This window comes from Euleptes europaea, chromosome 1 (genome assembly GCF_029931775.1).
Source record: "Euleptes europaea isolate rEulEur1 chromosome 1, rEulEur1.hap1, whole genome shotgun sequence".
NCBI lineage: Eukaryota > Metazoa > Chordata > Lepidosauria > Squamata > Sphaerodactylidae > Euleptes > Euleptes europaea.
In genome coordinates this window covers 169651549-169723637 of record NC_079312.1, presented here as the reverse complement: position 1 = coordinate 169723637, position 72089 = coordinate 169651549, and the positions used below count along the sequence as shown (strand labels likewise).

The 72089-nt window shown below is 46.4% G+C and overlaps 1 protein-coding gene across 1 annotated transcript; it reads right to left on the bottom strand.

The window, feature by feature from the left end:
• Nucleotides 1-17027: 17027 nt before the first annotated feature.
• Nucleotides 17028-56332, bottom strand: STAT6 (signal transducer and activator of transcription 6). The gene is made up of 15 exons (XM_056849453.1): nt 56202-56332; nt 50870-51008; nt 48820-48903; nt 44075-44204; nt 42101-42162; nt 40423-40580; nt 39218-39349; nt 36496-36684; nt 32796-32883; nt 30954-31076; nt 26724-26816; nt 25292-25498; nt 25103-25197; nt 19595-19731; nt 17028-17284 (listed from the first exon to the last, which is right to left on the bottom strand). The coding sequence occupies exons 1-15, from the start codon at nt 56330-56332 to the stop codon at nt 17028-17030; spliced, it is 2025 nt and encodes a 674-aa protein (XP_056705431.1).
• Between the last annotated feature and the right edge of the window lie 15757 nt (nt 56333-72089).

Genomic DNA, 72089 nt, shown 5'->3' with positions numbered 1-72089 from the left:
GCATTCTCTTTTCAGCCATTCTCTTTCTCACGCAAACACACCCACACCTGCTTATAAACAAATCCCTCCTCCGCCCAACGTTGGACGTTCTTAAAACTCTTTGCACACGGCGGTTCTCTCGCTCTCCGTCGTAGGTTTCATCCAAGGCTGAAAACGGCTTCCTCTTGGGCTGAGACCCCTCGGGGAACACGCCAACATCACTTATTGCTCTTTGGTGTCGATCTCACGTCGCTGTTTGCCGCCAGCGGTTCTCTAGAAATTGAGTAGATGCAGGGATTAGCATAGGGGATTTTTTTTTTTTTGGCGTGAGATTTCCTCTGCCTCCCCTGTGTGTGATTTCAAGGTATCCCAAGAAGAAAGAGGAAAGGAAGAAGAAGAGTTGGGTTTTTTTATATGCCGACTTTCTCTACCACTTATGGAAGACTCAAACCAGCTTACAATCACCTTCCCTTCTCCTCCCCACAATGGACACCCTGTGAGGTAGGTGGGGCTGAGAGAGCTGTGACTAGCCCAAGGTCGCCCAGCTGGCTTCGTGTGGAGGAGTGGGGAAACAAATCTGGTTCACCAGATTAGCCTCTGCCGCTCCTGTGGAGGAGTGGGGAATCAAACCCGGAGCCCTGGAGAGAGAGACAGGTCTGAACTAGATGTGATGGTTGACACGCGACCACCACAGGGAGGGACTAACTGTCAGACACTAGCCGCGAGTTCCCCATGCGTACTCATTGTCCTCTGCACACGCAGCCTCCCAACATCACAAATAGTGTTCCCGAGCCATTTGGGGTCAGAAAAAGAGAGTGTGTGTGTGTCAGGGAAGGAGGCTGAAATTCCTTCTTTACCCATGCCATGGTCCTAATCCGAATCAGGCTCTGGCGGCATTTGGCAGGCGAGTTCCCCACGGGTAATTTGCGGCTGCTATCTGACAGTAAGTCGCCACAGTAGTCCTAAGTTAAACATCATGCCCGCTCGACCCGCAGCCTCAGTGCGTAAGCTCAGGCCGTTCTGAGGTGACAGGATGCATTTATACTAGTGGTTTTACCATTACAGTGTCCCTTCTGAGCGAGGTTTGGACTTGTGCAGCGGCAGCTTGGTATTAAACTACAGCCAGAAAGTCCAGCAGTGTCCCTTTGCCTTTGTGTCCCCAAGATCTTTGAATGAGAGCTGTGGCTACCCTAAGTAAAAATAAAATTTAACATTGCTGCTTCTCCCACATCTTATTTTTCTCGAGGGCTATATCTCCTGCTCCATGAGTGGCTGGAGGGAAAGGGGATCAGTTAGGGGCTCTGCTATCATGAGGTTCTGGGGTGGTGGGGAAAGAGGGTCCTGCGTCGAGAGTTTCCCAGAGCGGCCTGCCATCTCTTGAATTTTGATGCGCCAAATGTCTGCGCTGCCTGTTGGGTCAGCCCTGAGAAAGGCAGCTCTTTCCCTTCTATTTTATTCATGCAAGGGACCATGCAATAGCCCCTGCTCAGAATGAAATAGTTGCAAACTAGTCCCGATCACTAGGGTTGCCAACCTCCAGGGGGTGGCTGGAGATCTCCTGCTATTGCAACCTATCTCCAGGCGACAGAGATCAGTTCCCCTGGAGAAAATGGCCACTTTGGCAATTGGACTCTCTGGCATTGAAGCCCCTTCCCTCTCCAAACTCCGCCCTCCTAAGGCTCCACCCCTAAAATCTGGCAACCCTACTGTTGACATGGCCCATGGGAGCAGCACAGAAGTGAACATTAATGGAGCACAAACACAGATTGTCCTGGCAAGCCTTGAAATCCGGACGGCGCAACATGAAATCTCCACTTGCCATAACATTTAGTCGTCCCCACCCTCTCCCGTAGGGCCCTGGTGTCTTTATAGAGAAAATTAGCACCCTTTCCTTTGTATCGTGTACAGTAGATTATTTATTTTGTTATTTTGAAATAAAGTCTTATTTTATGGCTTATCTATCTTTTTTTTACATCTGCTTGTACCCACTGTGCAGGCTCTGAGATAGGAGCAATTGGGTATCCCCTCATGGGGATTGGAGTCTGGATAACACAAAGGGAAACATGGGGTTTGGGTCAGACAATCACCTGGAGTAGCATTAAATTAAATTCTCCAGGATCAGAGGAGCATGCCTATTATCTTAGGTGCTGTGGAACACAGGCAGGACAATGCTGCTGCAGTCGTCTTGTTTGGGGGCTTCCTAGAGGCACCTGGTTGGCCACTGTCTGAACAGACTGCTGGACTTGATGGGCCTGGGTCTGATCCAGCAGGGCTTTTCTTGTTTTCTTAAAGTCTTCAATTTCCCAAGGAGAAGGAGGACAGGGTTAAAGGAGTCTTGTAAGGGTTTTCTCCCCAGTATCTAGTGGCATTCTACCACTGACATGAAGCCCGGCTGGAGGCTGGAGCAGAAAAATCACCTTTTTTTAAACTCCGCAATTCCCCCGTTAGGCAGGATTTGGGATTCTCTTTCGGTAGCTGCCCCTAGAAGCTAAAATGACTAAACTGAGGCTGTCGTACTTTGGTCACATTATGAGAAGGCGAGTCATTGGAAAAGACAATCATGCTAGGAAAAGTTGAGGGCATAAGGGAAAGAGGAAGACCCACCGAGATGGATTGACTCTATAAAGGAAGCCACGGCCCTCAATTTGCAAGATCTGAGCAAGGCTGTTAAAGATGGGATGTTTTGGAGGACACTGATTCATAGGGTCGCCATGAGTCTGAAAGGACTTGACGGCACTTAACACACACACAGCTGCCCCCACCTCGGGTTTACGTTGCCTCCCCCTGCTCCCAGTGGATGCCCATACAGCCCCCCCCCAGTGGTGTATAGTATGTGATCTGGAGATGGGGTTAGGAATCAAGGCAATGCGTCTTAATCGACTTTATTACTACAATGTACAACTCGAGAGTAAACACAGGGCCGTTCTGGCCCGCAGACGAAGACAGTAAAAGAACATGGACAAGGTTACTCATATGCACATTTCTCGGACAAATACATCGTACGTTTGTGCTTTCGCTCTGAGGGCTGCATACTTTTTACGACAGTGGCATCTTAAGTGTAGTGACACCATGCTAATCTGCTGAAGTCCGTGGGCTTAGAAGGTTGTTAACTCTGCTTAGGACAGCCCCTCATGTCACCGATTAAAGAACATGGACAAGGTTACTAAGCCAGGTGAGGCTTACAATTCATGAGCATCTGCCCCCCCCTCCCGTTCCCCTTTACTGGAGGCTGGCTGATAGGTGTATGCATAGCACGCCTGCTGGTCCTTCTGCTACTCATGCACTTTCTCTGCAGAACCATGGCCCAGTGGTAGAGCATCTGCTTGGCATGCGGAAGGTCCCAGGTTCAATCCCCAGCATTTCCAGTTAAAGGGACCAGGCGAGTAGGTGATGTGAAAGACCTCTGCCTGAGACCCTGGAGAGCCTTGGAGAGGGGCCGTGGCTCAGTGGCAGAGCATCTGCTTGGCATGCAGAAGGTCCCAGGTTCAATCCCCGGCATCTCCAGTTAAAGGGACTAGGTGAGTAGGTGATGTGAAAGACCTCTGCCTGAGACCCTGGAGAGCCTTGGAGAGGGGCCGTGGCTCAGTGGCAGAGCATCTGCTTGGCATGCAGAAGGTCCCAGGTTCAATCCCCGGCATCTCCAGTTAAAGGGACTAGGTGAGTAGGTGATGTGAAAGACCTCTGCCTGAGACCCTGGAGAGCCGCTGCCGGTCTGAGTAGACAATACTGACTTTGATGGACCAAGGGTCTGATTCAGTATGAGGCAGCTTCATGTGTTCACACGCACAAAGGGACAACTCCTTTTCAGGTCTCTCCCCCCACCCATGTGTCCAATGAGGTATCAGCCAATCCGAACTTGGGGTTCTGTACCCCAAAACATCTCTAAACATCAAGGAGATGGCACGTTTTCTCTCCTGGTTGTCAAATCCACTCATCCAGCTGGGTGAGGTCTTTCCCAGCCTGAGTTATTTCTTATTTTCTGCATTGTGCAGGGGGTTGGACTAGATGACCCTGGCGGTCCCTTCCAATTCTATGATTCTCTGAGTGACTCCTTGTGGGTTGGTGAATCTCCGTATCTGTCAAACATTTGCCCCTCTGCCTCTCATCCATCACACACACACACCACAAAAATTGCCACGTGGGAAAGAGAGGCTCTGTGCCTACGTGACCCTGTAAGAACATAAGAACATAAGAAAGGCCCTGCCGGATCAGACCAAGGCCCATCAAGGCCAGCAGTCTGTTCACACAGAGGCCAACCAGGTGCCTCTAGGAAGCCACTAACAAGACGACTGCAGCAGCACCATCCTGCCTGTGTTCCACCGCACCCAAAATAATAGGCATGCTCCTCTGATACTAGAGAGAATAGGTATGCAGCATGACTGATATCCATTCTAACTAACAGCCATGAATAACCCTCTCCTCCATGAATATGTCCACTCCCTCCAAGCTGGCAGCCATCACCACATCCTGGGGCAGGGAGTTCCACAATTTAACTATGCGTTGTGTGAAAAAATACTTCCTTTTATCTGTTTTGAATCTCTCACCTTCCAGCTTTAGCAGATGACCCCGTGTTCTAGTATTATGGGAGAGGGAGAAAAACTTCTCCCTGTCCACTCTCTCCAAACCATGCATAATTTTATAGACCTCTATCATGTCTCCTCTCAGCCACCTTCTTTCCAAGCTAAACAGCCCTAAGAGTCTTAACCGCTCCCCATAGGACAGTTGCTGTAGTCCCCTAATCATTTTGGTTGCTCTTTTCTGCACCTTCTCAAGCTCTGTAATATCCTTTTTTAGGTGTGGTGACCAGAACTGTACACAGTATTCCAAGTGTGGTCTCACCATAGATTTGTACAAGGGCAGTATGATATCAGCAGTTTTATTCTCTATTCCTCGTCTAATTATAGCCAGCATGGAATTTGCCTTTTTTACAGCAGCCGCACACTGGGTTGACATCTCACTGTGTTTGACATCTCATTCCACACTTACAATGAAAAGCAAACAATTCAGGTAAATACTCCATAATGATTCAGTTGTGCACAGTGTTACTAATCACAGCGACCCATAGTACTGGGCATAAACAGAGTGGGCATTCACCTTATCGTAAAGCAAATTGCAAAGTACAGACAAACAAGTAATTACAAGATGAATCCTCACTCCGGATGCCAGCCTCCACGTGGGACCTGTGGATCCCCCAGAATTACAGCCCATCTCCAGCCTACAGAGATCAGTTCCCCTGGAGAAAATGGATGCTTTGGAGGGTGGACTCTATGGCGCTGCACCCAGCTGAGGTCCCTGTCCTCTGCAGGCTCCATCCCCCAAACCTCCAGGAGTTTCCCAACCTGGATCTGGCAACCTTACCCCCCCATCCACCCCCGGTGGCCAGGGGAACCTGGCAACCCCACTCCCCACTCCACCTTCACTTTCTGGTTTGAGCATTGTCAAGTCTCTTCTTCCACCGAGTCTGTCAAATCCTCACCCCCTCCGCCACTCTTCTTCCTCTCGCCAATCGCAAGGTCTGCGTCACCCCATCGTGGAGCCATAACCAAACATTCGCCAAAGTATCGCCCGAGAAGCAGCTCATTCCAGAATATGATTTGATGGAGGCTCTGAGTCCAGCAGACAAGGAAGGGGTGCAAGGAGAAGGCGTGTGGGTCTCGCAGAATCTTAATTCTGGGCAGGAGAACAGCGCCTCTTCTTCTGCTTGCAAGGACTGAGATGCAACACCAGTCGGCTTGGGTATGTCCGTGTGCCCAGCTGCCCAAGTGGATATGAAAAAGCACCAGTATCTGTTTTAGTTTATAAAATGTACCGTATATCCCGTTTTCTGCCCTCACGAGGGTAAGTAGCCCGTCCAAGCAGTCCCTAGGGGTGGGGTGAAAAGTCCAAGTCTGCAGATCCTGAGAAAAATCTAGGCTGCCGGCGAGGGATAAAAAATCCCCTCCAACAGCACACAGCGCCCCTTCCCAACAGTCCGCTTCTCAAGGGGAGCACAGGCAAAGCGCGAAGCACCCGAGGCCACGATCCGCCCCCCCTCAAAGGATAGTGCCAAGCAGCAAAAGGAGAGGCCGAGCAAGCACAAGCCTGTGTTCTCTACGACAGCGAGGCTGACGCTCTTGCTACAAAGTGCGCTCTGCTCCCCCTGGCTTGATGAAAATCGCCGAAAGCACCTGTTGGCCGCACCGTCCACAAGGTGCATAGAAGTCCTTTCAAAATGTTTGATATGAGGATTATGAACAGAGGTTGGTCAGGGAAGGTCCAGTACTATGAGAATAGTGAAGCAGGTGTTGCTCGTGGTGTAGCAGTTGCTCCAGCTCATAGTTGGAAGGTGGAGGCAAGTTCTCAGGTGCACTAGGGAGAAGAAGAAGAAGAGTTGGGTTTTTATACCTCGTTTTTCTCTACCGTAAGGAGTCTCAAAGTGGCTTACAATGCCTCCCCCCCACACGCACCACAGGAACCTTAGAATCATAGAGTTGGAAGGGACCACCAGAGTCATCTAGTCCAACCCCCTGCACAATGCAGGAAATTCACAAGTACCTCCCCCCACCATGCCCAGAAGATGGCCACGATGATCAGATTCTGGCTAAAATAGCATCTGGAAAATGCGGGCAAAATGCGTGGGGAGAGCGAGGTGATCTCTGACGGTTGGGAAAGGCCTGCATACCGTATTTTTCGCTCCATAAGACGCACCTGACCATAAGACGCCCCCCCTCCAGCTGGCCGTCGGGTCGGGGAACACCGGCTTGTGCCATCCTGACGCGCCCAGCGGGCTCTGCAGGCCCGCCCACCTTCCAGCTGGCCGTTGGGGCGGGGAACGCCGGCTCGCGCCCTTTCGACGCGCCCAGCTCTGTGCGCCCCGCCAGCCTCCCAGCTGGCCGTCGGGGCGGGGAACGCCGGCTCGCATCATTCCAACGCGCCCAGCCGGCTGGCGGGAAGGGCAGGGGTCCCTCCGCCAGGCTCTGGGAGTCCTGGATGGGCAGGGCTAGGGTCCATAAGACGCACATTCACTCCATAAGACGCACAGACATTTCCCCTCACTTTTGAGGAGGAAAAAAGTGTGTCTTATGGAGCGAAAAATACGGTAATCAAAGGGAAGCCCCAAAGCAGGTAGCGGGGGTGACTGCGAGGAAACATCCCTGCATAAAAGGCCCCCTTCTCAAAACTCCAGTTCTCTGGTTATGGAGATAAGAGGAGGCAAGCCATGGATATTTAAACCTCCTAAAATTGTGTAGAGTCGATGAACGCTCAAGCCGAAGCGCAGCAGCAAAACTCCATCTACTACCAGCAGTTGAGGGAAGGAATCTGCCCTTTCCTACCAGCTAGTCCCATTTCAAAAACTCTTGCCACACTCACATTAGCTCCAGCGGCATGGGATAATCCATGTCTCCATGGTAGGGTAAGTCAGGAATACCGATATCCATTGCTGACTCCTGAGGAAAGAGGTGTGAATCCACTGGGCCAAGGGGGGAAGCATTGCCATGAGAAACCCATCCGGAATTGGGAGCAAGAGGCGGACTGGATGGGCCAAAAAGAAAAACCGAGTCAGAAGAGGCATCAAGAATAGGAAATTCTAGCTTAACATCAACATCTGGTTGGCTAAGGAGATGAAAGCAGTGTATGATTCCTTCATCTCTTTCACTTTTGTATTTATTTATTTATTTATTACTAGACCCCAGCAGCAGACTTCTCCTCCCAGTGTAATAATGCAAGATGAATTTTAGGTAGTTATGCACTTTGTATTAATGTAGTAGAAATCTCTGGAACCTGTTTTTATACTTTTTTTATATTGTTCATACACTTGTAATCCAAACTTTTTTAAAAGCTAGGATAATGAACAAAAAATTAAACTTGTAAAAAATAAAAAAGAATAGGAAATTCTAGCTTAAGAGCAACATCTGGCTGGCTGAGGAGATGAAAGCAACATCCAGATCCTTTCTCCTCTTCTGTAGCATCAGATCTGATCCGCTTGCATGCTGGAAGCACCAGTTCAAATTACAAGGAAGCATTAGGATAAGTACAGCAGAAATATACTGATTCATAATATACTATGTGCCAGATATACAAGTGGCACGTTTCCACATAGGGAGGGGCTTGTGTGGTTTCACCATTGCTGGGGCAGCTGCTGATAAACAACAGGGTTTCCCCATGGCAGGTTTCTCTGCCGTTTTCCTGCCCCAATCCCCCAGCATCAACCACCCCATTCCTCCCCAAGCCACCAAAGCTTTTGCATTAAAAAAAATCATTACTAGAATATTATTATCGTTATATTATTGTAACAACAGATGTGCTGGGTTCTCCAAATTCCCAGCTTTCATTTAAGAAGTATGTCTGTAGCCCCCTCCATTGTGGAGATGTGCTTTCCCCTTATATCTCCGCAAGGAAAAGTGCTAGAGAGTTAATTTTTTCAAAAAAAATGCGGGAGGGGAGCTCAAGAAGAGTTGGTTTTTATATGCCGACTTTCTCTACCACTTAAGGGAGACTCAAACCGGCTTACAATCACCTTCCCTCCCCCTCCCCATAACAGATACCCTGTGAGGTAGGTAGGGCTGAGAGAGCTCTAACAGAGCTGTAACTTGCCCAAGGTCACCCAGCTGGCTTCGTGTGTAGGAGTGGGGAAACCAACCCAGTTCACCAGATTAGCCTCTGCCACTCATGTGGAGGAGCGGGGGAATCAAACCCGGTTCTCCAGATCAGAGTCCACCGCTCCAAACCACTGCTCTTAACCACTACACCATGCTGGCAGGATAAAAATGTATAGGTAGGAAAAAAGACAAGAATAGGTGCAACTGCTGTTCAGAAATCACTGGAAAGACCCGGTCACAGATCTTCCTGCATCTCATCTGTCTTGCTTCTGTCTTAAACACAACCACAAAGGCAGGGGATTCTTACGATTGCATGATTGGGCTTCCATATCTTGTGTTCACAGGGGACATACTCAGGTGGTTCACCACTTGCGAAGGCATCATGGATGAGGGGCTGCAAGAAGGACAAAGCAAAGTGACAGTCAAACATTTGAGAAAGGGACGGGAACCAGAGACTGAACCAGAAACGAACTGGGGGCAAATGTACTGAACGAGGGCTTGTTGCGGGAAAAAGGGCCACACAAACGAACTAAGGACAAAATGTGGGTCACCTCTAGATCAGTGAGAAATGGCAGAAACCCAAATTCCACTCCTTTCCAAAGAAATGCTCTTGGATTGAGTGGCAGATCACCTATTTTGGCTCTGAGGCTTTTGGCATTTAGCAAAGACTCCCTCTTTATGTTCCTTTATGGTGTCTACCTCCTCTCTCTCTTCAAAAAAATTTTTGGGGGGTGGCGGTCAGTTATCTTACATGCTCATTGTCAATTCCCATCATCTCAGTTTTGGGATGGAGGGTAATTTAGAAAAACATCCCCAAAATATGAGGGTCCAAACCAAAATAGCCTTTTGAGCTAATCTGATCTGCTGATTTCTAGAGGCATTCAGCAAGGACTTTTGTTCTCAGTCACGCAGGCCAATCTGATGGCATTCTTCACATCTACGTCCTACCAAAACACATGCTTGATTTGTGAAGCAAATGAAATATGCAAATTTCTTGGACAAATACAAAAGGGCATGAGCTAATGAATCAACAGAGCCAGAAGAGCAAGGACAGGTCCTGTCTGGGTATGGTATACCTTTGTGCTTTCGCTCTGAGGGCTGCACACTTTTAACAACGCTGCCATCTTAAGCATAGCAACACCCTTCTAATCCACTGAAGTCAATGGACTTAGAAGGTTGTTAACTCTGCTTAGGACGGCCCCTCACATCACTGACTAAAGTCATAAGACTTCATGACTTCTGCATTCTAAGAACACATGGTAGTAGTAGAAGAAGAAGAGTTGGTTTTTATATGCCTACTTTTTCTACCACTTAAGGGAGACTCAAACCAGCTTACAATCACCTTCCCTTCCCCTCCCCACAACAGACACCCTGTGAGGTGGGTGGGGCTGAGAGACTGTGACTTGCCCAAGGTCACCCAGTTGACTTCCTGTGTAGGAGCGGGGAAACAAATCCAGTTCACCAGATTAGCCTCCGTTGCTCATGTGGAGGAGTGGGGAATCAAACCCAGTTCTCCAGATCACAGTCCACAGCTCCAAACCACCGCTCTTAACCACTACACCACGCTGGCTCTCAGAGTCTCCACCTCAGATTTGAAGCTGTTCATGTCCTTTGAACCTGAGATCCCTTACCTCGTGAATTGTGCTAGAAATAATGGGGTAACGTGTTTTTCCTCTAATATATTTTTTCCTCCTTCCTCTAGAAGAACCACTAAGAAATTTCATTGGCAGCTTTTTTGGTACTATTTCATACAGAGCAAACCACAACATAGACACAAACATCTGGACGATCAGCGCCAGAGATATGCCACTTACTCAGAGTAAAGAGGAGCAGTAGGGATTCCAGGACTCCCGTTAAGATTGGGCATAGAACCATACATGTTCTGTTGCAATGGAGCTGGGTCTGAAGGTCTGGAAACGAACAAAGATGTTAGCTTTAACTCCCAAAAGCTTAGATCCTGGAACATTTTGTTGGTCTCTAAGATGCTACTGGACTCGAAATTTGTTCTGCTACTGCAGACCACCACGGCTACCCACCTGAAGCAGCTTAAGGTACACACAAACACCCTGAAGCTGCCTTCTACTGAATCAGACCCTTGACCCATCGAAGTCAGTATTGCCTACTCAGACTGGCAGCGGCTGCCCAGGGTCTCAGGAAGAGGTCTTTCACATCACCTCCTTGACTAGTCCCTTTCACTGGAGATGCCAGGGATTGAACCTGGGACCTTCTGCAAGCCAAGCAGATGCTCTACCACTGAGCCACAGCCCCTTCCTAGGATATTGCCCGTATGCTTTACTAGGCAGCTGATTATTGCTCTATAATGAATTGCGAGAGCCAGGTCTCAAAGCATACCCAAGTCTACACCCACTAGCTGAGAGTTCATCTCAGTTTTTCGGAATACCACCACCACATGGTTTGCACACTTATTATCTGACAACTCCTCGTCTTTCTAGAGCCTTCTGTTTAGCTAGACTGAATGCTAACCCCTCTATGGTTATGCAGGGCAGAATTCTGAATATACCATACCCAGACAGGTCCTGTCCTTGCTCTTCTGGCTCTGCTGATTCATTAGCTCATGCCCTTTTGCAATGCCGCTTTTATGAGGAACTTCGATCACATTATATATCTCCCCTTTTAACATACAAATCTAATGCCTCTGTGTCTGACATAATGCCTTTTGTTATTAAATAGCAAACAGCAAGAAACAGCACAAAATTTCAATGCAAAAGATATATATTATAAGTGCACAAGGTGTGAAGTGAGTACATTAAAGACACACAATAGACAATTACAATTAACAAACTGACAAGAAGCATTTAACATCAGGAACGTATCTGGGGGTTGATGTCTGAGAAAAGGAGACATCTATTGAACCCAGCGATGTTCTGACCATTGGGAACAAACTGACCAACTAGGAAGCATCTGGAAACAGTTAGGGTCCCCTCCCTTCACATCATTTTAACAACTTCCAATAATTCCTAGTGGCAGAGAAGAAGAGGTGCTGCAGTTTTTATTACTGAGGGGGAGGCCAGAACTGCGCTATCTAGTATGGAAGCCCTTTCCCCTATATCTCTCCAACTTGGACTGGGAAACTGGCAAGCACTATGCTGGCCACAGAGGGCAGTTGACCGATTCATGGGTGTGACACCCAGGGGGTTACCGCACTTGTATTCCCAGCGATGTATTAAGAGTTTGAAAATGTTATAAAAAATATTGTTCGCACTTCCTATGTATTCCTAGCGATGTATTAAGAGTTTGAAAACATAAAAAATACTGTTCACACTTTGTTTGGCCCCTTTAGCTGTGAAGACGTCTTCCAACCATTTATAAGCCGTGGTATCCAAAAACCCCTTTAAAGGGATGATTTTTATAACATTTTCAAACTCTTAATACGTCGCTGGGAATATAAAATGTGGTAACCCCCTCTGTTACCGAGAAAAGACATCTTTTCTGTTGTAAACAACAAATTGACCTGGGGACAGGACAGTTGCTGAAATCCAAATAAATTTGGGGAGATGTAATTAAGAACAACGAGCTATTAAAAGTATGTGGAAACCAATGAGCTTAACCCTGTCCAAGACTAACTGAGCAATCCTAAAGGGGGGGGGGAGTTAAGAAGCGCCCAGGGACGGCGCAGCTGTGCCACCTCCTGAGCGGCTTGTGGCTGAGCGCAACAAGCCGAAAATGCCTTTTTTGAGAAGACCTCATGAAACTCTCCATTGAGTTCCAGAGGGCTACCGCCTGCCTTTTTGCAGGCGTAACTTGGCACCTGCAAAAAAGGGGTGTTCCCAGGATGGAAGGGCTTGGGGAGCTGACAGAAGAAGAAGAGTTGGTTTCTATATGCTGACTTTCTCTACCACTTAAGAGAGAATCAAACCGGATTACAATCGCTTTCCCTTTCCCTCCCGGCAACAGACACCCTCTGTGAGGCTGAGAGAGCTGTGACTAACCCAAGGTCACCCAGCTGGCTTCACATGTAAGAGTGAGGAAACCAACCCGGTTCACCAGATTATAGTCCACTGCACCAAACCACCGCTCTTAACCACAACACCACACCGGCTCCAACCCCAGGAATGCCCCCTTTGACGTCAGGATGGTGTAGTGGTTAATAGCGGTGGTTTGGAGCAGTGGACTTTAATCTGGAGAACCGGGTTGGCTTCTCCACTCCTCCACATGAAGCCAGCCGGGTGACCTTGGCCTAGTCACAGCTCTTAGAGCTCTCTCAGCCCCACCTACCTCACAGGGTGTCTGTTGTGGGGAGGGGAAGGGAAGGGGATTGTAATCCGGTTTGATTCTCCCTGAAGTGGTAGAGAAAGTCGGCATAAAAAAACAACTCTTCTTCTTCATTCAGAGAAAGTCACAATGTAGACACAAACATCTGGCAGATCAGCGCCAGAGACAATCCACTTACTCAGAGTAAAGAGGAGCAGTAGGGATTCCGGGACTCCCATTATGATTGGGCATGGAGCCAAATACACTGTGTTGTGGAGGAGCCGGGTCTGAAGGTCTGGAAATGAGCAAAAAATGTGTTAGCACCCATCTTTAATTTTTTTTCCTATTTTTATATTTAAGGATACAGAAAAAAGAAAACAAGGGAAAGAAGAATGGGGAAAAATCAGAAAAAGAAATATGTCTGTGCCCAAGCTTCAGTGTGATAATACATGCATGCACCCTTCATCTACTTTATACTTAAATTGGTGGTTTCTAATCCTAATTATTAGCTTATCATTCTTCTAAATTACACAATATAAAGCAAAAAAAAAAGATTGGAAGCACTTATTTGTTAATTAATAATAAAATAATAGCTATTACGATAAAATACATACATCGACATTTCTGTCTCAACTGAACGAAAACCGCAAACTTCAAATGCTAAATACTGGTTCAACGTACTGCCTCTCTGCATACTAAAAAACAAATGAGCTTAACGCACATGAATATTTGTCGTATAATGGCTGCCCTTACAACTTAAACTCATCTACTCAATTCATTTTCATCAAGTGTTTTAATTTTGACATCGGTGGAAAATCAAATAGTTTGCTGATCCATTCGGCCATCTCTGGGATCTTTTAAAACGCACAATCTACCAATGAGGGGGTCTGCACCTACCAGCTCATCACCTGGAGACAAGCAACACCTCGCCCAGGTGAAGGAAGTACCGTAAGGTGGGAACAGAGCTGTCATGCCTCCACAACTCACACAATACTTTTCAACCGAGGTAGTTCACGTAGCGGGCTCTTTTACACAGTGCGCAGCTTATGTGTGGAATCCACCGCTATAAGTTATAGATGGCCACTTGTGGGACAAATTAATGGGGGATATCGATGGGGCATACACAGTCACAGTTCTGTGTGACTTCAGACACAGCCCGCTCGAATCTGACCAATGTTCCATAAAAGCCAGCACCTGGTACCCAAATGCCTAAATGAAATGAAAAAGCCAGATGCCAAGAAGAAGAAGAGGAGGAGGAGTTGGGTTTTTTATATGCCGACTTTCTCTACCACTTAAGGGAGACTCAAACCAGCTTGCAATCACCTTTCCTTCCCCTCCCCACAACAGACACCCTGGGAGGTAGGTGCGGCTGAGAGAACTCTAAGAGAGCTGTGACTAGCCCAAGGTCACTCAGCTGGCTTTCATGTGTAGGAGTGGGGAAACAAATCTAGTTCACCAGATTAGCCTCCGCTGCTCATGTGGAGGAGTGGGGGAATCAAACCCAGTTCTTCAGACTCTACCGCTCCAAGCCACCACTCTTAACCACTACACCACGCTGGCTAACAGTGGAAAGATCTCCCCCTACCCCCAGCTGTTTCCTTATGATAGCATTTCGACAGCAAGGTCCTTGGGGTAGAGAAGTATTTTTCTGGAATGTGCTGCCATATGCTGTGATGTACATTTCCAAAAACTTTATTTCCAGACAATCACTATCATAGTAATTATATGTCGAACAGAGTTTTCCAACTTTTTTGAGTCATGGAGCACTTTTCAGGAGGGAAAAGTATATAGCACCTATATACCAAACCGAATGACAATAGTATTTTTCTTTCCAATCTCTTCATGGAACACTAGGAGATGTTTCGCGGACACCAAGTGATCCACAGAGCACAGTTTGGAAACCTCTGGTCTAAGGCATTGCTTGCTAAAGTGGTTTGCTAAAGTGGGAAGCCAGTGGGAAGCCAGGAGTGGCCATCGGAGCTCACCACGCCCCAAAGAAGGTTCAGAAAAGCAGAGAAAATTTTCATTCATCTGAGCCTTGCAGAGGGACAATTCAAGCACTCACGTGCCCACGGTTATCCTCATCTGGGTCGGGACGTACTCTTTATTGTTCTTCCTCGGTAACTCTTCTGTGGGAAGAAATAACACCCAATGCTGAAGTGCTCAATGCACAAACCAAATTTCCTCACAACGAAGGTACCTCAAACAACACCATTATTTCCCTGTGTGTGTGTGTGTGTGTGTGTGTTAAGTAGCGTCAAGTTGCTTCCGACTCATGGTGACCCTATGAATCAAAGTCCTCCAAAATGTCCTATCTTTGACAGCCTTGCTCAGGTCTTGCAAATTGAGGGCCATGGCTTCCTTTATTGAGTCCATCCATCTCTTGTTGGGTCTTCCTCTTTTCCTGCTGCCCTCAACTTTCCCTAGCATGATTGTTTTCTCCAGTGACTCTAGTCTTCTCATAATGTGACCAAAGTACGATAGCCTCAGTTTAGTCATTTTAGCTTCTAGGGTCAGTTCAGGCTTGATTTGATCTAGAACCCACTGATTTGTCCCCTACAGCATCAAAATTAGATCCTAAGATTTCTTCCTTGAACTACCAGACTGCTTGAACTACCTGACTGCCCAATGATCGAGGGAGCTTCCAGCAGGGATATAACTCGTGAACCATCAATTATTAGCCAAAGTGGCATGTTAGGGAATTAAGCTTTGTGTACGTTATCAGCCTAAGTGGCAAGAGAGAAATAAGCCTTTGTGGCCAGGTCTCTCTAAGGAACTTAAAAGAAAGAAGAACTGTACCTCTATGAAACCATTAACGCTTGTTTTATGTACTTATCTGAAACCACTAAGCTTACGAACTCTACAGAAACCGTTATGTTGTTATACTTCTAAATAAACTCTGGTTAAGAGAAAACAACCGTTTTATTTAAAGATCCCCCATTCCCTCAGAGTAGGGTTGCCAACTGCCAGGTAGTAGCAGGAGATCTCCTGCTAATTCAACTGATCTCCAGCCGATAGAGATCAGATCACCTGGAGGAAAATGGCCGCTTTGGCAATTGGACTCTATGGCATTGAAGTCCCTCCCCTTCCCAAACCCTGCCCTCTTCAGGCTCCGCCCCAAAAATCTCCCGCCGGTGGCAAAGAGGGACCTGGCAACCCTACCTCAGAGCCACCTCCACACACTGACGGTTCTGTCATTTGACCAAATATAATCAAGTCATCCTGTTCTTTGGGACCAACTAAGCAATTAATTCCTGAAAGGAATGCCTGCGCCGGGCTTAGGAGGCTTCGGCACCACCAAACCTCCGCCCGGAGCCAAAAAACCGTACAACCCTCATAGGTTGCATCTTTGCAAAACAAGGGGAGGCGTTCCTGAGCCCAAATGGCTCAGGAGGCTGACTAACATCGGCCCCGCCCCCTGCCTGGCACCAGAACGCCCTGGAAACGCCTCCCGGGGTGCTGTTACGCCCCAGGAACGCCTCCCGTGACACTGGAATGCCGCCCGGGTACTGCCATGGCCTGTGCCGGCGGCCGGATGCTGGTGGGAAGCTGCGGCGGCAGCCAGGCCCAGGGCTGCGGCGGCGGTGGCCAGGGACCGGCATCCGGGCCTGCACGCCTGCACTGGGGCCGCTAACGCCAGCGTGTGCCTTCCGGGCGCCGGCGGTGTGGGCCCTTGTGCTGGCGGAGGCCTGCGGCGGCCTCCTAAGGCCTTTGGGTCAGGCTGCCCGCGCATTTGAGGAATGGGCCGAAAGGCAAGCGACTTTGGTGGCAGTGAAAATAAGTAGGAAACACCAAGGGGGCAGCTTAACCCACATCACCTCAGAACCTTTACCTGAGAACACCTCAGGACAGGGGCCTTTACAGGTGTTACATATAATGCGTCTCAGAAAAGAGCAAAATGTTACAGGGGCTTTTGTTGTTTGTTTGTTAATTGACAATTGAATATTATTATGTCGTTATAATATTATAACAATATGAGTAACAGATTCTCTACAGCCCCAGCTTTTTTTTTTAAAGTAAGTTTTTAGCCGCTTCCATTGCAGAGAGATAAGGGGAGACATGTCATTCATTGGCCCTTCAGTGTTGGTCACTGCGTCAAACAGGATTCTGGACTAGATGGCTACCGGTCTGGTCCAGAGGGCTCTTCTTATGCTCCTATATGGCACCCTTCACCTCCCTTCTCCAACCCACAACCCCTCACTCTTTCTCCTTTCCTTTCTTGGGATGTCAAAGGGCATCAAAGTCTGTTCCTGCCCGTCAAAGACCAGCGAATGAATTCTGCATTCCTGGGGACAGGCAGCCATAGCAGATATAGGGGGAATAAAGCTCTGTCTTCTCCTTCAGCTCACCGTTAAAGTACTTCCGGAATGCATCTACTTTAGGTATGTTAGGTATGTTAGGTATGTTAGGATGCAGAATCTGAAGCTCCTGCAGATCCCGAACGCAGTCAGCAAGGGAACGGACGGACAGGTTCGTTGCTGTGAATGGCTGGATGTTCTCTACTTGAGAGGAACCTGAAATGAGCAAAAGAAGGAAGCAACATGTGATGTTACATTGGAAAGTACAGGCCCTCTATCCTGAGCATTGCCCTGTTATAGGAAAGACCAACTTTAAAAGCAAGCAACAACCCTTAAACGGTGGTGGCTGTTTCAAGCAGCAGGAAAAAAATGCCTCTGTTAGATGTTGTGGAGACAGATCGCTGGCTGAATAGCAGCTGGCTAAGAGTGGCTCACATGGACAGACACCTTCCATGTTCATAGATCATGATGGGTAGCCATGTCAGTCTGTCACTAGTAGTAGAAAAGAGCAAGAGTCCAGTAGCACCTTAAAGACTAACAAAAATTCTGGCAGGGTATGAGCTTTTGTGAGTTGTGGCTCACTTCCTCATCTGAAGAAGTGAGTTGTGGCTCACGAAAGCTCATACCCTGCCACAAACTTTGCTAGTCTTTAAGGTGCTACTGGACTCCTGCGCCTCCTGTGTTTGTTTATGTGGCTTCATTTTGCAGACTCAGTAACTCACGAGAGGATCCACTGGCTAGGAAGAGGGCTCCAGCCTCCCGCTGGAAAACAAAGCCATTCCCAGACAGCCAGTTCTGCTCCGGGCCTTCACTGGGAGCAGATCCCACATTCCCTCGGGACATTTGCTCAGTCACCGACCACAACCCTGCTGGGTAGTGAGTACCACCTTAATGAGGGGCCTGCTTTTCCGCCACAATACCCGGACGTGACTAATCGGTGACTATCCCCAGGATGTGGAACAATTTCACCACCTGTTCTGCATCTTAGCCTAGGAAGGAAGATGACGCTAAGAGCCCTGCTACAGGGGAGGGGCTGTGGCTCAGTGGTAGAGCATCTGCTTGGCATGCAGAAGGTCCCAGGTTCAATCCCCAGCATCTCCAGGGACTAGGCAAGTAGGTGATGTGAAAGACCTCAGCCTGAGACCCTGGAGAGCCACTGCCAGTCTGAGTAGAAAATATTGATGGATCAAGAGTCTGATTCAGTATAAGGCAGCTTCATCTCCCTTCCCTGTGCAACCATATTCAGCTGGAGGTTGCTGGCCCTGCAGAAAGATGGATTTGAGACGCCATTCCTCTGCATTAGCAATCTGGTAGGGGGATGACATACACTTTGAGAAAAAACAAAAGAGGGAGGGAAAGACCCAACCTAAAACCAAAGCTGGGTACCTAAAGGTTGGGTGGAAAAAGACTCAATAAATATATTTCTGTACATAATTGAGTCTTTTCCCACCCAACGTTTAGGTACCCAACATACACTTTGAGAAACCATAAACAGTAGCCCACCATAGGTTAATTAAGTACCCAAAAGGTTAAAAAAAAATTCCAAGGCCAAAGGTTATACAATCTAAAAATTATGTAAGTACAAAATATGTATATATTTATTTCAGGATAAAATCTAATATCACGTATAACACATATAGGGCTCTGCAGAAGGACTTTTGCTGGGCCCTATATGTGTTAAATGTGGTATTAGATTTTATCCTGAAATAAATATATACATATTTTGCATATAGGGCCCTGTTTCCACATCAATATTCTGTGTCCCCATAGGGGACCTACTTTCTCTTTTTAAAGTTATTTTCCCCTGGGTGGTTGTATTTATACCAGCGTGGTATAGTCGTTAAGAGGAGTGGTTTGGAGCGGTGGACACTGATCTGGAGAACCGGGTTCGATTCCCCACTCCTCCACACAAAGCCAGCTGAGTGACCTTCGGCTAGTCACAGTTCTCTCCGAACTCTCTCAGCCCCACCTACCTCACAAAGTGTCTGTTGTGGGGAGGGGAAGGGGAGGTGATTGCAAGCTGGTTTGGTTCTTCCTTAAGTGGTAGAGAAAGTCGGCATATAAAAACCAACTCTTCTTCTATTCCGTTGTTTTTAGATTCTTGTATTGATTTTTTTGCCGCTACCTTCCTTGGATCCCACTAATCAGGGAGAAAGGCAGGCTGCGTGGTGTAGTAGTTAAGAGTGGTGGACTCCAATCTGGTGAACCCGGTTCGATTCCCTGCTCCACCACATGAAACCAGCTGGGTGACCTTGGGCTAGTCACAGCTCTCTTAGAGCTCTCTCAGCCCCACCTCACAGGGTGTCTGTCTTGGAGCGCAGAGGAAGGGAAGGAGATTGTAAACCGGTTTGATTCTCCTTGAAAGGTAGAGAAAAGCGGCATATAAAAAAAACCAACTCTTCTTCTTATAAAAGGTTTTCAATAAACATATTAAATCGTTTAAAAACAGATTCAGCAGCACTGCCCTATGTGGACTATGCCTCCATTGGCCAACCTTTGACAGAGCCCCCCTAAACAAAAACCTACCGTTGGGCAAGCGGATGACGTAAGCAATGCTGATGCCACCGATCAAGGAGTCACTGAAACGGAGCAGGAAAGTCCCCGTTGGAGCACTGCTCAGGCAACTGGAAACATATTGCTTGCTGATAAAGCCCACGATGAGCCTGTGTGGAACAGAGAGAAGCAAAAGGAGAGAGAGTTAACAGGTGAAGGGTACAAAAATTAATAGGATAAGGGGAAAAGAAAAGAGGAGAAGGGAGAAGCTGCATCGCCAAGGTTATGCTGTTTATGGAAGAAGTTGAACTTTCCGACCCTTTGGCATCAGTGAGTGTCAAGCGAGAAGGAATTTCCCAGCTTAGTTCACTGTTCCCTGAATCTCTGCATGTGTTAGCCACCCCCACACTGGCGGCTACCTGTCAAGGACCTCTTCTCAGGAAGTTGGGGGCCCAGCTGTGAATCTGGTATGTATCTCTGCATGGGTTAGCCACCCCCACACTGGTGGCTACCGGTCAAGGACCTCTTCTCAGGAAGTTGGGGGCCCAGCTGTGAATCTGGTATGGGAAGGGGAACTCACCCTCAACCTGGGAAGTTCCATGGATACTGCCCAATGTTTGGTTGAGGAGGTCAGGTAGTCAAGGTCAGCAATTACAAAAAGTTCAAGCATCCAGCTCAGCGTCTGTCAGAAGATTAGCTGGAAGTGACTGACATCGATTGGCTCATTTTGTCACGACGACATCGGTGGGTCGACAAGAACTGCGCCAGTCACCATAAATCATAAGGTGACTCTTATGGGCATGAAAGATTCCAGCGTGGACCTTAGTTCCGTTAAAAGAGACACGTTGGAAGGTCTGGAACGGCATGCAGAAGGCTTGCCACAAATAGAGCCTTACGAGAGTGAAAGTAAACAAGTTCCTTTTACTAAAGTACCATGTGAAGTTTAGAGAGAGGCAAGGGGAAGTCATGGTGTTAGAGCACAAGGGGAGGGGCCATGGTTCAGTGGTAGAGCATCTACTTGGCATGCAGAAGGTCCCAGGTTCAATCCCCGGCATCTCCAGTTAAAGGGACTAGGCCAAGGAGGTGATGTGAAAGACCTCAGCCTGAGACCCTGGAGAGCCATGGAAGAGGAGCCGTGGCTCAGTGGTAGAGCATCTGCTTGGCACGCAGTGGCTCAGCGGTAGAGCATCTGCTTGGCCCACAGAAGGTCCCAGGTTCAATCCCCGGCATCTCCAGTTAAAGGGACTAGGCCAAGGAGGTGATGTGAAAGACCTCTGCCTGAGACCCTGGAGAGCCATGGAAGAGGGGCCGTGGCTCAGTGGTAGAGCATCTGCTTGGCACGCAGTGGCTCAGCGGTAGAGCATATGCTTGGCCCACAGAAGGTCCCAGGTTCAATCCCCGGCATCTCCAGTTAAAGGGACTAGGCAAGTAGGTGATGTGAAAGACCTCAGCCTGAGACCCTGGAGAGCCGCTGCTGGTCTGAGTAGACAATACTGACTTTGATGGACCAAGGGTCTGACTCAGTATAAGGCAGCTTCATATGTTCATGTGTTATGTGTTCAAGAAGCGTGGCTATGATTTTGCAATTGGGGCAGACCTGCTTTACAAAACAGCCCAGGTCGATGATAGGGTCTCAAAAAGTTAAAGCCCAGCAAGGAACTCAAAGGAGCTGCCGGCCACAGAACCAAGATTTACAGCTTGCGAGGAGCTCTGACAGTTGCAACCAGACTGAGGGGGGAGAGCCAGCGCTCGGCTCCCAAGAGCTCAAAGATAGCCAGAAAAGCTGAGAGATGCTAGAAGAATGCAGAAACAAAGAACTCCCCCATGAACAGCTCACACCCAACAATCCCATCAGATTTTTTTATGGGGAAATGGCTTCCTATACCGTGAGCATATTAAAAAAGGGATATTCTTGTGACTGGCAACCACAGAACGGGCGTGACAAGCGAGAAGCCGTCTTAAAAGGAATTTCCCAGCTTAGTTCACTGTTTCCTGACTCTCTGCAGATGTTAGCCATCCCCACATTGGCAGCTACTGGTCAACGACATCTTCTCAGGCCTGCTAATTAGCTCACATGGATTCAGCTGTGAATCTAGTATGGGAAGGGGAATTCACCCTCACCCCGGAAAGTTCCATGCATACTGCCTAATGATTGGATGAGGTCAGGTGGTTATGGTCAGCAATTTTCTATAAGTGTAGCTAGAGAAAAGGCTATTTCCCCCCTTTACTCTTTCCTTCCTCCCCCTCCTTGCTGCCAAGAAGATATTTGTATTATGCTCCAGAAACTTTTTGCCTTAAGAACCAACTGCTCTGTGTTAGGATTCAAGCAGGTAGGATAACTAGTAAGCTTCGTTATTTTTATGCATTTTTACTGCCACTGAACTCTATGCCTTGATTTAATATCCTTTCTTACATTTCTTCAATAAAGCCTTCTTTTCTTTATGGTGTGTGTTACTCAGGGGCCATTTATGCTCGGTAATTAGCAGCACATTCTAGGCTGAAGTACCCCGCATATTTTTTTGAGTTTTTCACACTGAATCGTCATTTAGGAAGTGACTACTAAGCCGGCGCATACCTGCTTCGCATTTCTTAAGAGCCCCTTTAACGAGTCCTTTTGTGTTTGCTCTGCCCCCACCTCGAAGAATCCCCCCAAGGAAGCATGCAAAATCACAGCCGTGTGTTAGCTATGCAAACGGCGGTTGCTAATGGAAGGAACGAAGGAGCAGGCGATTGGGGGGTGGGTGGAATTTCTCCTTTTGCGTCGGGACCATGAATAGGCATTTCAAAGGTCGTATTTTTAAAAAAAGCTTTGAGCAAGCATCAAAATTGACCATGCATAAATGGCCAGGGAGTTACTAGAACCAAACCCAGGTAAACTTGGTTACGTTACTGCACCAAGGCAGGCTCAGCCGTGACAGTGAGTCTCAGAGTGAAACCAGATGTATACATCTCCACAGCTCCCAGCCTTTTTTTCAAGCTCTTTTATCAGTTGTTCAGAGGCCTAATTCAGACTGGAACCATGATCTCCTGATCAGAAATGGCCCCTGGAAGCCACTATTTGGGATAACTTAAGCATACAAATAGAGCTATGCATAAGTTTCCGCAGCGGGGGCCAATAATAACTCCCCAGGGCCATTTCAGAACAGGAAAATGGTGTGGCAGAAAAAGCTTAAACCTCCCTCCCCTTGTGGTCCAACTCCAAATTGGACCCCTCCAACCTGATAATTAAGTCTAAAAAAGCCTGACAGCTGAATGCCTCTCCATGTTCTGTTAAGTTCTTTTCTCTACTTCCTCCACAGTCGGGGCTGCAATTCTCAGCAGAGGAACGGCACAAAAGATGAGATTGCTCAGCTCCGCTCTGGTTCCTTTTCCGCTCAAAATTGTCCTCCCGAGTTGTTATTTTTTCACGTGCAGAGGAAAAAATATGAGGGTTCCTACCCCTCTTTCTCTGCAAGAGAACAAGGAAGTTGTTATTTTCAGCTATTTTGAGCTGAAAAATAGGGCAGGAAATAAGCAGCCTCTTCCCCTCCTATCAGTGGAAATTTACTGAAGGATCCAAGCCACTTACTACCATACACAGTCTAAGAATATCGGAAGTACTCTTTGGGCACTTTCACACATTCCGAATAATGCACTCTCAATCCACTTTCAATGCACTTTAGTGATTGTTCGCAAGTGGATTTTGCCATTTCACACAGTAAAATTCAGCTGCAAAGTGCATTGAGAGGATGGAAAGTGCAATATTCGGCATGCGTTACAGTGCCTTTCAGTTCCAGTATTTAGCATTTGTTTATTTTAAAACCTAGTTTTTGTGTACTCAGAATCCTCTCTTGTTAAAAGGTCTGTCTGTCTGTCCATCTGTCTGTCTGTCCGTCCGTCCGTCCATCCATCTATCCACACCACCAGCGTGGTGTACTGGTTAAGAGCTGTGGTTTGATGGACTCTGATCTGGAGAACCGGGTTTGATTCCCCCACTCCGCCGCATGAGCGGCGGAGGCTAATCTGGTGAACTGGATTTGTTTCCCCACTCCTCCACATGAAACCAGCTGGGTAGCCTTGGGCTAGTCACTCTCTCCCAGCCCCACCTACCTCACAGGGTGTCTGTTGTGGGGAGGGGAAGGAAAGGTGATTGTAAGCTGGTTTGAGTCTCCCTTAAGTGGTAGAAAAAGTAGGCATATAAAAACCAACTCTTCTGCAAGCATATGATTCTGTTTATAGCTGCTGAATTAATCATTAATCCCTAACTAACCAAACAGCAGATAAGGTTATGTACCAAGAAAATGAAATAATGCATTCTTCAGAGGAGGATGTCAGCTATATAGAAGTGCTTAGCCTGTACACAAGAGGTCCAAATGGCGGACAACCCAAAATTTATATATGTTTGCATTTTCCTGTAAGCAGGAGAAAGGATTTGGACCATGCGATAAATAGACAAGAAATAAGGAGGTAGAGCATGTGCTTTGTATGCCCAAGGTTCAGTCCCTGGTATCACCATTTGAAAGGTGATATGAAAGACCTCTGCCTGAGACCCTGGAGAGCCACTGCCACTCAGAGGAGACAACAGTGACATTGGCAGACCAAGGGTCTGACTTCGCATAAAAGAGAGTCATGCGTTTCCTCTGCAGTTATACTTGCAACTTTCTCTTTGGTTCACTGCCTTTTATAGGATGGATAACTTTTCGCAGGACTTTTTTTGGCTTTGAATTATTGGATTGTTGTAAAATCCAATGTTAGAAGCGCTGGAGGCTTATATAAGCCAAAAACGCAGGAGACAAATATTTTAAATTAACGCCAAAACATAATCACAAAAGTTTCTCTGTGTTCCTTGCTGCACACCCACTTCCCCTAATCATAGATCCTTATGTTGCCAACCCAAATGAAAATAACTTAATAAACCTTGGCGATGAGGTGCTGAAATAAATTGAAGAAGAAGAGTTGGTTTTCATATGCCGACTTTCTCTACCACTTAAGGAACACATGAACACATGAAGCTGTCTTATACTGAATCAGACCCTCGGTCCATCAAAGTCAGTATTGTCTAGTCAGACCGGCAGCCCCTCCCCAAAGCACTCAGGTGGAGGTCTTTCACATCACCTACTTGCCTAGTCCCTTCAACTGGAGATGCTGGGGATTGAACCTGAGACCGTCTGCATACCAAGCAGATGCTCTACTACCAATGAGCATCACACCAGCTTACAATCGCCTTCCTTTCCCCACAACAGACACCTTGTGAGGTAGGTGAGGCTGAGAGAGCTCTAAGAGAACTGCGACTAGCCCAAGGTCACCCAGCAGGCTTCGTGTGTAGGAGTGGGGAAACAAACCCAGTTCACCAGATTAGCCTCTGCTGTTCAAGTGGAGGAGTGGGGAATCAAACACTGATCTGGAGATCAGAGTCCACCACACCAAACCACCGCTGTTAACCACTACACCACAATGGCTCTGAGGAGGCGGCATGGCTGCACTACTCCGGGCTGCCATGAATCTACCACCCCTTCAGGAATGGGCTGTCAGTCTATGAGCTTGAGAAAATGTCTCCCTTACCCATCAGACCAGTAGTCCTTCAGATACTTCTTGGTGAGGTCAAGGACGCCTTCAAACCACTGCCAGAAGGTAAATCCCCTGCTAGGGAGGATTTCCTGCAAATGCCAAGGAAAGAGTGTGAGGATAAAAGAACAATATACTCTGAGCTCACGGGCATCCCACCCCCCCACTAAAACCCACTGCAATCACCTTGTTGAACTGAGACCAAGAAACACAGCGGTTCTGGAAGTCCTCATAGCTGGCGTTGTTGTCATTGAAGATCTTCTGGGCCAAGAAGAAGTAGTGCTGCTTGAGGAGGCCTTTCGTGGTCTGCACTTCAGCCATGAACTTCTGGTTGAGGGTCTCACACATGTCCCCCCAGGGGACGCGCTCCCTGACCACAAAGGGGATCCGATCCTGTAACGGGCCAGAGGGACCAAACCTTGCATCACACACACGGTAAACAGCAGATGGTAAGAGGGCGTACCCACAGCCTCCCCCAGTCTCTGCTCCTTTTCCCTCCCCCCTTTCCACAATGGACACCTAATACAATGGCAGCGAAGAAGAAGAAGGGTTTGATTCCCCACTACTCCACATGAGTAGCGGACTCCAATCTGGTGAATCGGGTTGGTTTCCCCACTCCTACACATGAAGCCAGCTGGATGACCTTGGGCTGGTCACAGTTCTCTCTGAACCCTCTCAACCCCATCTACCTCACAAGGTGCCTGTTGTGGGGAGAGGAAGGGAAGGAGATTGTAAGCCACTTTGAGACTCTTTAAAAGGTAGAGAAAGTCAGCATATAAAAAACAACTCCTCCAAAGATTTATTTAAATATGCCACAACCACAGCTAGGGTGGTTTTAGCAAGGAAATGGAAGCAACCGCTTCTCCCAGATATAGAAGAATGAAAGGACAAATTAATGGAATCCGCCATCATGGCAAAACTGACAAATATGATAAACACAAGTTATGATACCACTTTTGAGCAGCATTATGAGAAATGGAAATTATTTTATAATTATGTGGAGGCTTATGGATAACAGTATGTTGATATTTTAACTAGACATAAATGGTGATCATTATTTGCATAACCTGCCCAAATATTGAAACGCAAAGTAATGTTGTGTGCTTGATCTGCATTAGAATTATTGCTTTTTTAATGGTATGTTAGATATTTTCAATTTCCCCCTTTTCCTTCTGTATTCCCTCATTATATAATAATAAAAATAAAAATAAAAATAATTCCTCCTCCTCCTCCTCCTCTTCTTCTTCCTCCCAAACCGGGCTGGCTCTCCAGAAATGGGTGTGGTGAAGAGCATTCTGATGGCTCCTCCTAGGTGAACCAGGGCTTCTCATCTAACCCTGACACTGTGAAAAACAGCAGCGCTTCAGCAGTCCCAGCACCATTGGCATAACAAGAGAAGGATATCTGAGGAATTTTTTAAATTAAAAAAAATCCCATCCCACCACACACAACGTGCACGGTGGCCTAGAAGGTTCCTGCGTTTAGCAATGATCATTTGATGGGGAACGCTCTTTTACAGGGTCTGACTGGACACTTTAACCCTGCACCCCCCAACAAGTGGCACCCCATATCTTTCATCCCCTTAGAGGCAGAATTTCAGCCACAGTCATTCACTTACTTTCGCAGCAAAGGCATTGTCCCACAAGATGGTGGCCTTGGCATTATTGTCTTGGTTGCCATGAACAATCACCACAATGGGCAGAGAGAGAGCCTGGAGTGGAAGTGGAGAAAAGGGGAAGAACACATAAATAGCTTGTTGCTTTCTCTTTTTCAACAGGAGTCCTTCCCCTCCCCGCAACACACACACACACACAACACATCTCACATTTCTGCCCACAGTGTTGAGTTGGCAACGGCGGTCAGAGATGTACAATTTCTGGGGGGGGGGAATCCCAGTCTTTTTGGGGGAGAGGGGAATTAAAATACACGCAATACTTATTTTCCTATCAAACCTAAACTTATTTTTCTCCTTTAACAACATAAAATGCATCATTTATAACTTGGCACATAAAATTGAACTAACTGGTGTAGCAGTACAATCCTAAGTGCCCTGAGCTCCTTGAAAGAAGGGGAGAATTTAAAAAGTTACAAAAATAAATAGTCCATCTCACACTATGGGATTCCTTTGTTTCTCCATGGCGGAGGATGATGGAGGAAAAACTGAGATATTATGGTCTATCACAACAATGTCTCCTGACTAGGGACTACGCTGAGGCAAAGTCTATGGTTAAACAGAGGATTATAGATATTGAAAGGCAGCATGATTTGAATAGAGTTAAGACCTTTCTTTACGATCCAGGCATGTTAAATAAGGTAGCTTTGATGCCTTATGTTAAGCATTTAGAGAACCCTGATCATAGAAGGATTTTCACCTTATTAAGGTATGATATGCTGCCCTCAGCGATTCTTGAGGGTAGATATAGAGGTTTACCATCTAAAGAATGTGTATGCTTATGTGGAGATGGGAATATCGAGACCCTAGAGCATATCTTTTTTTTATTGTAATATCTATAGTCATATTAGGGAAACTCTGATTACCCCTACAATTTCCTGCCACCCCAGTAAAAATAGAAGGACTCCTCTCAGTTATGCTACCAGATAAGAATCAAGAGATCACTTTAAAAGTTGCCAAATTTGGATGGATAGCCTGTAAGACTATGAAAACTTAGGTAAGACATATATAGGCTTTTTAGCTATAATTTTAAAAATGTTCTTAAATTTAACCTGAGTTATTTGATATACTGGAGGTTATTCGTCTGAATTATTATATTGATTCTATTTTTATTGGTCTTGGACTGTATTAGATAAATTTACAAATTAAATAAGAAGAGGGAGAGAGTGAAGACACCCTCAGACAACTGGTCCTTCTTGGTCAGCTGGACTAACCCCTCTCCCAAAATAGCAGCCATGTAAGACCAACTCTCCTATGAGAGAGAGAAAACGGAAGAGGGAGACCGGCAGGTGATGACTCCATCACGCATCTGTTCAATTGGCCCGCGCCTGCCTCAAAACTGAAATGAGCTTTTATTTTTAAAGCAGGATCAGTGGCAAATGTTGTAAAAAAAAGAAAAGAAACCCCCAAACAAATAACTGCTTCCACAGAAACGTTGCTGCTCCAGCCTCCCCTCCCCTCATCTCCCCAGGTGTTTTCCTTAGCCAAATGAGAAGATGGCCTGGATCGCTCTCAGCCAATAAGCCAGGTGCGTCTTTTCCCCTCGGAGTTTCTCCTCCCTTGACAGTATCCGATGCCCACTGACTCTTCATCAGAACTAGAGCACTGAGGCTTCCTGGAACTAGTTCCTGAAGTCCCGCCACATTACGAGCCCCCAAAGAGTCAGAATTACAGGAGAATTACATGCCTGATGCTTCTCTATAATTTGTACAGATTCTCTTAATGTGACGGGCTGAGCCTCATACACATAGACATTTCTTGAAAACTACCAGTATAGTTAAGAGCCCCGTGGCGCAGAGTGGTAAGCTGCCATACTGCAGTCCAAGCTCTGCTCACGACCGGAGTTCAATCCCGACGGAAGTCGGTTTCAGGTAGCCGTCTCAAGGTTGACTCAGCCTTCCATCCTTCCAAGGTCGGTAAAATGAGTACCCAGCTTGCTGGGAGTAAAGGAAAGACGACTGGGGAAAGCACTGGCAAACCACCCCGTAAAAAACAAAGTCTGCCTAGTAAACGTCGGGATGTGATGTCACCCCATGGGTCAGGAATGACCCGGTGCTTGCACAGGGGACCTTTACCTTTTTACCTACCAGTATAGTTAAGGCATCTGACCTGGATGGCCCAGGCTAGCCTGATCTCGTCAGATCTCAGAAGCTAAGCAGGGTTGGCCCTGGTTAGTATTTGGATGGGAGACCACCAAGGAATACCAGGGTTGCTGTGCAGAGGAAGGCACTGGCAAACCACCTCTGCTAGTCTCTTGCCATGAAAACCCCAAAAAGGGGTCACCATAAGTCGGCTGCGACTTGAAGGCACTTTACACACACACACATAGTTAAGGCATATAGGAAGGGTGTGTGGGACCAGGTATGGCAACAGCTATTAGCGTCAGATTATTTCTATGGACAAACCACGCTCCCCCACAACAGCACTGTATGCCTAACCATATTCACTGTGGTGTTAGGCCATCTTTCTGGTACTAACTCCGGTAACTACCAGAATCAGCGCCTCTAGTTATAACTGCTGGAGTAGTAGCGTTGCCAGCTCCGGGTTGAGAAATACCTGGAGATTTTGAGGGTGGAGCCTGAGGAGGGCGAGGTTTGGAGAGGGGAGGGACTTCAATGCCATAGAGTCCAATCGCTGCTTCTGCTCAGATGGCCAGCAGAGGGTGAACGGTGGGAAATGGGAGGAACGTTGGCAGCCACCGTGACACACTGACGCCACTCCCTGTATACCCGGTAGTGATGTCAATGCATCGCCAGGGGACACAAGGGATATTCCGGCACTTGGGCAAAACTCTCTGGTTAAACCACAGAGTTTCTGTCCAAATGCCGCAGCGACCCCAGCATCCCTCGGCGACATGCTGACGCCACTTCTGCGCGCACAGGGAGTGACACCAGAGCATCGGCAGCAACTTCATTATATCGCCGGCAAGGGGACATCTGCGTGTCAGTTGCCCTGCCTGGCGACCCTAGTCCACTCTGTCTGGGTTCTTCACACCCCAAATTCAGCCATACCTCAGGGCATGCCCTGACTAAAGAGGGGATTACCTGGGGGCAGGGAGGGCTCTAAACCTTAGAACCAGAGTGGTAGCAGTTGGCAAAGCCCTTCCCTTCTCTAGGTCTGAAGGGTTTTTGGAGATTGTTGGATTATTATACTTATTTGACCTTCTTGGCATTCTGTCCCAAAGAAGGAAGAAAATTGCATGGTTATTGAAGGATACGGACTCATTGGCCATTTATTCATGGTAATTAGCAGCACGTTCCAGGCTGAATTGCCCACATATTTTTTTAAATTTTACCATGCTAAACCGTCATTCAGGGGCGCAGACCTGCGTCGCATTACTAAAGAGCTCACTTAACGCGATCTTTGGCATTTGCCTCGAAGAATCCTCCTCAAAGAACCATGCAAAACAACAGCAGCGCATTAGCTATACGCATGCTAATGACTCTGCAATCAGGAACAAAGGAGCAGGCGAGTGGTGGGGGTGGAATTTCTCCTTTTGCGTCGGGTCCGTGAATAGGCATTTTTAAAGTCACATTTTAAAAAAGAGTGAGTGAGCATCAAAATTGCCCATGAATGAATGGCCATTGACTTACCTGTTGAACTCTCGGGTTTGCTGTTACCTCCGCTGGGGGGGTTGGGTTTTGTGCAATTGTGTATGTTGTCGGTTGGTTCTGTGCAATTGTGTATGTTGTCGGTTATGTATACTTTATATTCTATGCTTTATAGTCATGCTTGATAGAAATTGTTGTGAATATAGCATATAACGTAATACTATAATAGCCTAGTGTTGTTATTTTTTGAGTATATGTATAGTCTGAGCAACACTGATTTTGCTTGTTTTGGTCTTGGCCTGAAGGGGGCAGGAGGAAAGGAGCGGTGTGTGGGGAGGGAGAGAGCCCTGGAAGGGATATCCCAGTTGTGGCAAACCTGTATGGTTCCAACCCTATTTCATGACAAGTCCCCATTGAGGAGAAAAGTAGGGCAGAAATAATTTTAAATGAATTATTCTTCTTCACATTTACACTCATTTATGTAAACAACCAATGAAAGGAGGGACAATAGCATTTGATCATGTATGAGGAACTCATGGGTCCCCCTCCAAACGAGTCATACGACAACAACAGTATACTAGCACTGCCACCTGCAGTCTGAAGAATGAGATCATCCCAATATTACCTGCAGCACGAAGGTGGTATTGTTGGAGCCAAGGTTGATTTTGGCAATGAAGAGGACGGCACACTTCTCTTCGGTCACGGACTCCGTGCTCTTGCGGTCGCTGCGCTTGATCTTCTTGAGAAGCTGAAGGACGAGAACGACAAACCGCGCAGCGTTGTCAGGGTCAACGTCTCAACAGGTGTGTGTGGGGGTTTGCCCAAGGCTGCAGCTTTCACCACCATTTGGGAAAGTTCTCTTCCAAACCTCCTCTCCCAGCTATCTGTTTCTGCCCCTGCAGTCCTCTTGACACTCTAGGCCAGTGGTTCCCAAACTTTTTAGGCCACCGCCCCCTTGGTTCCACAAACTCAACCCCAGTGCCCCCTACCCTATCCAACGACACAGTTGAAAGGGCCCACTTCTACCTGCCCCCGCTGCCCTCTTGCCTCTTTGTGCTCCCCTAGGTAATCCCACCGCCCCCCAGGGGGTGGTACTGCCCTCTTTGGGAACCGCTGCTCTAGGCCTTCAACTCATGGGCTGGGACAGTTGGGTTGGTTGTACAACCCCCGCCTGTTGAGTCGTGAGTCACTACAAAGACACTTCTCTTTTTTTGCGGCTTTTTGCATAAAAAGCAAGGACACCGTGCTTCCAGCAAGCACGGCAATAGGAACCACAGGTCAGGGGGGTGAAATTTCTCAGCTATGGACCTTTGGGCAGGTGGGGAAACATTCTAATCTGCAGCAACTACTCAGTGTCCTTGAAGCTCAGCTGAGACTGAGAAAGGGGCAACCGTTCTCTCTCTTTCTCTCCTGGCTGTTCTAGGAATCCCACTGCTCCTCATCTTGTTGGTTTCTGTGTAACTTCCTGCCAAGGAGCGTAAGAGGAGCCAAGGGATTCCTACAGTCTCCACCCAGCCTAGAAATGAAATGCCAGATGGGCTGGGATGAGGGGAAGGCAACAGTGCTGATTGGCGGGGGCATGGGAAATTTTGAGTGCCCCTGTATGCCCCACCATAGCTACAGGTCTTGTCCGTGGCTCTATCCCTTGGCTCCTCCCTTACCACAGTATACCTCCTGGTACTTGACCCCTTTGAGGAAGAAGAGGATAACAGTACTAGATGTGTATGTGTGTGTGTTAAGTGCCGTCAAGTTGCTTCTGACTCATGGCAACCCTATGAATGAAAGTCCTCCAAAATGTCCCATCTTTGACAGCCTTGCTCAGATCTTGCAAATTGAAGGCTGTGGCTTCCTTTATTGAGTCAATCCATCTCTTGTTGGGTCTTCCTCTTTTCCTGCTGCCCTTAACTTTTCCTAGCATGACTGTCTTTTCCAGTGTCTCTTGTCATCTCATGACGTGACCAAAATACGATAGCCTCAGTTTAGTCGTTTTAGCTTCTAGGGTCAGTTCAGGCTTGATTTGATCTAGAGCCCACTGATTTGTTTTTTTGGCAGTCCGTGGAATCCGTAACACTCTCCTCCAACACCACATTTCAAAGGATTCTATTTTCTTCCTATCAGCTTTCTTCACCGTCCAGCTTTCACACCCATACATAGTAATAGGGAATACGATGGCATGAATTAATCTAGTCTTGGTGGCCAGTGACACATCCTTATACTTCAAAATCTTTTTTGAAATCAGAAGGAGATTGAGACTGGGAAGGGCAGCCATGAAGGAGCTAGAAAAGTGTACTAGATACTAACAAGCAAACCCAGTGGGGCCAGGAACGTACCCCAGTTCTACCCACGCATCTTTATCCCAACCTATAACCCATGCTACATTAGTGGATTTCCTTTCCTCCCACCCATGCATCTGCATCTCCCCCCACCACCACTGCCTGGGGCAGAAGGGCTGTCTTAGTTCACCTACCATATTCTTGAAGACAGCACAGCAGGCATTGTTCGTGGTGGTGGTCTCCAGAGGGGCTACGTTGTTCACAATTTCTCCTGTGCTTTCACTGAAAAACGGAAAGAGAGATCAGCTGACAGGAAGAGAGTATGTATGCATGTATGCGCAAGTAGAGTATCCCTTATCCGGACATCCCATATCCGGACTGATCTGAAAATCGAACCTTTCGAGCCGGCATGCATGGCTGTTTCCCTTCGACACGTTCGGGTCTTTGTTTTGATTATGCATGCCGTTTCTGACCGTCAGAGGTTGCTTCATTCTCCCCCTGCCTTTCCCCGCATTTTCAGGGACCTGTTTTACCTCGAATTTGAAAACGTGGGCAAAACGCGGGGGGGAAACAGGGGAAGAGAGAGGCGACCTCTGACGGTTGGAAATGGCATGCATAATCCAAACGAAGACCCGAAGCTGTCAGAGGGGTGACTGCAAGGGAAATAGCCATGCATAAAAGACCAAAATGGCCCCGTGGAGTCTCTGTTTGCCCATTAGTAGTCAAGTCAAGTCAAGTTTATTAGTACGGTCTATTTGACCAGCCAGAAGTTAATATATCATATTGTCCAACTTGATAAAACTGTAAAAAGTATTACAAATTACAAAAATTGATAAAAATCCAGTATTGATAAGATATACAAAATTAGTGCATGACACAAAAGTGGATTGCCAATTTAAGATTACTAAAAATATAGAAGTATAAAAGAATTTAACAGTTTTTTTCCACCTATTTTTGAGTATTTTAATTGCAATGGGGCAGAATTTAGCAGTGGGAAGCGTTGCCCATTGGTGTGTATGGAGCTGCTTTCAGTGGTTACTATTTTCTGAAAATCTTTTAAATAATTAAAGTTTTTTTGTAAAGCGTATGTAGAATAGGGAAGCCAGGCTGCCAGCTTTGGCCAGCAACCTCCCACTCTCAGCCTTGGTCCCCAGCCATCCACTTTACAAGCTAGCAAGGGGGGGGATGGGGAGGCTGAAATTATAACCCACAACACTGAAACATCACCCCCACCTGCATAACCCGAAATGACATCAACAAGCTGCAGGTCACTCTAGGAGGGCAACAAAGATGGTGAGGGGTCTGGAGACCAAGTCCTATGAGGAAAGGTTGAAGGAGCTGGGTATGTTTAGCCTGAAGAGGAGAAGACTGAGAGGGGATCTGATAACCATCTTCAAGGACTTGAAGGGCTGTCATAGAGAGGAGGGTGCCAAGTTGTTTTCTGTTGCCCAAAAAGGCTGGACCTGAACCAACGGGTTAAAATTAAATCAAAAGAGTTTCCGTCTAGACATTAGGAAGAATCTTCTAAGAGTTAGAGTGGTTCCTCAGTGGAACAGGCTTCCTCGGGAGGTGGTAAGCTCTCCTTCCTGAGAGGTTTTTAAGAAGAGGTTAGATGGCCATCTGTCAGCAATGCTGATTCTGTGACCGTAGACAGATGATGAGAAGGAGGGAATCTTGGCCATCTTCTGGTCACTAGGGGTGTGTGGGGGGGAGGAAGTAATGAATTTCCTGCATTGTGCAGGGGGGTTGGACTTGATGACCCTGGTGGTCCCTTCCATGATTCTATGATTCCCCCAAAACCACTATGTGATGAAGTAACTTCTGGTTATGGAACTGAAGGTGATATATCGCAACATCATGGGATACCATTTGTGTATGGGCTAGCAACACTATTGGAGAAGGAAAATGAACCCCTTCCCTTCTCCCCAAACTTTCCATAAAGACCTGTAGCAGTTGCCTCATATCTCCGGGACTTTCCCAACAGAATTTCCCAACAGGCAGGCTGGGTCAGCTACGGTAAGCCAAGGAGACTGCAGACGAACCACGTGCTTCCTTGCATTAATTGGGGCAGGTTATCAGCAGCACTAAATCAACTGCCTCACCTTTTCCTGCTGCTTATGCAAGCCCTTCCCTGTAACTCATGCAAGCCCTTCCCTGCCCCAGCGTGGCAGAGAGCCAGCGTGGTGTAGTGGTTAAGAGCGGTGGTTTGGAGTGGTGGAGTCTGATCTGGAGAACCGGGTTTGATTCCCCACTCCTCCACATGAGCGGCTTAGGCTAATCTGGTGAACAGGGCTGGTTTCCTCACTCCGACACATGAAGCCAGCTGGGTGACCTTGGGCTAGTCACACTCTCTCAGCCCCACCTACTTCACAAGGTGTCTTCATGGCTATTAGTTAGGATGGATACTAGTCATGCTGCATACCTATTCTCTCTAGTATCAGAGGAGCATGCCTATTATATTGGGTGCAGTGGAACACAGGCAGGATGGTGCTGGCTATTCATCTACCATTTCACACTTTAAAAAAAAAGTTGGGGGAATGAAAATTAATTTTTCTTGACACTATAAAGAGAAAAGCTATCAAACTCTTATAAATAGTTTTTTTAATTAACATGTTACAACTGCTTCTACTGACGGTTACACAATGGCTCATTAACATTCCCCCCTTCGCTACAATCGTAGATCAAAACAGAAAAAACGCACTCCCCTTGCCTTTTAAGATGGAGCTCAGTTTTGGTCTTCGAAAGGACTCTTAGCCCTTGGTCTGACCTGGGCAGGCACCTGGTGTATCAATGGGATGGAAGGTTGAAACGTGGAAAACTGCATACGCAGGACGGGCTTGTCAGTGCACAGCAAATGAAACTAGATCCCAAATCAAACAATACATTTCCTACGCTGTCTGTTTGCTGATCCCAGCTGCAGCCCTGTTCAAGCAGCATACGGTGCCAGAAGCAGAGTTGCGCCTAAGCTCGCTGGCTTCAACAGACTTAGAAATGCGCCACTCTGCTTGGGATGGTAGGTGTTCAGGTGCCAGTATTTATCAAATAAATACTGCCCTTCTGTGCATCCATTCCAACCAAGAAGAAGAAGAGGAAGAGGAAGGAAGAGGAAGGAAGAGAATGAAAAGGAGAAGGAGAAGGAGAAGAGTTGTTTTTTATATGCTGACTTTCTCTGCCACTTGAGGAAGAATCAAACTGGCTTACAATCACCTTCCCCTCCCCACAATAGACACCCTGTGAGATAGGTGGGGTTGAGAGAGCTCTAAGAGAGCTGTGACTAGCCCAAGGTCACCCAGCTGGCTTCATGTGTAGGAGTGGGGAAACCAACCCGGTTCTCCAGATTAGAGTCCGCCGCACATGTGGAGGAGTGGGGGAATCAAACCCAGTTCTCCAGATCAGAGTCCACTGCTCCAAACCACAGCTCTTAACCACTACCCCACGCTTGCTCCCAGCGTGATGTGGATAGGCATAGGAGATAATCACGTGCAACCAGAGAGCAAGAGTCCGGTAGCACCTTAAAGACTAACAACATTTCTGGGGAGGGTATGAGCTTTTGTGAGCCATAGCTCACTTCTTCAGGTATCTTCAGGCATCTGAAGAATCTCTTCTTCAGGTATCTGAAGAAGTGAGCTGTGACTCATGAAAGCTCATACCCTCCCTAGAAATTTTGTTGGTCTTTAAAGTGCCGCCATACTCTTGCTCTTTCCCACTGCTACAGACAAACACGGCTACCCGTCGTGATCTGTCTTCACGTGCAAGGAGCCACTCAGGTTCAAGAGTCAGAGAAGCAAGACCCTGTTGATCTGCACAACAGCCATGCTTGAGGAACCCCGATCCCCGGGCGTCCTTAAATCAGCCGAGGAAGACCGGCAATGCAGTTGAAATGACCTCACTCACCTGAGGCTGGCGTCAGGACGCCCCGCAGCCAGTTCCCGTGCCTGTTTCTCTGTTACAATGTTGGCCATGACAGAGGACATCATCTGCGGAGGCTTGAACAGCTGAGGGCCCAGCAGGAAACGGACGGTGGCTTGGAATTTGGTTTGGGTCTTCAGTACTTGGGGAGGTTGTTTGTCCACCAGGAAGGCACTTAACGGAGACATGAAGAAGGAGAAGGAGAAGGAGGAGAAGAGTTGGTTTTTATCTGCCGACTTTCTCTACCAGTTAAGGAAGAATCAAAACTAGCTTACAATCACCTTCCCTTCCCTTCTTCACAACAGACACCCTGTGAGGTAGGTGGGGCTGAGAGAGCTCCAAGAGAGCTGTGACTAGCCCAAGGTCACCCAGCTGGCTTCGTGTGGAAGAGCGGGGAAACAAATCCAGTTCACCAGATTAGCCTCCGCCGCTCATGTGGAGGAGTGGGGAATCGAACACAGTTCTCCGGATCAGACTCCACTGAGGCAGCCCACCCTCAGCCCCGATCTGGGCTGGACAAGCCTGCTGCGGGCTTGCTAGCCAAGGCAGCCCCACCCCACCCCCAGTCCTGAGGTGTCAATTATCAAAGTCTGTTAAATAAAAGAAAACAAGAGTGCTATTGTTTTAAGCAGGTTTGTATTTTAAGTAAAAAATTAATATCATCTATCCATCCATCCATCCATCCATCCATCCATCCATCTATCTGGCTTATGACCCGCCCTCCCCAGCAAACTGGCGCAGGTAACATCAGGGCAGGTAACATCATTTGAAAGCACAACAAACAATCATTAATTGGCTTTCCCTGTATCTTCAATAAAGTTTGTATCTTCGGTACCTGGCATTAAATTTTATGGTACACATGGCCCGGCCGACTGAATGACATTTATGTCGTATCTGGCCCTCATCACAAATGAGTTCGACACCCCTGTCTTAAATCCATAAGCAGTAGCATATCACCATAAAGCAATCGGCAGCTCATAGTTGGAATTCTTTTTTTTTATCTTATCACAGGCCCTAACAAGATTTGGCAAGAGACAGAGACCACCACCAGTCTGTTTGTCTTCCTTTCCCTTCCCAGCAATGTCTACAGCTACATAACATGTGTAGGGACCCTGCCATACTGTGCATAACCCTGCCAAGAATCCAAGACGGGAATGGGAGAGTTCACCGCACGATGAGGTCATGTCCTGTCTTGTGTGAAGCCAGATGCTACAGAGTAGTGGCAGATGTATCCCCCTCTCTCTTGTAAGGTCTGCAGCAGAGTTTCCCAAACTTTTTGAGTCACGGAGCACTTTTCAGGAGAGAAATTCGTCACGGAGCACTAATTTTCACCTAGCACCTATACACTAAACTGAACGGCAGCAGTATTTTTCTTTCCAGTCTCTTCGTGGAGCACTAGGAGATGTCTCACGGAGCACCAGGTGCTCCACGGAACACAGTTTGGGAACCTCTGGTCTAAAGAGTCTGGGAGTTTTCAGTGTGGAAAAGACACAACTAAAGGGGAACATGATAGAAGTTTATAAAATTATGCACGGGGTGAAGAGGGTGGACAAAGAGACATTTTTCTCCCTCTCCCAAAATACTAGAACTTGAGGGCATCCAATGAAAATGACAGGTGGCAGATTCTGGATGGAAAAAAAGGAAATACGTCTTTACACAGAGAGTGATTAAAACGTGGAATTCATTGCCAGAGGATACAACCATGGCCACGAACCTAGACAGCTTTAAAAGGGGACTAGACAGATGCATGAAGGACAGGTCTATCAGTGGCTACTAGCCATGGTGACTAAAGGGGAACCTCCAGGTTCAGAGGCAGTAAACCTCTGAATGACATCAGGGGAAGGTCTCGGCCTCTATGCCCTGTTGGCCTTCCAGAAGAACTGGTTGGCCATCGTATGAGACAGGATGCTGGACTAGATGGACCACTGGTCTGATCCAGCAGGGCTCTTCTTATCTTCTTATGACTAGTTAAGCCATCCACAAAAGCGTGAGGGGGGGAAATGGGGCTCTTTATTGTGTTCTAACAAAGAGTTTGGGGACTCCTTGGTTGTATCACAGATTCTGCCAAAGAAACAATCTTGTGTGAGGGTTCACACTGGATTCCTCAACACTCTCCCACCACCAGGGGTGGGACCGTTTCACAAACTCCCAGACTTTCCCGTTCGTCCTTGCCGCGGCTTTATTGGGGCTCTCTTTTTGACCCGGAGCCACCTGCTCTGCAACTCTCTTGTGCCACGATGAGATGCAAATGCTTCCGTTCACGGCAAGCTGGTAAAGGAAAGGCCCCGCTTTGAGACGGAGGAGAGACTGTACTCGGTGGCCTCCTATGCAGGGCTGTTTCCCTCACGGTCCCCCCGCCGACTGCTCCGGTGCTTCGTTTTGATTATGCCTGCCTTTCTCGACCGTCAGAGGTCGCCTCGCTCTCCCCGCGTGTTTCCGCGCGTTTCGCCCGTGTTTTCCGGATGCTGTTTCCGCGAGACTCCGGAAAATGCAGGCAAAATGCACAGAAACCGGGGTGGGGGGGAGAGCGAGGAACCTCTGATGGTCGGGAAAGGCATGCATAACCAAAACGAGGCGCCGGAGCAGTCTGCGGGGGTGACCGTGAGGGAAACAGCCCTGCATAAACGGCCGCTGGCTGCTACCAGGTTCCCCTTCAGACCGACGATTCTATGATCGGAGAGCTTCTGGATAGGGGGCTCTTCCTTACCTTTTGATGAGGGCGTTGAAGACATTCTCCAGGCGTTCCTGAAGACAAGACTGAAGTTCAGAGCCCAGATGAGAGGCAGATGCTACGGCTTGCTGGCGGAGCTGGAAACAAACATCCACCAGGCTTTCAAACCTGTCAGGAAACATGCCGGATGAGTAGGATTGATTCTTCCTCCCCTCCCCACGCACACACACACCAGTCCAGATTCCATCTTAAAGCCAAGTTTGCAAGAGCTGCAAGGACCAAGCAAGTTGTGTGTTGGTTACATTGACATGCAACTAAAGCAGTGCTGTTCGGTTTTAGTCCTAACAAAGGAATTTCTTTGCTTCTCAGCAGGCGAGCTCAGCATGGCATTTGGGGATGAAAGCTTCCCTGCCTATCTATCTATGGCTATGTCACATAAGCATAAGGGGTATGTGTGTGTGTGTGCATGTTGCCATTTATTTATTTACCTCCTTTATAGCCCGCCTTTGTCGCCGAGGCTTAAGGCGGATTACAATGCTTAAAAAATGCAATCAAAACAATATAACGCCTGAGACAAAAAAGTAATTAAAACGGACAACATTAGCTCAGACATTAAAATGACAACCCTACTCCCTCTGCAGGAGAGCAGCAAAAGTGTGGGAATGAGCTTACTGAGCTTGCAAACTTTTCCTTTAAAGGAGCAAGTTTCTAGTCCGTATGGCAGCAAAGCTAGAGACATGATTAAATCGCAGAAGCCAAAGAAGTTGCTAACGGGGTTTCCAGTTCAGCTCTTTGCAGGCTACCAAAATGGGCAAAACCAGAATTTATTAGGCAAAATAGCCCCCAATGTGAACCAAAGGATGCAAATCGGCTCCATTTGCACAATTCATACAGGTTGCAGAATTCCGCTCTTCGCACAGAATTTGGGTATGGGGCAGGACAAATTAAGGTAGGGATCTACACATTTGCCAGTGCCAGTCAGGCTCCTCTGGACTGTAGCGGTGGGGAAATGGGAGAGAAGGTGGCCCCAAAAGAGATGCTGTATTGGCCATTGGTACCCAAGCTGGCCATTTAGGCAACATGACCAATGGTAGAGAGGTGTACAGTTATACTTGAAGGCTTCCTTAGCATTAATACGAACAGGACAATGTTCACTGCAGCCTGGCTCGCAAACCTCCAACGATTCCAGAATAGTAGCTCCGGAAACGCGGCTTGTGACGACGCCTTGTGGCACTACTCACCTCTTCTGCAGCGGAGCCAAATCCTCGTCAAAGGGAGTTCCATTCCCAGCCAGCTGTTGCTGCCTCTTCCAGATGTCAAGCCTCTTCAGCAGCCGGGTCTTTGAGGCTTCAAGCTCTTTGGCTACTTCTGGGAACAGCGTACAAAGGGTCTGCAGAGGCTGGGAGAAGAGACAAGTTGTTTTGTCAGATGGAAGAAAAGGGACCAGATGCACCATGGCGAAACACGCGAGGCGAGGGTTTATCGCACAAAACCATACTCTCACAGTACACACAGTACAACTCAACCCTGGAATCGAGCCCTGAAACTAGAGTCTCAATTTTCATTTAGAAATTCATGTTTTGTTGGCTATAATCTTGGGGTATTTAACAGGAGAAGGAGGAGGAGGAGGAGAAGAAGAAGAAGAGTTGGTTTTTATATGCTGACTTTCTCTACCACTTAAGGGAGAATCAAACCGGCTTACAATCCCCTTCCCCTCCCCTCAACAGACACCCTGTGAGGTAAGTGGGTCTGAGAGAGCTCTAACAGAGCTGTAACTTGCCCAAGGTCACCCAGCTGGCTTCGTGTGTAGGAGCGAGGAAACAAATCCAGTTCACCAGATTGGCATCCACTGCTCCAAACCACCACTCTTAACCACTACACCACGCAAAGCAAAGGATGTTGTTCATCGAACTTCAACACCATTTAAGTTCCACTATAAAACACCATCGTCTCAAGAACAAGAAATCGGTGTTGACAAATTATTTAGGTAATTTACTGATCCGCAAACACACGATAGTATTTACACTGGCTCATCTCAATTTTCCCCCATCCTCCTTACTGGAGATATGAGAATACCCCATTTAATGAAGAGAGATCACGATGGGTGGCCGTGTTAGTCTGTCTAAATCAGCAGAAAAGAGCAAGAGTCCAGTAGCACCTTAAAGACTAACAAAATTTCTGGCAGGATAGTGCTTTCATGAGTCACAGCTACTTCTTCAGAGGAGGAGCTGTGGCTCCATGGTAGAGCATTTGCTTGGCATACAGAAGGTCCCAGGTTCAATCCCCGGCTTCTCCAGTTAAAGGGACTAGGGAGGGAGGTGATGTGAAAGACCTCAGCCTGAGACTCTGGAGAGCCGCTGCCGGTCTCAGCAGACAATACGGACTTTGATGGACCAAGGGTCTGATTCAGCATAAAGCAGCTTCATGTGTTCATGTATCTCAAGAAGTGAGCTGTGACTCACGAAAACTCATACCCTGCCAGACATTTTATCCCATTTCATGAACATCTACGCCCCTGTGCTATTGAGGAAATCGAACCTGTTGGAAGTGGATTGCTACACTGCCCGGAATACGATCTCCTCAGACGCACTTTTATTCAGCCTATCCTCCAAAAAATTCTGGGAAAATCGGAGGAACGGTACACTTCCTTTCTTCTGGCCGACCATGAAACCTTGGACACAGTCACAAGATTCTGTGCCGTGGCCAGAGTCTACCGGGGTTCAGGACTGACGAAGTGTGTACATTCGCTAGTTTTATATTTTTATACTTTTATTGGACCTTTCATCGTGCGTTTTATTGCACATAGGCTTTTAGAATAGTTCTGTTAGCCTGCCTAGTTTTGCTCGTCTTTGACCGTAATAAATTACTGTTTTCTGTTCGTGCCACTGTTTGCACAAAGACGGAACCACCCTATCAAACAAGAGTACTCACATCCGCTTGTGTTGAGAATTGCGGATCCGATGCGTTTATCTGCAGAGAAACTGAGAATTGCAAAGCAAGAGTTTATTTAGGGGATACATATTCCATCTTTCCACAAATATATTCCATCTTTCCACAAACATGCTCCAGGCAGCTTACAAACGTTACCACACGTTCAATACAACATATCCTTAAAAGATTCAAGGAGTCCTCAAGGCACAACACTAAAACAAAGAGAACCCAGGGATACCATAAACCCAGAGACACCATAAAATCCTATTCAAAGTCCTTCTGTTTGGAACAAACAGGTGTTTCACAACCACAAGAAGTTGTTTAACTATAGTGCATGAAGAAAGTTCCTGGGGAAGAGAGTTCCACAGTTTAGATTCAACTGGCAAGAAGGCTTATGCTTCGGTTCCTGCAAGACAGACCTGTGAAAATGTGAATTCTTGTAACAGAGCCCCTTTAGATGACTTCAGAGGAACATACAAGTGGAGGTGATCCTTCAGACACTTTGAACCCAAGACATTTGAGGCTTGAACATAGTTAAATTGTGGGACTCCCTGCCCCTGGATGAGGTGATGGCTGTCAACTTGGAAGGCTTGAAGAAGGCAGTGAACATTTTCATGGAGGAGAGGGCTATCCATGGCTACTAGTCAAAATTGATACTAGTCATGATGCACACCGATTACCTCCAGGATCAGAGGAGCATGCCTATGATAGTAGGTACTTTGGAACACAGGCAGGATAATACTGCTGCAGTTGTCTTGTTTGTGGGCTTCCTAGAGGCACCTAGTTGGCCACTGTGTGAACAGACTGCTGGACTTGATGGGCCTTGGTCTGATTCAGCATGGCCTTTCTTATGTTCTTATGAACAGGGCCATCCTAAGCAGAGGTATATCCTTTTGAGTTCACTGAAATCAATGGCTTATACAAATATAACTCTGCTTATGAAGGCAAAGTAGAAAGGCAGCTAACAAATATTTTAATTTTTTTAAAAAAAAATAAACATAACAACCGTCTTGCAGTGGTGGCTAGAACACATGAAGCTACCTTCTACTGAATCAGACCCTTGGTGCATCAACGTCAGTATTGTCTACTCTGGCCGTCAGTGGCTCTCCAGGATCTCAGGCAGGGGTCTATTCACATCACCTACTTGCCTAGTCCCTTGAACTGGAGATGCCAGGGATTGAACCTTGCACCTTCTGCATGCCAAGCAGATGCTCTACCACTGAGCCACAGCCTCTCCCCTTGTTTTTCAAATCCATGTTTAATCAGTAAAAGAAAAAGTGTAACAGGCCTCAATGCCCGCAAAGATTCTTGCTTGTGTTGGCTGCCGAGTAATCATGGCCAGAAGGGAAGCTGCTCTGAATCTGCATCACTCACGGATCCCCTTCAACAACACATCCCAAACCACTTGGGGGTTAAGGGGCAAGTTAAGCAGAATGGGAGAGGTGCCGTGTTCTGGTGTGCTGGAGGGGGTTGAGACGGGGACATCTAGGGGAGGGGCTGTGGCTTAGGGGAAGAGCTTCTGCTTGGCATGCAGAAGGTTCCTGGTTCAATCCCAGGCATCTCCAGTTAAAGGGACTAGACAGGTAGGTGAGGTGAAAGACCTCTGCCTGAGACCCTGGAGAGCCGCTGCTGGTCTGGGTAGACAACACTGACTTGATGGACCCAGGGTCTGAAACAGTATAAGGCAGCTTCATATTTTGGGGAAGGGCCATAGCTCAGTGATAGAACATCTGCTTTGCATGCAGAAGTTCCCAGGTTCAATTCACGGCATCTCCAGTTAAAGGGACTAGGCAGGTAGGTGATGTGAAAGACCTCTGCCTGAGACCCTGGAGACCCACTTCTGGTCTGAGTAGACAACACTGAATTTGATGGTCCAAAGGTCTGACTCAGTATAAGGCAGCTTCATGTGTTCAAGTGCGTTCACTCCATCCTTACAACCTTCCAGACCTTTCAAGTGCTCACCTCTTGAGCCGTCCTTCAGGCTCCCGTGGAGCGCCCGGATCTCTTGCAGCTTGTACTGCAGCCACTTCAGATCAAATGCAAACTTCAGTTCCTCCTGTTGGCGGTGGAAGCTGAGGGGCAGGCACTGAAACTGTGAGATGCAGAAATGATAATAATAATAAGAGTTGGTTTTTATCTGCCGACTTTCTACCACTTAAGGCAGAATCAAACTGGCTCACAATCACCTTCCCTCCCCCTCCCCACAGCAGACAACCTGTGAGGTAGGTGAGGCTGAGAAAGCTGTGACTAGCCCAAGGTCACCCAGCTGGCTTCATGTGCAGGAGTGGGGAAACCAATCCAGTTCACCAGATTAGCCTCCGCTGCTCATGTGGAGGAGTGGGGAATCAAACCTGGTTCTCCAGATCAGAGTCCACTGCTCCAAACCACTGGTCTTAAGCACTACGCCACGCTGGCTCTTGCCAGCGTTACAATCCTCCCTGCTTTGTTTGCTATGCAAATAGAACTGAACAATTGCTTTTCTGATATTACTGTCTCACAGAAGTGTTCAATCTTTCCACACCCAGGAACTTCTGAGCAGGGTGCACATTATCGGAAATTTGTCAGAATCATGTGACAGGAAGAGGGGAAGGCACTGCTATGACCTCACAGGTGTCAAGGCACCAGACCGAGGGAGCCAAGGACAGGAAATATAATTATTTTTTTATTTTATTAGAATTATAACCCGCTCTCTTTCCGGCCAGGGCTGGGCTCAGAGTGGCTAACAATCATTAAAAAAAAAAACAACCCACCAACTTTATTACATTAAAAATGTAATACATTACAAGACAATTAAAAATCAATGAATTTGTCAATAAAAACAATGAACCCGTTAACTAATTGGTGCACCTTAATGGCACACTGGCGCCATAGTGAGCGGGGGAGCAATCGGGACCCCACCAAAGGGTAATCAATAAGATGGAACAGTTAGCTACAGAAGGAGCAAGGGTCAGAGGTAGGGAGGAAACATGAGAACATAAGAAAGGCCATGCTGGATCAGACCAAGGTCCATCAAATCTAGCAGTCTGTTCACACAGTGGCCAACCAGGTAACTATAGGAAGCCCACAAGCAAGTCGACTGCAGCAGCATTATCCTGCCTGTGTTCCACAGCACCTAACATCATAGGCATGCTCCTCGGATACTAGAAAGAACAGGAATGCATCATGACTAGTATTCATGTTGACTAGTAGCCATGGATAGCCCTATCATAAGAACATAAGAAAAGCCATGCTGGATCAGACCAAGGCCCATCAAGTCCAGCAGTCTGTTCCTACAGTGGCCAACCAGGGGCCTCTAGGAAGCCCACAAACAAGACGACTGCAGCAGCAGCATCCTGCCTGTGTTCCACAGCACCTAAGATAATAGGCATGCTCCTCTGACCATGGAGAGGATAGGTATGCATCATGACTGGTAGCCATTTTTACTAAGAGCCATGAATACCCCTCCCCTCCATGAACATGTCCATTCCCCTCTTCAAGCCTTCCAAGTTGGCAGCCATCTCCACATCCTGGGGCAGGGAGTTCCACAATTTCACCATGCGTTGTGTAAAGAAATCCTTCCTTTTATCCGTTTGGAATCTCTCACCCTCCAGCTTCAGCAGATGACCCCACGTTCTGGTATTATGAGAGAGGGAGAAAAGCTTCTCCCTGCCAATCTTTCCACTGAGTGACTTTGCCTGCTGCTGCTCTCAACTCGTGCGCAACGAGAGACAGTGTGCCGATCTTGCTCTCTATGCATGCGCGCTAGTAGCGGGCTCTCTCACAAGGCAGTCGAACAAAAATGGCAGCTCCTAGGGACTTGCAACCCAGCAGGAGGAAGCTCCATGACCCACTCGATGGTCTCCCCGCCATGGGCTGAAGACCACTGATCTAGGTGACAGTGAAGTCTCTTCCAGGGAAAGACAGTAATAAAAATAAAGACCACCAAGATGGCCCTAGTGTGAAAGGAAAAAAATAACCAGCTTGCATACTTTATGACTGGCATGGTCCTTTCACACTGAAGGCACAACTAGGGTTGAAAATCGAATTCATGTTGTGTGTACAATCATAGCAAGCTCTCTGCCCAATGAGGCTTCCTCTTCTCAGCCTGTTTTACAGACATACATTCTTGCAAGCTGGGCATTCTTTCAGAGAGCTGCTTCCCATGGCAAGATAGACCTTTCCACACATTATTTGCCCCCGGTTCGATGCTGTTGGGAAGCAAGTTTTTTTTTTTACTGTTTTCTCATGGCACCGGGTTGCAGCAAAGCCTGGATGGCTGCCATGTTGGTAGGAAACGTTGGTGTCGTGGTTAGGAGCAGTGGACTCTGATCTGGAGAACCGGGTTTGATTCCCCCACACCTCCACATGAGCGGCAGACTCTCATCAGGCGAACCAGGCTGGTTCCCCCACTCTTCCACATGAAGCCAAGGGTGACCTTGGGCCAGTCACAGTTCTCTCCAAACTCTCTCAGCCCAACCTACCTCACAGGGTGTCTGTTGTAGGGAGAGGAAGGGAAGGAGATTGTAAACCGGTTTGATTCTCCTTAAAAGGTAGAGGAAATGGGCATGTAAAAACCAACTCTTCTTAAAAACCAGCTCTTCTTATTCTAGTCCCACCTACATGGCCGTCATTTCCCATCTCTGGCCCTGTAGTGGCCAATTCCTGCCAACAACACCAGGTGGCTTTTTTGTGTGTTTAAAACAGCAGCTGAATATAGCTGTATCATTATAACATTATACAAATCTGTGTAGCACATTCTCTGAATACTTTAGCAGCAGCCAATTTTTTTCAGTCCTTCCGTCCTCTGTGTGTGTGAACTGTGAAGTGCCATCAAGTCGCTTCCAGCTTATGGTGACCTTATGAATTAATGCCCTCCAAAATGTCCTACTGTTAACAGACTTGCTCAGGTCTTGGAAATTGAGGGCCGTGGCTGCCGTGGTTAAGTCAATCCATCTCTTGATGGGTCTTCCTCTTTTCCTGCTGCCTTCGACTTTTCCTAGCATGACTGTCTTCTCCAGTGACTCTTGTCATAAGAACATAAGAAAGGCCCTGCTGGATCAGACCAAGGCCCATCAAGCCCAGCAGTCGGTTCACACAGCGGCCAACCAGGTGCCTCTAGGAAGCCACAAAGACGATGACTGCAGCAGCACCGTCCTGCCTGTGTTCCACAGCACCTATTATAATAGGCATGGTCCTCTGATACTAGAGAGAATAGGTATGCACCATGACCAGTATCCATTTTAACTAATAACCATGAATAGCCCTCTTCTCCATGAACATGTCAGCTCCCCTCTTAAAGCCCTCCAAGCTGGCAGCCATCACCACATCCTGGGGCAGGGAGTTCCACAATTTCACTATGCGTTGTGTGAAAAAATACTTCCTTTTCTCAGTTTTGAATCTGTCACCCTCCAGCTTCAGCAGATGACCCTGTGTTCTAGTATTATGGGAGAGGGAGAAAAACGTCTCCCCGTCCACTCTCTCCAAACCATGCATAATTTTATAGACCTCTATCATGTCTCCCCTTAGCCGCCTTCTTGTCTTCTCATAATGTGACCAAAGTACAATAGCCTCAGTTTAGTTATTTTAGCTTCTAGGGCAAGTTCAAGCTTGATTTGATTTAGAACCCACGGACTTGTCTTTTTGGAGATTCTTGGTATCCGTAAAACTTTCCTCCAACACCTCCATCCTTTAAGTGACAGCTATTTCTGCTGCTCACATAAAACACATGAAGCTGCCTTACACTGAACCAGACCCTTGGTCCATCCAAGTCAGTATTGTCTGCTCAGACCGGCAGCGGCTCTCCAGGGTCTCAGGCAGAGGTCTTTCACATCACCTACCTGCCTAGTCCCTTTAGCTGGAGATGCCGGGGATTGAACCTGGGACCTTCTGCATGCCAAGCAGATGCTCTATCATGGAGCCACAACCCCTCCCATGCTCAAGAGCATGGTCTCATGGAGCTTCGATGGGAGAAAGGAAAATGTTGCCTCCATGCCCTGAAAAGCCTCAGCTGCACATTTTCACACATTAATCTGTTCTTAAAGAGACAGGACCTTCTTCTCCAGGCCTGTTGCCAACCCAAGATCTGAAAGTATAGGACTGGGATTTGCATCAGGCAAGCAATATGGGATTGCTAGAAGGACCGACAAGATAATTATAGTAAAGTAAACCACGTAAAGTGGTGTAGAGCTGATGGTAATATGGCATGGTTATAGTGTGGGGCATGGCATGAGGAAGGTTTGGATGTAGGTTCTAGGGGACATGCCACACCAATGAACTGCAGAGCAATGTGGCTGCCAGAGAAGCAAGAAGCATGAGAAGGGCCATAGCTCAGCGGTAGAGCATTTGCTTGGCATGCAGAGGGTCCCAGGTTCAATCCCCGGCATCTCCAGTTAAAGGGACTAGGCAAGCAGGTGATGTGAAAGACCTCTGCCTGAGACCTTGGAAGGCTGCTGCCGGTCTTAGACAATACTGACTTTGATGGACCAAGGGTCTGATTCAGTATAAGGCAGCTTCATGTGTTCATGTGTTCATAAGGAAAACAGCAGGATCTGCCAAGGGGCTAAAATTTTGGGCGACCCTCTAGGTGTCATGAGATTGGCGGTGTCGGGGCTGCATTTGTCCCCATTCTTGCATTGTAAATGTACCATGTCGGGGCCAGGGTGACAATCGAGAAGCAGACCTCAATACCAGAGAACAGCTGTGCGTAGAGGGGGACAAAAACACCCTACCTTGTTCTTAACAGCTACCCGCTCCGCTTCTAGAATCTGCTTCACAGTCCTTGCCAACTGCAACGGATCCCTCCGATAAGTATTCTGTAATTAGAAAGAACAGAAAAGTTATTTGTGTTTCTCCCTCAACCTGAGAAGCAGCTACCCAATAGTTTCTCTCCCAGAGATTGGCTAACACTGGCCATTTATGCTTGGTAATTAGCAGCGCATTCCAGGCTGAATAGCCCCGCATTTTTTTTTTTTTTACACTGAACCGTCATTCAAGAAGTGACTGCGAAACCGGCATATACCTGCTTCGCATTTCTTAAGAGCCCCTTTAATGTGACCTTTTGTGTTTGCTCCACCCCCGCCGCAAAGAATCCCCTCAAGGAACCATGCAAAATTACAGCCGCGCGTTAGCTATGCACACGGCGGTTGCTAATGGCTATGCAAACAGGAACGAAGGAGCAAGCAAGCGGGAGGGGGTGAAATTTGTTTGACTTTCTCATCTTGCATCGGGACCGTGAATAGGCAGTTTAAAGGTTGCATTTTAAAAAAGAGCTTTGAGTGAGCATCAAAATTGACCCTGCATAAATGGCCACTGTCTTAGGGATGCTGGAGAGATCAGCCTGGGAAGGAGGAGGAATCCCCTGCCTGTGACTCGCAAAAGCAAGTTTATACTATGGGCTGTGAGCACCACACAGAAAGATCCAGTCTTGCCTGAGGCAGATCCAGTTTTTCTGTGCAGATGATGGAGGCTGGACCATGACAGAAACTGACTCTATGACACCAGGTAGTACACAGGCAGCAGGTTGAGGCGGGAGAATCCCAAAGCGGTTAAAACGGATTGTATCATTTCACACTATAGCTAGGCGAGCAGTTCTTTGGATACTCCTGATGCGTTAAAAAAAAAAAAAAGAGGTTTCTGCAAGGAGAAAACTAACAGGATGGGCAGCTAGGCTAGTTTTCTACTTACACAGATTTCTTTTGAATGCATCCTGCAGCCAAAAGGGCACAATCCATTCTAGCACCAAAAGATCCGGCCAACTCCTTCTGTTGCACAAGGAAACCAAGTTCAAGGATTCATCTACCTGGAATTGCAACCTGAGTAAAGGCCATACCTGAGAGGGTCTATCTGGACCTGGGAGCTAGCATGGTGTGGTGGTTAAGAGCGGTGGACTCTAATCTGGAGAACCGGGTTGGTTTCCCCACTCCTACACATGAAGCCAGTTGGGTGACCTTGGGCGAGTCACAGTTCTCTCCAAACTCTCTCAGCCCCACCTACCTCACTGGGTGTCTGTTGTGGAGGGAGGAAGGGAAGGAGGTTGTAAGCTGGTTTGATTCTCCTTAAAAGGTAGAGAAAGTCGGCATATAAAAACCAACTCTTCTTCTTCTGCTTCCCACAATAACCCCTGTTTATGGTCCCTGGAGGGAGACCACTCCTAGGGGATGCCCTGTGTCTGAGCAACTGGTCAATCCTTTTAGTCATCAGAAACATCCTGGCAAGGGGGGAAACCCAACACAAGGAAAGGGCAGGCCCAGTTGTGTTGCTGAATCACCAAGAAGAGTTGGTTTTTATATGCCAACTTTCTCTACCACTTAAGGGAGAATCAAACCGGCTTACAATCACCTTCCCTTCCCCTCCCCACAACAGACACCCTGTGAGCTCGGTGGGGCTGAGAGAGCTGTGACTAGCCCAAGGTCGCCCAGCTGGCTTGGTGTGTAGGAGTGGGGAAACCAACCCAGTTCACCAGATTAGCATCCACCACTCATGTGGAGGAGTGGGGAATCAAACCCGGTTCTCCAGATTAAAGTCCACCGCTCCAAACTACCGCTCTTAACCACTACACCATGCTGGCTCCAGCCCAAGCTAAGCCTCCCTGCCTTTGCCCTAATATCTGCAAAGTGGAAGGGCATCCTGTCCAAATACAAATAGTGCTATTCACAAAAAAAAGTTAATGGACGCAGAGAGCTTCGGCAACAAACACAGAAAACACTGTGCTCAGGGGTAAGGCCGCAGGTGCCGCAGGTATCTCCTTCCTGTTCAGTTCACCCCAGGCCCCAGACGTACCTCCAAGTTAGCAATGAGCTGAAGAATTATGCCGGGTTGGCAGTTTTTGTTGGCCAAGTCTTGCAGTTTCTCCACCATGGCAGAAAGAAGGCTGTCAGCCATGAAGGCACAGAAGGAGTCTGTCCCAGTGATGAATTCCCTGAGGAGACCGAGAGGAAACAGACGCACAAATGAAGGAAGCTGAAAAGACAACCGCCGCATCTGAACTCGCCCATCTCTGCTCAAAACCCTGTAATGGGTCGGCCTTGCCAGAACACACACACAGGTTTCAATAGGGAGAAGTGTAAGGTACTTCACCTAGGCAGGAACAACACAAGGCACAGGTACAGGATGGGAGAGAGTTGGCTTGGCAACTGTACATGTGAAAGAGATCTGGGAGTCTTAGTGGACCACAAACTGAACATGAGTCAACAGTGTGATACGGCGGCTAAGAAGGCCAATGCAATTCTGGGCTGCATCAATAGGAGTATTGTGCCTAGATCAAGGGAAGTAATACTATCACTGTATTCTGCAGTGGTCAGACCTCATTTGGAATACCGTGTCCAGTTTTGGGCTCCACAATTTAAAAAGGATGTTGACAAGTTGGAGCGTGTCCAGAGGAGGGCGACCAGAATGGTCAGAGGTCTGGAATCCATGCCTTATGAGAAGAGACTTAAGGAGATGGGTTTGTTTAGTCTGGAGAAGAGAAGGTTAAGGGGTGACCATCTGTCGGGAGTGCTTTGATTGTGGGATCCTGCATGGCAGGGGGTTGGACTGGATGGCCCTTGTGGTCTCTCCCAACCTTGTGTGATTTTGTGATTTTTGTGATCTCCTGGTGGATGGCGTCCTTCTCAAACACCCCACGAAACATGTGGAGCAACCCACAGGTTTTGCCACAGCAATTACAAACCGTAGCTTACCACAGCAATTACAAACCGTAGCTTATAGGGGAACCGGCACTGTCTTACAACTATGGTGACATGACAAGGAATCTGTTAGCCAAATTTGGCCTTACCCCATTGAAAACCCCGTTTTTATAGCTGCCCTGTAATGGTCAAACAAAAACAGCTTGAAGGAACTCTAATAGCGGTGTTAGAATGTCTTTTTTTTCTGGAGATATTTTGACTCCCTGTTATGGAATGGCTATACTAAGCGTTGGTCTACAATAAAAATTTAAGCTGGTCTACATGTCATGGCTTTCTCCAAAGAATTCTGGATATTGTCGTTTGGGAGAGTGCTGGAAATTCGGGTCCGGGTCCTACCATTCCACTGAGCAGCATCTGAAGCCCCAATTTAAGGGTCTCTTCCTCCAATGGCTGAAGTACGGCTTCAAATTCTGCTCAGTGGAATGGTAGGATCCGGACCCGAATTTCCAGCACTCTCCCAAATGACAATTTCCAGATTTCTTTGGAGTGATGCCTTACTGGAGACTTCAGCTGGGATTGTGGAAGGGCTGGAAGAGGACCTCGTGGGGAGCACAGACTACACAAGCCCTTTCAAAACAATCTCTAAAGATATGGATGAATTTAAAAAAGATATGGATGAATTTAAAAAAAATGGTCTAAGGCCGCTGCATATTGGGATAAATTGGCAAAAAAGGATTTTATAGGTATAGTTAATGAATTATAGATTAATGTGTTGTTAATAATTGAATATAATAATATTTTTTAAATTACTGTCACAACACCACTCCGGAAGTCCAAGGGCGGAGGGCACAAAGGTGGGTGGTGGAGGTTTGGGCACTATATATATTTATAAAGGATAGTTTATAATGTATTAGCAATGGATGTAATAGTGCTCTTTGTGTGATTTTGTATTTTTCTTGGTTTTTTTTGTATTGTATTATGATTTTATTTTTGTTTTACTTTTTGTTTATTCATAAAAAGCAATAAAAAAATTAAATAATAAAAAAAACAATCTCTGATGGAGGTCTCTGTGGGGAAAGCCACACCAACGAAACTGGATGAAAGGCGTAGTATAGTCTCGCCTTCAGGATTACACTCGTGTTGCTGGACCAAGCCGAGCTTCTATCGAGACCAACGTTCTAGCTATGGAAGACAGCAATGACGAACATTCGCTGTGCAATGTCCTCTGTACAGCGGATTAGTACGGCCTGCAGGACACAGGGCCGTGTTCCCCTAACCCAGTGGTTCTCAAACTTTTTCCGACCGTGGCCCCCTTCCGACCTTGTTTCCTTCCTGTGGCCCCCCTGTGCTACCGGCAGAAAGGTAGCTATTTAAATGTGGGTTTTTTTTGTAAATAGCCAAGGAACAAAGAAGCATAATATGTGTTTCAATTCCTCTTACACTCTAACGACTCGAATTAGATCTCTCATATAGAACTAAAAATAAGGTCCCTCGGCATCACTATAGATTCCCTTTTTCTACTTACTGAATCTGCGGCCTTCTCAATGATAAGAGCCAAATTATTTCAACATGAGCTCCATTCATTATATGAGTCTGCTACTAAGACATGCTCACCTCTTTACCACGGAATATTTCCTAAATCTGGTGAAACTGCCACGTATTCATGTCAACTGTACACTCCAGAAGTGCGTAGGGCTTTTTCTTTAGCCAGACTTAATGTATTACCATCAGCCTTACTAACTGGCCGTTATACTGGTGTTCCCCTTCCCGATAGACTGTGCCCTTGCTCTATGGAAGAGACGGAAACCATACGACATGTTCTCCTTCGGTGCCCCTTGTATCAATGATTACGATTAAAACTCTTAAATCCTAGTTTGAGTCAGATGGAGGGACTTTTTAACTGTTCAAAGGTTCTCACCCTTCTTAATAACCCAAACCCTAAAATCATAGAAATTGTGGCTAATTTTTTTGTTGGTGTGATGGCAATTTGCTCTTCTTTTTAATAAGTTATGTTACGTTTTTACTGTACTCGGATGAATGCTGGATATGCCAATAAAGGTATCTGAACTGAACTGAAGCATAAACAGCCACACAAAATGCACACATGCAGTTCTTACTGGAGAACTGAAATGTGGAAAAAACACCCCACAAAAAGGGAAGACAACACGCTCATAAACGACAATGTTCACGTACAAGGAAGAACAAAGCCTCTACCACCGTTGCACAAGATTACAACGATGCAAAAATCCACAGTTGCAAACGATGCATAGAAGTGCAATGAAGACAGTCGTGAAGAAACCCCGCACACTGACACTGCTTCAGCCACGCACCTTGCCCGTGACAAACGGGATGGGGGCAGCTTGATGTGCGAAGCGGTGGAGTGCGGAAGTGGGAGGGAGAAGGAAGCGGAAGCGATGTTGCCGCAGAGTGCGCATGGCGATCTATCCACTGGGAAGCACGGTCACTTCTCTGCTCACTCTCCTTCTCTGTTTTCTGTTTTCTTCACTTCTCTGTTCTCTTTTTTTCTTTTCTGTTTTCTTTTCTTGGTCACTTCTCTGTTTTTGTCACTTCTCACTTCCCTCTGTGGCCCCCTAGACTCGTGCCGTGACCCCCGTTTACGCAATTTTCACCTGTGGCCTCCTTGGAATATCCTGCCCCCCCCCCCGGGGGGGCATATGGCCCCAGGTTGAGAACCACTGCCCTCACCTATGCATAGCCATCAGAATAACCCCTTTGCTCTCTCTTAGCTTCCTCTGAAACATTTTCAAATGACAGCATACTTGCACTCTGGGGCTTCCTTTGGGAATTGCATTTGCTCAGAACCAGGGCCGGATTAAGACCTTTAGAAGCCCTAAGCACTTTAAAGATTTTGGTGCCCCCATATATATCTAATTCAAAATATAAACAATAAACCATAAAAATATTATTATATAATATCATAATATTATATAATATATATTATATAATAATATATATTATTATATAAATTAATATATACTAGGCTTGTGTGATTATTCTCAGTTCCCACTTTTTCTACATCCTTATGTTGAGAGCCAGCATGGTGTAGTGGTTAAGAGCAGTGGTTTGGAGCGGTGGACTCTAATCTGGTGAATTTGATTGGTTTCCCCACTCCTCCACACGAAGCCAGCTGGGTCACCTCGGGCTAGTCACAGTTCTATTAAGAACTCTCTCAACCCCACCTACCTCACAGGGTGTCTGTTGTAGGGAGGGGAAGGGAAGGAGATTGTCAACCAGTTTGATTCTTCCTTAAGTGGTAGAGAAAGTCGGCATATAAAAGCCAACTCTTCTACTTCTTTTTTTTAAAGGATAAGAGTATAAATTGTGATGTTCAGGGGTTTGTTTGTTTTTTGAGTCACTGTATGTATGTAATTTTTTCATTTATTGTGGGGGGGGGCTTTTTGTGGACCCCAGTTCAGCTGCACCGTTTGCAGGTTCGCACCATACAAATCCGGCAATGGCGAATTTCTGTGGTGCCCCCCTTCCCTTGATGCCCTAAGTACGTGCTTATTTTGCTTAATGGTTAATGCAGCTTTGCTCAGAGCTGCAGTCTACACACACACACACACACATTTGAATAGATATTTCCAGATACGGAAATGCAAAGAAGGTTGAAACTGTCCTCTTCCCACAGTCCCTTTGCCCACCTCTCACCACACCTGCTGGAGATACAAACATGTCACTCTGCAGAAGATGGGAGCGGGCATCAAGAACCCAGAAAGAAGCATGCCAAGAGGCTGGAATGGTAACTTTTTGCTTTGCAGCTGCCGGTGGTGGAAGGTGTCTTCAAGTCAAGCTGACTTATGGCAACCCCGTAGGGTTTTCAAGGCAGGAGACATTTGGCGGTGGTATCCCTTTGCCTGCCTCCTCGCAGGCTGAGAGAGTTCTCAGAGAACTGGCCCAAGGTCACCCAGCAGGCTTCCTGTGGAGGAGTGGGGAATCGAACCCTGTGGAGGAGTGGGGAATCGAACCCAGTTCTCCAGATTAGAGTCCGCCACTCTTAACCACTGCACCACGCTGGCTCTCCTGTAGCTGTTACAAACTGTTAAATAGAGGCAGATGAAAAGACTTACAACCTGAAATGTGATAATGGTTCAGGACTGCCATTACACCAGCGCTTGGATACCAACTAGAATTTTTGCAGGAGCAAAGAGAGGGGTGGTTTTTTGGGGGTTTTTTTTGCCAAGCTATTCCTGGGAGTCAAGAATCAGCCAACACCAACACCCCCTTGGGTCCAAATAAATTCTAGGCGGGATCCAAGCACAAGGCTTCTTTCTCAGTGGTATTTCTCCAGAGTTTAGGATGTGACGATAAAGCGCCTACCTGGAAAGCTTCCACACTACTGTGCATGCTAGGAATGGCTGCGCTGGGTAGGATGAATGAAACCTGGTATGGACAGTATTAGTCTGGGCAAAACCTGAGCTGCCATTTTGGAATGATTAGGCCTTCAGGGCGCTCTCTAGACTTACCAAGGGTAGTTCTCCAGCCAGTCTCCGAGGAAGCAACGCAGGTTATGAGGAAACTCTTCACTGCAGCCGCTGAATACCTCTGGAGACATTTCACAAATCACACTCCACAAGGCCATCTTGGAATTGGTCATCCACAGATGTAAAAGAAGAAGTCGGCTGTTACGACACAAAACAGAGAGGAAGTTTCAATATATTGGCCAACATGTGTTTACTCATCTACCATTCAGGGAGTTCCCACCTACAAGAGTCCCCACTTGAAAGGGCTGCTTTCAATACCGTCAACATGAACACGGAGATAATCTATGACTAGGATTGCCAGCTCCAGGGTGAGAAATACCTGGAGATTTTGTGGGGTGGAGCCTGAGGAGGGCGGGGTTTGGAGAGGGACTTCAATGCCGTAGAGTCCAACTGCCAAAGCGGCCATTTTCTCAAGGGAAACTGATCTCTGTTGCCAGGAGATCGGTTGTAGTAGCAGGAGATCTCCAGCCACCACCGGGACGCTGGCAACCCTATCTATGACAGTGTTTATAGAGAAAATTATAAATCACAATAAATGTGGAAGAGACTAAGGGCTGGCAGAAGACGCTCCTGTGATAGAACGTCTTTTCCATCTGTGGAGGAGAGGAGGGAGAATTTTGCCTATTTCTCCTGCTGCAAACTCCAGGTTTTCTTCCCAAACTCATCCTTTGAGTTCACTGGTCCACAGACGCACAATTTCAGGGGACGTACCGTGATGTAGTATGGGGGGGAGGGGTGGTTAGATGGGTGGCAACTAGGGTTAGATGGGTGGCAACGGTCTAAGGTTAGATGGGTGGCAACTAGGGTTGCCAGCTCTGGGTTGGGAAATAGCTGGAGATTTTGGGGGTAGAACCTGTTTGCGGGCTTCTCAAAGGTATCCAGTTGGCCGCTGCTCGAAACAGGATGTTAAGCTAGATGGAACCTTGGTCTGATCCAACATGGCTACTCTTATGACCTTAAAATCTAGCATTTTGTTTGTACTGTACAATTCCTTGATGCTTCCACATCAGGAATGAAGGAAGGATAAACCTCAAAATCATGTATATATAAAAAATTAAGTTGCAGGATTCTGCCCTTTGCATAACGAATGTTGCTGAGACACCATTCAATTGTGCTTTCCTTAATAAATTAGCTATTCCTCTCGCCCCTCTTTTCAGCCCTTCCTCTTCCCTCTCCTCTTGCATATTTCATGCTTTGAAAAAAAAAGGGGGGTCTACACCACATTTCCTTGAAAGGTGTGCTGAACTTTCACTCCAGGCAAATATTTATACAGGATTTTGAAACATTATACACAGTCCTTGACAAGAGGTTGAGTTTTAAATTCCGTAACCCAGCTCTCAAGCATGCTTAAGCTCTTTGATTTCAGTGGATTGTGGCCAAGTTAGGGGAGTTGCTTTAAGGGTATCAATGTTTAGCCAATAGCCAGAAGCACTTTGTGGAAGCACCCCGCTTAGCAGCAGTGAAGCATCGGGCCCCATACAGGCAAATCGGGACTCGTTTTTGGTTCGTTTCCTCCCACATCTTTTACACAGCTATTTTTTGGGAAATCCAAAACACAACATATATTCATAAACACTGTGTTGAAAGCCACAAAGCCTGGTATGCTTTAGGCTGGTATTGCCAAAGAACAAAGAATTTGAGATCGTGGTCACTATGACCATGAGAGACAAAACGGCTGACAATTGGTGCATCCTGAGTTCGAGCTCTTACCCTTGCACGATGTTCACCAATGCGTAAGCGTACTTGGCGTAAGGGATGTCTCTCATGGTCATAGTGACCACGATCTCAAATTCTTTGTTCTTTGGCAATACCAGCCTAAAGCATACCAGGCACAAGATGTTAAGAAGATTCTCAATTGCCAGGAGAGACGCTTCATTTTTCTTTCTGTGTGGCCCTTTTGGAGTCGCCCCATTAGGAAGAGACCTCGAGGTCTTGGTCAGCAGTGGGCCCACTGTGCGGGCTGGCTGCCCAAAACCAGAACGGCTCCAGTGCAAGCAAAAAACCCACGCGGGCTTAGTGGAAAGGCGCCATATTTACCGGTGGTTGTGAGGAAACGCCACCGGGGAAGATTAGCTTAGAGGTAAAGAATTGCGCCTCGGCCCTACTCGGTCTTGCAGCCCGAGTCTCTTGCCTTGAAAACCCCATAAGGGGTCGCCATAAGTTGGCTGCGACTTGACGGCACTTTACACACACACAACACTAGATAGTGTTTAGTTCAACCCCTGTGGTTTCCCCTTACTTTCAGGTTGAGTTTCTTCCCTCCCTCCTTTTTCTTTAGTGGTTTATCACTGTATCTTGTCAATCAGGAAACACATAGATTCTCTATGTGGGTACATCTTCCATTCCCAAAAACTAGAATCCAGTCCAGGGGAATGGAAGCTTGCGCCCACATGAAAAATCCACGTTTCCTAATTCACATGTTCCTCAATTGCACAAATTGTGATCCCGAAACATGTGGCTGGTGGGTTTCCCCCTTCCACATGAACAGAACATTGGTGTTACATCTGCGAAAGCCTTGTGTATTGGCTGATTCTTACAAACAGATGTACACATGTTCATATAGGATATATATGTATTCACAGTAACACATGAACAGGGCTCTAGAAAGCCTATATATAAAGTACACTAATGAGCAGAAATTACCTTCTAAACAACAAAAATTGGAACACATATATACATCAAAGTCATTAACACAATGACCAACATGATGAACATGAGCAATGACACAAATCATGAGCTGTTTAATGAAAAATTGAAATTATTTTATACATATGTTGAGGTTTAATGCTAACAAAACCCAAAAATAAACCTACGGCAGTGACATTTAACCCTATTTTATATCTAGATAACTATGTTAATTGTAGAGATATTAAATATCCCTGACAAATAAGATGGTGAGCATTTTTTGATCACATGACGCGATTAACAATGTTTGAATATTTTTATATAACTTGGGTAACTATTTAATTATATGATTAGTAATGCCTGACTGTTAGGAGCCCAGTGGCGCAGAATGGTAAGCTGCAGTACTACAGTCCAAGCTCTTCTCACAACCTGAGTTCGATCCCAACGGAAGTTGGTTTCAGGTAGCCGGCTCAAGGTTGACTCAACCTTCCATCCTTCCGAGGTCGGTAAAATGAATATCCAGCTTTCTGGGGGTAAAGGGAAGATGACTGGGGAAGGCACTGGCAAACCACTCCGTAAACAAAAGTCTGCCTACTAAACATCTGGATGTGACGTCACAGGAATGACCCTGTGCTTGCACAGGGGACCTTTACCTTTACCTTTAATTTTCTTTTTTCCCCTTTTTTCTCAGATTTTGGGTAATAATTTGATTGTATAACAGCTCTGAAAAGCATGGAAATGCAATCTGTTTGATATGTTCACGTATTCTTATTTTTTTAATTGTATTGCGGAAACCCTTACTTTCCCCCTCTCCTCTTTTTTCCTTTTGTACTCCTTTTTAATTTAAAAAATTACTATTTTTTAAAGTCATTAACACATACAATACTGACATGAAAATCCTTGTATCTAATAGCCCTGGCCTGCATGCGACCCATGCAGATTTTTTTTTTAATCCACACAAGGGGGATATACAGGAAATCCCCACGTTTGCAGAAAACGGTGATTTTTTAAAAATCTGTGGTTAAAAAGAAAAAAACTTCAAAATGGTAAAAGCAACATCCACATGTGAGCAGATACTGGAAAAAAACTCCATTGCTGGAGCTGCATTTTGCTACAGCAATCCAGAAATAGCCCCCAGAGGAGATGAATAAGATGAGGGGAGGAAGAAGTACAGCCTCAGCCAGGGGAGAGGAGCCAGCACAGGGGGAAGAAGAGCCATCCTAGGGGTGGGAAGCAGAGCTGGACTCAAGCAGGGAGATGCCAGGGCCACCGGGGAATGGGATTTTCCCTCACCCATGTGACCTCGTGGGTCCTGCTTTTGTACAAATCATGAAACAACACGTCAGATGACACCAAAATATTGAGATTGGCCATTCAGTTTTGCAGGAAGTCAGCCAAAGTCCATTTCAGTTCGGTCTTCTACAGAATGTAGCAATGAGATTTAGATTCAGCTCCCATCATGCATACGAAGAAACATCTTGGACCTCAATGCTATATGATCATACTGTGTAATACAACTTTTGGCTGTTCAGGCTGAAAAGATCACGTTCCTGAGGAACGTTACCAAATCTCAAGAGCGAGTGGTAAAAATGAAAGACCACAACACACGTGCCCTCCTCTGAGACTCTGCAAGAGGATATCTGAGCAAGCCTGAAGAATTGCGAGGCTTGACCCTTAGGGTTGCCAGCTCTAGCTTAGGAAACTCCTGGAGACATTGGGGCAGTGCTTGGCAAGGGGCAGGAGCTCAGCAGACATCTGAAACTGCCTATCCAGAATGCTGGTAGATATAAGGGCCAGAGGCAGATAGCATAATCAGGAAACCAGTCCAATCAGGCGCCGTGCTGTTCAAGTCCAGTTCCTAGGCGTCAGTACTGGAGGTTAGGAAAAAACTAGGCACTGGTACTAAATAGGCAAGCTATGGAAAAAATAGTACAAGGCTCTTTTGAAATTCAACAAATAACATATATTGAATATTAGTGACTAAGTGAAACGTGCAAAACATACATCGAAGTACATCAAATACATTCACTAACAAACAAACAAGGCAGAAACCCATACAGTGTAGCTCTACTATAGGCTACAGAGTTACAAAACCTCACGCATGAAATTATGATTGGTCCCATAAGACTCTCCTATTTTTGTTGTAAACACTGTTTTCGGATTATAAAACACGTCGCATGGACACGGGAGGGAGGAACGCCGTCTGGATGTGCCTCGCGTTTTCGCTGCCACTGAGGCAGCTTCTTTGGCCGGCCGTCTCACGAGAGCGTCAAAAACTTCTTATAAACGAAACAAGTATTTTGCTAACCATTCCCGTCCTCTTGTGCGCCTGCATGGCTGATCGGCTCTAGACTGCCAGTGTCCGTGCGACGTGTTTTATACTCTGAAAACAGTGTTTACAACAAAAATATGAGAGTCTTATGGGACCAATCATAATTTCATGCGTGTGGTTTTGTAACTCTGTAGCCTATAGTAGAGCTACACAGTATGGGTTTCTGCCTTGTTTGTTTGTTAGTGAATGTATTTGATGTACTTCGATGTATGTTTTGCATGTTTCACTTAGTCACTAATATTCAATATATGTTATTTATTGAATTTCAAAAGAGCCTTGTACTATTTTTTCCATAGTCAGTACTGGAGGGGCAATCCAAAGGCAAGGTCAGTTTTAGTTCCGAGGTCAGGGTAACAGAAATCCAGAAGTCCAGAGACACAGGAGGCGACAGCAAACAGACGAGTTGCTCCCACACAGTGCTGACCTCTTAGCCTGCCTAAATAGACCCTATCTTAATGCAGACCAGCTCTTTAGGTCGTTCAGGCATCCTGGCTTCATCAACGCCAAGTGCTCTATGCTGAGCTTGTAGCCTTGCACTCTTTCGACGGCTTTCTATTGCCACCCTGATCTTCCAGCGTCTCTGTTTGAGTGGTCTCGGCGCCCCTCCAAGCGATTCCACCTGTGGCAGAACCCCAGACACAACTGGTTCTCCTGGGCTGGCAGGCTGCAGACCCAGTGGGACTTCCTGTGACTATGGCTGCTCTTCACTCCTGTCACTGACTCCTGCCCACTGCAGCTGCCCCTCTGTTCTCACCCAGCCATCTACTGCTAGTTCTTCTTCATTTAAGGAAGTGTTGGAGGGTGACCTACAACACTGCCATTTCCTCCAAGGGAACTGATCTCTGTAGTCTGGAGCAGGGCCGGATTTAGGTTTGATGAGGCCCTAAGCTATTGAAAGTAATGGGGCCCTTTATATGTCCAGCTGTCCTTTGTCAACAACAAATTGTCACTGTTTTTTTGTGTTGAATATATGCTATATGGTAATTTATGGACCTGATAGGTATCTAAAGCCATTTGCACATAACAAAGTATGTATTTTATCAAAGTAATTGTTGAACTGAAATACAATTAAGAAGAAGTATATTAATAGTGAAATAATTATTAAGCTCTAACTTAAAATGATTTTTATTCATAACAAACTTAATAATGCAAACACATTGGCATTTGACAAAAACAAAAGTTCCTTTAGAAACACAATTTACAAAGACTCATAATCTAGTATCTAGAAACTTGCTATAACATGAAATAATAATAGGTGTAAATATATGATGCAAACTACTAATAATTATAAATAGCTTTATTAATATGAAATTAAGTAGTCCACACTGTTCATTGGGACAGCAGACCTTTGTACCCTGTTACACTTTAGTGAGTGTAAAAGACGGTATTGATGATCTACAATACTTCCCTTCTTGCCTTTGCCAAAGCAAAGTCAGTGAACATCCAGGTTTTTTTTCCTTTAAATTTTTTTGGGGGGCCCAAGAGAGTGGGGCCCTCAGCTATAGCTTGTTTAGCTTATACGTAAATCCGGCACTTACTCTGGAGTAACTTACTCTGGAGAACACCAGGTGCCGGGGTGGATCCAACCATCTCCCAAGTAGCCTTCTTCCAACATACATGGAAGGCTTCAAACTTGAGCCAGAAGGAAAGGTGGGGTGTAAATGTGTCAACCAATCAATCAATTTTGCTCAACAGAGTGGTAGAAGCCACCCCACCACCTGGAGGGCGGCAACCCTAGGCTTGGTGCATAAGTTACTAGGTGCATAGGTTACTAGACACCCCCCCCAAAAAAGAGTGAATATACTGCTGAATCACTCATACCTACACTAGCCATCCATGGCACACCAAAAGTCTAAGCAGAAAGAAATATAACCACTTGGGTCCCCATTTACTAAAATTTCCTTGACTAGTTGCCTAGGGAAAATTCTGGCTTCTCACAGGCTATCTGTCATAATAAAACAAGGCTAGCTACTTAAACACTAAGAAAGGGATCAAGAAATATGTCAGCCTCTCCTGGAACGACACTGTCTTTTTAGCAAACCCACACAGACGCAATTTGGAGTCACAGTATGCATTCAAAGTAATCTGAGAATCTTCTCATTTCCTTGCGGTGAGGGTGCTTACCTAAATGCTTTCCCACATGACATTTCTCTAAAATGTGACTGCGACATCTACAAATCTCCCTCTGTGGTAAACAGGGGCTGGTTCTCTTTTGGTTTAATGTAGCGTATGAGAGCCGGCGTGGTTAAGGTGTTGGAGTAGGACCTGGGAAAACCAGGTTCGAATCCCCACTCGGCAAAACGGCGACAATTCTGCACCTTGCAGGACTTTCTGTTGAAAAATGTGTGGAGCGATTGGCAAAACCTACCGCATTAATAAATCAAAAAGAAAATGCTGAATTTGTGGGAGAATGGGAGGCATGGACAACATACTGTGTAAATGAACTTAATTTGGGAAACATTAGGGGATATGTTTTGATCTAATTCAAATTCGTTGAAGTAATTAAGATACTAATGTTAAAGAGTAGAGTTTAAGATAATGATAAAGGTGGTTTATTACAATGAATTAGTCATTAAATACAAAGAGAGAAATAAGAATATCAAATGGACAGAGGGGGGAGAGGGGAAGTCAATTATATATATTTGTTTAATGATAAGATAGAAACTGTTTATAGTATATACTATATGAATGGAATGACATAATAGAATGTGAACTAGTTTGAAAAATAATTAAAAAAATATTTTTAAAAAAGAAAAATGTGGGGAGCGCTTCCCTCTATTGTCAGCAATTAAGGTGGTAAGGACCTCCTTAAAGCCGAGAGGGTGAAGAAAGGGAAGGGTATGATCAAGGAAGGAGCAAAAACTAGAAAACCACAGAATGTGCCGGCGTAGGCCAAGGGCTGGGCGGTGCCCGCAGTCCTCAGACGTGCGGGAGGTATTTAGCCCCTTTCGGAGCAGGCGACAAAGATTATCTACCAGGGTCAGAAGTCAGAGGCGTTGTCAAAGCAGGCAGGAGTCAACAGCCGGAAAGATTAATCAGAGGCAGTAGCAGGAACACAGAGCAACTGCACGGTTGCTTCCGCAAAGTGAAAGCATGCCTGCACTGCCTTTATCAGTCAGTGCACTTCCAAGCTAGGCTTCATCCTGAAAAGACTCAGCACCAGTTCTCTGTGGGGTATTCTTCACGGAGATTTGCTGCTGTTTCGATGCTGATTTGTATCGGAGTCAAATTTTGGTTATTCACTGCAGATAGTCATAAACAATGCTGATAGGCATAAACAATGAGCCTGTTGGAAGGGGAGGGCTCCTGCAAAAGGGACAGACCAAACCGTTGTCAAATACAGCGTGCTTTGTTCCCATGACAAACCAAAACTACAGATAATTGATGGGGATAAATCGCGGCCATGAAAAAAACATTTAAATCGTGTTTTTCTTTAGTCAGTGGCAAAACAGAAGCAAAATCTACCGTGAAGAATGCCCCTGTCTGTTTAGCCTCTCCAAGCGAGCACTCCTCCTTTTACCCTGCAAAACCACACGCTGCCGAGTCCTGATATGCCTATCAGGTCCAGGTGAGCTTGGAGGGCTGCCATTCTCAGCTTCTGCTGCAGGGTTTGGGGGAAGAGTAGCTTCTGTCTGCCCTTGTTCCATCTCTCTGCCTAGCTGTGGTTCCTGCTGAGTGGTTTCAGGCTCCTGTGCTACTGACTGCAATGGAGGTACTGAAGGCCCAGAGGCAACCTGTTCCTCCACTTCAGCTTCAGAGTCCTCCGAGTCCTCAGCTAGTTCCAACATTTTGTTTATCCAGTCCGTCAACCAAGTTAGAGACCTTCACAGGCATCTGATCGGCCGTGTAAGGTGAATGTGCAAAGTGACTCTGACGATCAAACTTCATATAATCACACAGCAACACAGGAAGAAAAAACAAAGATGTGGGGAAGAGAGAGCTTAACACAGGGCGGGGGGGTCAAACATAAGGCCCGCGGGCTGGATCCAGCCCTTTGAGAGCTCTTATCCAGCCCGCAAGCCACCCCCTCCGCTCTCAATCTGGGCTGGCGAGACATGTATGTCATATCCAGCCCTCGTAACAAATGTGTTCGACACCTCTGGCTTAACCCTTTTGCAGAATGCCTTAAACCCTCCTCTGAGCAAGCTACTTTTACACCTGCTGGGGTTTTGGACCCACATATATCGAATATGGGCAAGGAGTAGGGTTGCCAACCTCCAGGTACTAGAAAATCCATTGACTAGAAAATCACTCCACGCCTTACATGAACTTTTTTGCACTTATTATCAGCACTTAGCTGATTCTTATCGCCTTTGCTACTTCTTTGCTTTGTAACCTCGGTTGCCTAGCTTGGTTTGCCTATTTACGTTTATTGCAATACAGTGACAGCTTTGCTGTTTGTGCTGCTTGCTATCTTTTGCCTATTGCTTTATTACTTTTGCCTACTACTGTTTTATTTGTACAGACAACCTCCAGGTACCAGCTGGAGATCTCCTGCTATTACGACGGATCTCCAGCCAATAGAGATCAATTCACCTGGAGAAAATGGGCCGCTTGGGCAATTGAAGTCCCTCCCCTCCCCAAACCTCGCTGTCCTCAGGCTCCACCCAAAAAACCTCCCGCTGGTGGTGAAGAGGGACCTGACAACCCTAGCAAGGAGTCTTGAGGCAAACAAGCTGCTATGGAAAGAGTTAAGCATCCCATCCCTCTTTTCCCTTCGTCATTGCAAAGTACTTTCTGCCAAGGGAGCTTTACAACCGAGAAAGGTTCTCTCTCCCCACCCCTTCTTCCTTCACTTGATTGAATTGACTGATTGAGGGCCATGACCATTCTTGTCTGGGCTGGCTGCCACCCTTTGTGTTACAAATTATACGCCAACTAGATTTCAGATTTACGGTTCTAAGGTGTGCCATCAAGAAAAAAAGTGTGGGTCATTTTACATTTCCATGTAAGTTAAAATTCATGAGGACATAAGGAAAGCCATGCTGGATCAGACCAAGGTCCATCAAGTCTAGCAGTCTGTTCACACAGTGGCCAACCAGGGGCCTCCAGGAAGCCCACAAACAAGACGACTGCAGCAGCATCTTGCCTGTGTTCCACAGCACCTAAGATAATAGGCATGCTCCTCTGATCCTGGAGATAATAGGTATGCATCATGACTAGTAACCATATTTACTAGTAGCCATGGATAGCCCTCTCCTCCATGAACATGTCTGCTCCCCTCTTCCAGCCTTCCAAGTTGGCAGCCATCACCACATTCTGGGGCAGGGAGTTCCACAACCTAACTATGCGTTGTGTGAAGAAATATTTTCTCTTGTCTGTTTTGAATCTCTCACCCTCCAGCTTCAGCAGAGGGCCCCGCGTTCTAGTACTGAGAGGGAGAAAAGCTTCCCCCTATCCACTCTCTCCATACCATGCACAATTTTATAGACCTCTATCAAGTCTCCCCTTCTTTCCAAGCTAAACAGTCCTAAGCGTTTTAACCGCTCCTCATAGGGCAGTTGCTCTAGCCCCCTGATCATTTTGGCTGCTCTTTTCTGCATATTATGTAATTTAAAAAAGCAAACCTTTTTTTGTATAACCTTTTCAGGAGAGTTGTCTTATGATCAGGGTGGTCTTCCTTATTGGGGGAAGGAGAGAAACAGGCACACCCGCACTTGCCATGTAGAACCAGTGTTTATTCTGCAGTGAGTGATACAGGGCTGCTGTGTCAGCTGAGCAACCTAAAAATGAAATGTGTTTGCAAGAGAAATAACAGTCCAAAGTGCAGATGTGGGTAGGGCGTATCCCGAAAGATCGATCCAGCGCTTGATCAGGACAAGAAAACTGATGATAGAGCCAGACTGTTTCCTAAGGGGCACCAGGGCTTTAAATATGCAGATCAATATGGAATCTCTTATAGAGATTATGGAGCCAGTGTGGTGTAGTGGTTAGGTTTGGAGCGGTGGACTCTGATCTGGAGAACCGGGTTTGATTCCCTGCTCCTCCACATGAGCGGCGGATGCTAGTCTGGTGAATCGGGTTGGTTTCCCCACTCCTACACATGAAGCCAGCTGGGTGACCTTGGGCAAGTTACAGCTCTCTTCGAGCTCTCTCAGTCCCACCTACCCCACAAGGTGTCTGTTGTGGGGAGGGGAAGGGAAGGTGACTGTAAGTCGGTTTGAGTCTCCCTTAAGTGGTAGAGAAAGTCGGCATATAAAAACCAACTCTTCTTCTTCTGCTTCGCATATGGGTACAGATACATAATTTTAGATCTATTGCTTGACCAGCATGGTGAAGAGTTTCTTGCATGTTTGAATGTGTGAGAATCTTCTATGCTGATCAGCAGCTTCCCTTGTTCACCTGACACATAAGTTAGCATTTTTATAAATATTTCAACTTACGTTTTAATGTTGTATTATATATACTAGCTGTTGGAAGCTGCTCTGAGCCCGACTTGGTTGGGAAAGGGCAGGGTATAAACAAAATAAAATAAAATAGAAGGTCTGGGCTGGACAGTTCTCAAAAGGTTTCTTGCAAAATATTGTACCTGGTATCTTGCTTAACTCAGCGGGGAACTTCTGGTAGGGATGGCACATTATCCTCTATTCATATCGAATGCACGCTTCACTATCTGTTCAATAAGCCAGCCCTGTGTAACATCCAGACAGACTCTTACAATATTTCTGCAGCTAGTTAAAAATATTGGCAAACAAAGTAGTTAAACTAAACATTCCATAATCTCCTGATGGTACCTGTATTCCTATGCCTACAGGACGAAAAGCAATTGAGATGCACAATTTTAAGTGAAGGATTAATATCATCGGGGTGGGGGAAGAAGAAGAGAAAGCATCAAGGATTTTTCATTTTAAAATACATCGAGGGACTGTTTAAGCATCACTTGTGAAAGATTTATCATGTCTCTTAGATCAGCCTCTGTACCAGAGGCCTGGAGAATGGCCACCCATTTATGAAAAAGGTTCCAGGGGGGACCTAGGAAATTACAGGCCAGTTAGCTTAACGTCTGTTCCAGGTAAATTAATGGAAAGCATTATTAAATAGAATTGTCAAGCATATAGCAGGGCAAGCCCTGCTGAGCAAAACCCAACATGGCTTCTGTAAAGGTAGGTCCTGTCTCACTAACCTTTTAGAGTTTTTTTAAAGTGTCAATAAGTATATGGACAGGAATAAGCCTATGGACATTGTATATTTGGATTCCCAAAAGGCTTTTGACAAAGACCCCCACCAAAGACTGCTAAGCAAACCAGTCATGGGATAAGAGGTCAAGTCCTCTTATAGATTGAGAGCTGGTTGAAAAATAGGAAGCAGAGAGTAGGAATCAATGGTCAGTTCTCACAATGGAGGGATGTGAGCAGTGGGGTCCCTCACGGATCTGTATTGGGACTGGTGTTTTTCAGCCTGTTCATCAGTGACCTGGAGTTGGGGGTGAACAGCGAGGTGGCCAAGTTTGCAGATGACCCCAAATTATTTAGGGTGGTTAAAACAAAATCAGACTGTGAAGAGCTCCAAAAGGATCTCTACAAACTGGAAGAATGGGCATTAAAATGGCAAATGAGATTCAATGTTGAGCAAGTGTAAAGTGATGCATACTGGGGCAAAAAATCCCAAATTCACATATACACTGATGGGATCTGTGCTGGCAGCGACAGACCAAGAAAGGGATCTTGGGGTAGTAGTGGATAGCTCAATGAAGAAGTCAACCCAGTGTGCGGCTGCTGTGAAAAAAGCAAATTCCATGCTGGCCATCGTTAGACGAGGACCTGATAATAAAACAGCTGCAATCATACTGCCCTGTACAAAATTGTTGTGTTATTTAAAAGCTGCTACCAATACAGAGGTCTGGATCTTAGTTATGGCTTATTGAAAGGCAATGAGTCACACACACGCACACAAAAAAGAGACAGAGTCGTTGCTCTTATTAAAATAAAGTTTACTTGCTAAACTCAGGGATAAGGGATCACTGGGAAAATAAATAACAAATCCTTTCTACATTCTAAGTTCCCTACCCTTGCCAGAAGCCTCTGGCAGGCACTAGCTTACTCACAAGTAGGCTTTCTTAAAAAGACAAGATAGCCTCTCCATCCTAGCAGGCTGGAATCGAAACTCAAACTGAACTAACTGAACTAACTGCTTTCACTTCTAACAAAGGATATAGGAAAGCAGTTAAATGCAAATTATTTGTGACAAGATGCATGTGGTCAACAGATGCTCTCGATGACCAAATGCTAAATTAACATATTGCAGGTTACATCATACCTTCAACTGGTGAACAGCCTTATTAACCCTTGCCTGTCTGACGTGTAGCAAAGCTCGCCATACCGCTGTGAAAAAAGCAAATTCCATGCTGGCCATCGTTAGACGAGGACCAGATAATAAAACAGCTGCAATCATACTGCCCTGTACAAAATCTATGGGGAGACCACACTTGGAATACTGTGTACAGTTCTGGTCACCACACCCAAAAAAGGATATTGCAGAGCTTGAGAAGGTGCAGAAAAGAGCAACCAAAATGATCAGGGGACTAGAGCAGCTGCTACTACCGTATTCTTCTCTCTCTCACTCTTCTTTCTCAGCATATTTTTGAAAATTACTCCTCGTCCCCTGCACTTGGGCTTCTTCTGTGTGTGTGTGTGTCACTACCTCCCTCGGTGGGCATATTATGGCTGCACCCACCACCCTGTGTGAGACGTCCAAAGATGCCCACAAGGTCAAAAATGTTGGGAACCTCTGCTTTAGTAAACGGGCATCAGTATTCTATTAGCCTACTTAGTAGACCAGATTAGAATCCACAGTTCACCCATGAACATGAATAAACGCAGCCTAAATTCTACTGCTTTATATCCCTTAGTTAGGACTACGTCATAGTGTTAAAGACATTGTGCATTAAATTATCTTGAGTACGTGCCCCGACACTCATCTCTCCAAACAAGCCATCCCATGAGGCTAATTCTCAAACAATCCCAAGACCATTTATCCCAATGTAAGTAAGCCTGAAGAGATGTGGGAATGCTTCCCATATCTATGTTATTCTTAGAAAGTTTTTCCAAAACATTCAGACAAACGTGACTAACATCCATACTTTTTCTTACTATCAAAACTATGCTTCAAGAGTTGAGATGGTTGCAACTGTTACCATGACGGAACAGAACATAGTTAATCCGTCAAGGATGCTAGCAAGCATTCCAGGATAAATGGAAAGCATAATATTTATACTGTCCCTAAAAAGAAAAGGGGGGGAGAGGAAACAGAAAGGGATATAATGACGTGATATGAAATTTAGAAACACTTGAAAACATTTACTGGTATACTGTATTGAATATAATTCAAACAAGATGGGGGGAAACCTCAATTTTTAAGTTTTTAATATTGGGAATAATTAGTACCATGTTAAAGTTATTAATACTGTTTAGTAGAAACATAATTAACCAATTAACATTATGCCTATTTAGCGATATTGTGTTAGAAGTCATTTTAATACATGGATGAATATAAATAATGTGACAAAAATATGAAGATAATCATTAACAAGTGCTCTATATTTTCTTACTACACATTGCTTATACCTATATTTACTACAAAGATATTTTTCTTTTTCTTGGGCATAAATACGTTAATTGTTCTATTTGTAAATAAGAGTATAGCTTGATACCTTCTATATTATTTGGACTAATCTCAGCTTTTATTATCGCATGTATATGTTCTGTTTTTTATTGTTTTTTATTATTATAATTTTTTAAAGAAGGATGCTAGCATGGAGGGGAAACAGCTATAACAGTGCATTCCTAAAGAGAGTTGCTCCAGTCTAAGCCCATTAAAATGAATGGGCTTAGACTGGAGTAACTCTCCTTAGGAATGCACTGTAAATGTATCTCGGTGATCTTCAACATGGCATCAACTGGGCACCGGGGAACCCACCAATGTGTTTTCTGATGCCCACTTGCTTCCCAAAGCGTATATTTTTTCTGTGTTTGTATTATGTTTTATTGAATGGTCTTTAACATTTTATATGTATTTGTATTTTAAATGTCTTTTAATCGCTCAGCTATTTTCATGTCAATGTCCACTACCTTTGGGCACCCTGAATTGGGTGGAAAGGTGGTGTAGAAATGTCCTAAACAAACAAATGAAAATATCTCCCCCAAAGTAAAGAGCCAGTCCCATCTCATTGGGGCAGGAAGGGCTTCAGAAGACCCCAGGAGGAAACACCTTTGGGTCTACGGGGAACACCCATTCAGATGTAGCAGCTCCCATCATAGAACAATGTTTGACTTGGGACTTCCCAGCTTTTTAAAATAGCCTCCCGTGGCAGCCATTCTGTGGCAATTAGGGTTGCCAGTTCCGGGTCGGGAAAAACCTGGAGATTTTTGGGGCGGAGCCTGATGAGGGCGGGGTTTGGGGAGGGACTTCAATGCCATAGAGTTCAATTGCCAAAGCCATTTTCTCCAGGTGAACTGATCTCTGGAGATCAGTTGTAATAGCAGGAGATCTCCAGCTAGTACCTGGAGGTTGGCAACCCTAGTGGTAATGCCCACTCACCCTTGCACAAAACTCCACAAGGGTCCAAGACTCTACAAGTTTGGGGACCCAGAAAATATATATTTATTGGCATACATCCAACTATTCCGTACATAGAACACAAAGTTTTCCTGCATTCCTCCCTGTTCCTGCAACCCCTTCAAAAACCCAGAAAGTGGGGCCCTTCTTAGGGTTGCCAGGTCTCTCTTCGCCACCAGCGGGAGTCTTTGGAGGTGGAGCCTGAGGAGGGCAGGGTTTGGGGAGGGGAAGGACTTTAATGCCATAGAGTCCAATCACCAAAGCGACCGTTTTCTCCAGGGGAACAGATCGCTATCGGCTGAAGATCAGTTGTAATAGTGGGAGATCTCCAGCTAGTACCTGGAGGTTAGAACTGAGTA

Bases quoted from the DNA above. Each gene is read 5' to 3' on its own strand.
- STAT6 (XM_056849453.1), bottom strand. From the start codon at position 56,332: ATGACCAATTCCAAGATGGCCTTGTGGAGTGTGATTTGTGAAATGTCT. The intron at 44,205-48,819 runs GTAGGGTGTTTT...TGCATCTCACAG, and splicing joins GGGTAGCTGTTAAGAACAAG to TTTCAGTGCCTGCCCCTCAG. The intron at 26,817-30,953 runs GTAATATTGGGA...CTTCCACTCCAG, and splicing joins ATACCACCTTCGTGCTGCAG to GCTCTCTCTCTGCCCATTGT.